At 33.3% G+C, this 53,608-nt stretch overlaps 1 protein-coding gene across 1 annotated transcript; it reads right to left on the reverse strand.

Annotated features, from left to right (window-relative positions):
* Nucleotides 1-9,630: 9,630 nt before the first annotated feature.
* Nucleotides 9,631-42,388, reverse strand: LOC129217303 (carcinine transporter-like). Its single transcript, XM_054851580.1, has 10 exons — nucleotides 41,981-42,388; nucleotides 39,435-39,538; nucleotides 19,961-20,115; nucleotides 17,463-17,631; nucleotides 17,244-17,370; nucleotides 14,284-14,396; nucleotides 13,603-13,817; nucleotides 13,263-13,444; nucleotides 12,699-12,862; nucleotides 9,631-10,766 (listed from the first exon to the last, which is right to left on the reverse strand). Exons 1-10 carry the CDS (start codon nucleotides 42,386-42,388, stop codon nucleotides 10,718-10,720), a joined length of 1,686 nt encoding a protein of 561 aa, XP_054707555.1. The 3' UTR covers nucleotides 9,631-10,717.
* Between the last annotated feature and the right edge of the window lie 11,220 nt (nucleotides 42,389-53,608).

Raw genomic sequence — 53,608 nt, forward strand, 5'->3', positions numbered from 1 at the left:
CATAGGGGGCAAATGCCCCCCTACTTTTTTGAGCCATGGGCAGAGTTATTATTTTGCCCCCTAGTTTTTGAGCAAAAGATTTTTTTCAAATTCTTTGTCAAATGATCTAGACCTCATTTTCAAACGATAATAAAATGTAATTCGCATATTACCAATGCAATTGTTATAAATTATATGCGAAAGTGGTACCCTTGTCTTCAACCACCAATTAGTAAATTCAACTATAGTTTATCTATTTTAAAACTGCACCACAACAGCGCAATCTGAAGCACAGAAGAGGCCCGTGTACCTGATCCCAAAGTGGTGATGAACCTCCCCCCCTCCCCACAATATATATAGGCATGTGATCCTAGTTTACTAAATTTAGATAGTTAACGAGGATTACATGCTTAAAAACTGAGTGTTTTCGAAAAAGAGCGGACATTTTGCATTTCCATTTTCTTAATGAGAAATTTACTTTTAATCCTGTAACTGGCGCTGACATGAATGAACAGCCAACCATGTAATGACGGGTCAAAATAGAACAGCGGCCCAACCAGAAAGGGGGCCCACAGTCTCCCCCAGAATGCTGAGTTGAATGTTTTTCAAAACCCTTATTATTGATGAGAAGAAAAGGAACATGTCTTGGGAAAACAAAGTGATTTTTAGAAATTAATAGTAATGTTAGGGGAATCTTAATTTCTTTTAAAAATAAATCTTTGAATTAAAAATATTCAAAAGTAACAGCTTATTGATCGGCTATCCTCCCCTCCCCCGTCATATTTCTTCTCTTTTATTATAGTTCGTCTGAAAATAAGAAAGTGTTGAAAATACTGCTCCTCTGAAGCATTACACACTCTAACACACCTGAAGCATTATGGAGCATCTTAAATTTCAGTTTCCGGTCTTCAATTTTGCGAATTTTGCGAGAAAATACCCCAATTACCGAACAACATCGAAAATCGCTTAGTATTGCGTTTTTAGAGAATTGAAGGGAGTATTTTGAAAAATTACTGTCCCTAATATTACAAAATATGGCCTTACAATCACATTTTTAAGACTTGAATTTCTGAAAATATTCGGGCAAGGGTTCCTATACCGTCTTTCTCCAACATCATAAGCAATTAAGTTTCTTAAATGACACTTACAAAAGTTTTAAGTGGAATAGCCCCTGAATATAAAACATTGCTTTAGTTTTTAGCACCATAATTTTGAAAATGCGTTTTTGAAACTTCAATGTCGAAAGCAGGGGGAAGGAGGAATTGAATTCAACTCATTGAACAAAATTCGATCGAGGGCGCCATCCGTTGAGCTCCATCTGTTACCCTAAAGCCGATAAATATAGCCTATAATCGCGTTTTTAAGGTTTCAATTTCTAGAAATTCCGCTGAGACCCCTGTACCTATTTTTCCCCTAACATCAACGAAGAAAGTCTAAAATTGCGTTTTTAAAGTTTCAAGTTTCAAATCTTTTCCGGGGGAGAGCCTCCGCACCCCCCCCCCCTTACCTATCAGATATCAATTTTTCTTTTATTTCTCGATATGCCTTCTCCCCTCCCCCCTACTTTTTTCTGGTTGTGTCTCTGAAATAGAATATCAATTTGGTTCAGGTCATAACTGTACAGATTCTTCATTCCTGGGATCCTGGAAAACAACTTCGGAAGAAAGAAAAATCATTTCCAAAGTACTTAAAATTTCTTGAGCTTTCTATAGTCCATGAAATTATTCACGAATTTAAACTAACGCAACTTAGAAAAATAAATCTGTATTTTAGGATTACAAAACGTAAGCGCAACTGTTTGGTGCCATTAATCGTGTACACTATAAACACAACAGAAAAAGAGGGTCAGTATATATTTTGGGAGAGAAGTTTCATTTTTTTTAAACTTCTCCGGATGTATGTGCGCATTACTCTTTGTAGCTCGGTTCTGTTTAAACTGAATAACATACCTTGCATTAAAAGTTATTATGATTTCTTAAATTTATTCATTTATTTTTTGAAAAAATAATTTTTTTTTATTATTTTAGTTGGATGGCAGAATATGAATCAAATAAATTTCCCTTGAAAAAAAAAGTTTGCCCCCCCCCCCCCCCACTTCACATGGCCAAGTTACGCCTCTGCTTATTAGCTGCCTAATATTCATTCCTTCACATTAATATTTAAAAATGGCATCTTTGTTTGCAATAATTAGCCTAGAATGTACGAATTATGTGCCTCAAATGAATGTATATATTGTGTAATCCAGTTACTAACTGCAATATATCATCTGTTATTGGAGTCTGATGAAAACTACCTCTGTCAGATCAGAAATGTTAGTCCGTGAGCAGTGGGGAAGGTTTTTCTTATTATTGCATCGTCGTATGTGCTTTAAATGAATGTGTATATATGTATTTCAGTTTCATAATACATAGTCTGTTTTTGGAGCCTAGTGGGAACTAATCTATCAGCCAGAATTGCTACTCTGTGTCCGGCGGGGGGGGGGGGGGGGGGAGCAAGAAACTCAAATTACTCTAACTATCAATAAATTTTCCTGAAACTAAAGTTTCTATTCAAGTTCTAATAATTATGACGCCTTGCTTTCAGTGTGAAAGCTTTTTTTTTTTCGGAGTGTAGGAAAATGGCCTATTTTCAAAGAGCTATAGCAAGCTTGCTATTTGTGCTACAAAAAAGTTGTAAATACAAAAGTTGTAGGAAATTTTATGTTCTTTAAACTTTACATTTAATACTTTTTTCTAAGTTGAACCATTTCGGAGATATCTTCGAAAAAAATAAAAAAAAGTCATAAATTTTTGGGGTTTTTCAGTCCCCAAAAGTTCTCCCGGGGTCTTTCGTGTTGGATAACTTGGTTTTTTCATGTCGGCACCAATATGTACAAATTTTAAAAAAAAAATCTTTGACCCCATTTTTTGTAAGGTAAAATGTATCTATTGACTGGACTATAACGCAAATGTGCTGATTTTTTTTTTTTTTTTAATTTTATTATTATTATTTTTTTAAAATAATTTTCTTGAGCAATGAAAAATTTTGTTTTTAAAACTTAAATCTTACTTATTGTCTTGGTCGCAAATGTGCTAAAAACTTTCCAATTAAATTGTAGTTTCATGAAGATTTATTTATTTTTTTTTAATTGTTTTCCTACTACAAATTCAAAAAAAAAAGAAAATTAATTTGAATTTTGAAATTTTGAATTCAAATTATGTTTTTCGCAATCACGAACTGCGACAGGACCGTACTCGTTGGAGTTATTGTTTCTAGAAACGGCTGCCTCTCCTCCTGGACGGTTACGTGTGCATAGTTGTGTGTGTATGTAGGCTTGTGTGTGTGTGTGTACACCTGTGTGAATGCACGTAGACGTGTGTGAGTGTATCTGTGTGAAATCGCGTGTGTGTATGTGTGAGCGTGCGTGTGTGTAGGACATGGACGCCTCCGACCAGGAGGCGTCCATGTCCTACACACTGGACGCCTCCGACCAGGAGGCGTCCAGGTTATTCGGTCCGAGCGGATAACTCAGGATCGGAGCAGCCGCGCCTGTAGAGGACGGTGGGCGGTGGCGCTGCAGAGGCCTTTGGTCCAAGCTGAAAAAGGCACGGACATCAAGGACGGTCAAGTGAGAACAATAAGCAATCGTGATTGCTCAAAAAATGTTTCTTATTTTTTGGGTGCAGCCGCCATATTTGGTCATTCCCAAGATCGAAGTACACAAGACTTTTTAAGTGCCTATGTTCCCGAAAACGGTATTGGATGTTTATTGCAATGCAAGCTATTGAAAACAACACAAAATGAATCTTTTTTCCCGGATAATTCATAATTATTTTCTGGAAAAATGCAAAATTTTATCGTCAAAAATTTTTTTATTCTAATTGATTTAGACGAATATGTGCTAAAAACTGACTATTTTGTCTCAATTGTAGTTTTTTAAGGATTAATTTTTCATAGCGACTTTTATGCTAGAAATTCAAAAATCTACTTATTATCTTAAGTTTTTCACTTAGCCGCCATATTTGGTCATTTGCACGATGGAAGTAGACGTAAACTTCCAAAAACAGAATTGGATGTTTATCTCAATGTAAACTATTGAAAGTAACATAAAATGAGCAACAAATTATGAATTTTTTAAAATTATTTTTCTAGAAAGGAAATTTTTTTATTTTAATGTAAGCATCCTTTAATATGCGAAAGAAAAATAAAAGATGATTATTGGCACTGGCCTATGTTTGGCGGATGTTGATTTTTGTTATTTTGTATTACATGGTATGCCGATCAATGCAACAAGTTAATCAAATTTATAATGAAAAATAACTTTGAATTTTGCTCAATATTTTTTTGTGTTATATACAAATAAGAAAATAAAAAGAAGAATTGTAAACCAAAAGCGGTTTACAATTGCTGCGCGCCTACAACAAAACGTTAATATTGTGCATGACACGTGACATCGAAGAACCGCTAAAACAAGTTGAAAGTACTTTGTTTTCAACAAGTAGTAAACCAATTAAAACAATTTTGCACAAACTGTTTGAAAAAAAATTAAAAAATTTAAGAGAGAAAAGAAAGAAAAAAAAATTCTAAGGATTTTTTTTTTTTTTTTCAATAATTTCAAACCTAAGATTTTATTTATTCTTTTATTTATTTATTTATTTTTTTAAATCTAAGGGGAAAAGTTTCAGTTGTTCCGCATTGCTACTCTAAACAATTTTAATTATTTTTAAAATATTGCTTTTTAAATTTAATTTTTTTATGAAGCGAGTAACCTGGAATTTTCTAAAAAACAACCTGGAAAACATGGAGTCAGGGAATTTTTTTTTAACCATAAGTGTATGAACCTTGATTTTGCATAGTGTTTTTTTTTTCTTTTATTAAAGCCTAACTGTTGAATATATGTCACTTGACACAATTTTTATTCTCAAAGTAGACCGGGCACTGCAGCTCTTAATATATAAAGATTTGAAAGTTGCTGTTAATGTGATTTTATACTTCTTTGTTTGTTCGGCGAAACATTTATTATTGCCAAAGAAAAAACATCCGCTTCACTCGCAAAAGGGCTGGGTTCCGGTAGCGTGGTCGCTTGGCGCGTTAGGCGTTGAGCAGTTCAGTCTAGGATTATTGTTTTAAAGCAACCGTAAATGTAATTCATCGTTTTGGCGATTTGTTTTGAAAGAAAAGAAACTTTTGATTTGTTTTTATCCGAGTGAAATGTACGACATTTTCTTCTTTTTTTCTAACATTGATTTTTTAATTTTCCACTGTTTTTTTTTTTTTTTTCGTTAGACGGATGGATTATGAAAGCGTGGTTGCTGGGCGAGTGCTTGGTGCGAAACCTTTCAGCTGAGAATAAAAGGAATAAAGTAAATTCTTTCTCGGTGAAACATTTTTCATTTTGTTCTACGATAATAAATTCAAGAAAATATTTTGCATACTGTCCATTCCAACTAAATGCTGCTGTAAAATATGATTAGTTAAATTAATTTAAGATTAAAAAAAACTCATATTCTTACAAATTCATACAAAACAATAAAAAATTTTACCTGGTATAACGTTATCCAATTTTGTTAATCCAGAGTTTTCTTGTTTACGCTTCCACCATTTAATACTTTTTTGAAAGAAATAAGGAAAACTAACATTATTTTGAGAAGCTCGAGAATACTACTAAGGGACGAATTAATTTCTGTAGCTGAAAGCAAACTAAGACTCATCGAATGCGTTAATAAATACTCAGAACAAACTGCCTGTGTTTACGCCAACAGACACACGTGGAACGCAACGTGGCAATGTTTTAGTTTCATCGGCAGTTTTGTAAATCACCGCAAGGTAGCGTATTCGAGCGCTGGAGTTCCGAATTCTGTTTTCGGCGGATAAACTCGAAGTCATTTATGTTTCTACCATAGACTAATAATAAGAGTAGACCGAGCTTTCTCATTCTTGCTGATGAAGAAAATTGGACTCCATAAAAGATCATTCTTCCGTGTTCCATCAATTCTATTTATTTTATTTCGCGCTGGCGTTGATCGTCTGCTACGATTAACGCCCGCTGTTGCTAGGATATCCACCAGTCACATGGTTTGGTTTATGAGCAGCAAAAGGGTTGCCATAGCTCGGTCTACTCTTATTATTAGTCTATGGTTTCTACCATAGACTAATAATAAGAGTAGACCAAGCTTTTTCTTTCTTGCTGATGAAGAAAATTGGTTCATAGATGTATCACGTGACTAGTGGAAGGGCTTGGCGAAGACTTTGGCAGCATGGTTGCTAGATGGCAGCATTATCTATAGTTTGACACTCGACATGTATTATATGACAATGTATTTTCATTAAAAATTTTTTCCAAGTGCAGAGACTGAACTGTTTTTTTTTTAGTTATGCATTATTTTGACATTAGTAATAGTTTTTGGTCACAGTTTTCAGTAACTTTTATTTCATTCGGAACTACTACGTCAGCGTTGGCGTAAACGTAATGGCGTAAACGTTTTGCGTTAACGCAAAAATGTACTTACTAATCGGTATCTTAAATTGAAATTGTAGGTAAAAATCTTACCGTTTGCCGGTTCTTTTTTGGACGCTTGCATATTTAATTGCTTTAGAGAGTTATTGAAACTGACTAAAGAAAATGCACAATACTATCTAAACGAAAAACTCACTATATTAACAAAATATTTACAACTTAGAATAACAAATTTACAAATCAAACTCCATAAAAGATCATTCTTCCGTGTTTCATAAATTCTATTTATTTTATTTCTCGCTCGCGTTGATCGTCTGCTACGATCAACGCCCGCTGTTGCTAGGATATCCACCAGTCACATGGTTTGGTTTATGAGCAGCAAAAGGGTTGCCATAGCTCGGTCTATTCTTATTATTAGTCTATGGTTTCTACATAAAGATATGCGCAGACGATTTTTTTTTTTTTTTTGACAATGAAAATTATTTCTTTAAGTTGACGTTTTATTGCATAGACTAATAATAAGAGTAGACCGAGCTTTCTCATTCTTGCTGATGAAGAAAATTGGTTCATAGATGTATCATGTGACTAGTGGAAGGTCTTGGCGAAGACTTTGGCAGCATGGTTGCTAGATGGCAGCATTATCTATAGTTTGACACTCGACATGCATTTTAAGACAATGTGTTTTCATTAAAAAAAATTTCCAAGTGCAGAGATTGAACAGTTTTTTTTTTTTTTAGTTATGCATTATTTTGACACTAGTAATAGTTTTTGGTCACAGTTTTCAGTAACTTTTATTTCATTCGGAACTACTACGTCAGCGTTGGCGTAAACGTAATGGCGTAAACGTTTTGCGTTAACGCAAAAATGTACTAATCGGTATCTTAAATTGAAATTGTAGGTAAAATCTTACCGTTTGCCGATTCTTTTTGGGCGCTTGAATATTTAATTGCTTAGAGAGTTATTGAAATTGACTAAAGAAAATGCACAATACTTTCTAAACGAAAAATTCACTATATTAACAAAATATTTACAACTTAGAATAATAAATTTACAAATCGGACTCCATAAAAGATCATTCTTCCGTGTTCCATCAATTTTTATTTATTTTATTTCGATCGTCTGCTACGATCAACGCCCGCTGTTGCTAGGATATCCACTAGTCACATGGTTTGGTTTATGAGCAGCAAAAGGGTTGCCATAGCTCGGTCTATTCTTATTATTAGTCTATGTTTTATTGTTTTTATTTATTTTGGTAAGTGCATTAATTCATTTAAAAAATTGCTTTTGGCAACAGGGGAAAAAGAAACGACTTTTTTTTTTATTTTGATATGATGTATTTATTTTAATGAGCTTATGAATTTTAATTATTATTTTTTCGTTTTGAAAGCTGTGAAAGATTTTTTTTTAATGGAAAAAAGTGTATTAGCTGCTTTGTTTATTTTATTCCTAGAAATCAGCTTAAAGTATTTTAAAAATATTTTTGAAAATATTGATCAGTACTAGAAAGTAGTATGGGTATACGAGAAAGTAGGCTCGTCTAGTTCTAGACAGAACTTCTTGTTACACTTGAAAGATATTATTTGATGTCTTTTTTTGTTTATTTGGCGAAATATTTTATATTGCAGTAAAAACCGCTTCACTCGCTAAATACAGTTTTAAAGCAACTGTAAATCTAATTTAATGATTCGACGAAAAGTTTTAAATTCCAAAGAAACTTTAATAGTTTTTTTTTTTTTTTTGAAAAGGTGTGTAGGCATTTTATACAAAGAAAAATGATCATTTAACATCAAAGGGGGGGGGGCGTCAATTTGTTTTATTTAACGGACTTCCATTAAATTTTTAGCTCGGGCATCGGCTGTGCATTTTAGCTGTGCGGGTACTGCTAGTATTTTAATAAAAAGCAAGCTATGCTTATGCAATCTATATTTTTTCTCTTTTCCCAATGGAGCTCTTGTAAAATTTTATAGGCAATTCTTCACTTATCAAGTAGTTAAATATTATATTGAACGAATTCTGTTTTGGATGATTCAAAATCAGTGCAATCAAATTCTCGCTTTTTTTTTTTCAGCGGAAACCAAATAAGCTAGATTGAATAATAAAGCTAATGTACAATAGAGGACGAAAAGGCGAAAAAAATAATAATTTGAATTTCTGGCATTTTAAATTCAAATTATGTTTTTCGCAATCACGAGCATATGTGTCTTTGTGTTGGCGTGTGTGTCTTTGTGTTGGCGTGTGTGTCTTTGTGTTGGCGTGTGTGTCTTTATGTAGGCGTGTGCAAGTGTGTGTGTACGTGCGCGCGTGTGGGTGTAGGCGATGGTGTTTGTGTGTGTATGTAGGCGTGTGTGTATATGTATGCGACAGTGTGTAGGCATGCGTGTGTGTATGTATGAGTGTGTGTATGTATGCGTGTGCATTAAGGTCAGGCGAAAACAGTCTCTAGGACGCAACCCGGAGACAGTTTTCGCTAGAGGAGCAGCCGGGAAAATTTGGTCGACAGTGGTGCTGCAGAGGGAGGCGGGGGGAAAATAAAATCATAGGAATTCAAAACAGTCAAATGAGAACAATAAGCAATGTGATTGCTCAAAAAATTAAAAATTTGCAATTACTGCCTTTACCTGCCCATTGCAGTATAGCACTTATAGAATGCCCAAATTCTAGTGATAAATCGCCTCAATTGGAGTTAAGCTTGTAGACCCTTATCTGGACCTCATGCGCCCTGAGTTTTTTCTTTCATCGGCATTGACCCCTTGGAGGCTGGCATGGGTTTCTTTGGGAGTCACTGATTTATACAGTAAGCCACAATTTTTCTGCTGCTTCTTGAGTATGCTTACTAGAATGTTAGGTACTTTTTTTTTCTCAATTTAACAAATGGAAGCCTAAATTTTGCCGAATAATAAAATATGGGTACGCATATTTTAGTACATCTTGCGAAAAGGGGACATTTGGGAGTTTAAAAATTGGTCTTGAATTATGTAGCCAAATTTAACGAATCGTCAGGTAAGATTTGCCAAATAAGGGAAATTTTTAGAAGGTCACAATGACTTCTTATCGAGACGTCCCTGGTTGTCAAGTGCAAATATGCATTTAAGGATTAAGGAATTTGTTTCTGACATCAAAATTAAATCACACCGATGTAGTACAGCATAATTATCTTTGTATTTCTTTGCGTTAATAGATTAATTGCATTCAATTATGCTTTCAACAATTTTTATTGCATATTTTTATTTATATACAAAAAAATTTGAAACAGTTTTTACATTCAACATCTAAAAAAGATGACTTAAAATATTTATTATTTGAATGAAATACATGAACTTGCTAAAAATTTAAAAACACTTTTCCATAGGAAAATAAATAGAAGAAAACATTACACAGTAATGTTAAAGTTTCTGTGAATTTAGAAAAATTCACAATGAACACCATGCATATGATCACAAATGATAAGAAAATAGTCAAACAGCAACACTAGAAAAGTTCAATGCATTTGCTCTGCATTGATTCTTACTCATTTTTAACTGTAAATTATGTATATAATGAGCACCATGCATATGATAACAAATGATAAGAAAGTAGTCACACAGCAACGTTAGAAAAGTTCAATGCATTTGCTCTGCATTGATTCTTACTCATTTTTAACTGTAAATTATGTATGTAATGAACACCATGCATATGATCACAAATGATAAGAAAGTAGTCACACATTGACGTTAGAAAAGTTAAATGCATTTGCACTGCATTGGTTCTTACTCATTTTTTAAACTAAATTATGTATATAATGAACATATACATTTGTCTTTTCTCTCTTAAGACATAAAATAACGAAAATAAAAGTTTGCTAAGATTGTAGCCAAGTGTACTTCAATGTACTATGCTGTTTTTAAAATATGAACAACAAAGAGTTAAAAAATATTTCAAACTGTGGATAAACATTTGTAGAATTTTAGCTGTACAGAATCAAATGTAGCAAAAAAATCGATATTTTATTTTGCAAAGGAATTCCCTGACAAATTCATGCAATTCTCATTAAACTAAAAATTGCAAATGTTATAGCGCATTGATTCTCAACCTGAGTCTCTACAGTAATCAGGCTCTACGTTGTCGGGGTTTTTTTAGATGAAACTCAGTTAGCTTGTTGTATCTGAAAGCAATTCATGTTCAAAACGACATGTAATCTTAAAAAATAACTTACAAAACTATAAAATATCACATTTTGATGCTGAAGCTTAAGCAATTATTTTCTGGTCAGTTTCAGCTGTCTTCCTCTTGTCTTCAAAGAAAATGTTTCATTTTTCAAATGATTCAGACATTTTGAGTGTTTTCAATTTCGTGTTCATCTTTTTCATTGTTACTGAAAGAAAACAATTTTATTCGTAAAAGATTTATGAAGTCTAAAATTTAAACATAAAATGTGAACATGACATAGTTTTCAACTTTCGAGGCACTCATTCAACCTGATAAATATTGTCTTGAATGTGTAAAATTTATTGATCATTTTAAACCATGTAGTAAGTTGTCCTATGACAAAAAGTTGAACACAATTTTCATTGAGATTGAATAGTTTTTACAGTACATCTAAAAGGTGGTTTCGAATTAGCTTTCGTCATCATATTTGATGATAGATCTGTATTTGTTTAAAAGCATAACACAACTAATCATGTGTCTGAAGTTATACTTTTTCTGGTGCTAAGGGAGCAACGACGTGTCAATGGAGAGACTTCATTAACCAGTGGCATCATTACAGGAGGGGCGGTCCGCCTGGGTGTCACCCCCACTCCCCAGACGGGTGACACCCGAAGTGGAATTGCAAGTTTTTGGAAAAATAAAGCTAAAACGCATTTTCAAGGCTGCAAATTTGAAAAATTTCGGGGGGGGGGGGGGGGGTAACCCTTGGACCCCCCCATAACAATTAGTGTTTGAGATACTTGTGAAAGGAATAATAAATAAATAAGTATATGCTTTTAATTAAACAAGTTATTAAGCAACATAAACCGTCACACAATCTGTGTGACAAACCACGAAGATGAGAATTCACATGTTGTGAACCAAAAATATACTAACATAAAAATTATTATTAAAAAAAAGTTGACAGGTTTAAATAGATATATTTTTGATGAAATTAAAAATCATTGTTAAATGAATTGTTCCTTATAAAGTTTTTACTGTAAAATGCGTGTGACAGAAAAGTTACACTTTTTAAAGAATGACCCATAAATATCTGGGTGGGTAAATCATGCATTTAACTTTCAGGATAACTTTTACAATATATATTTGTTTCTTTAACATATGTTAATGTTAAACTCTCTTCAATAAATTTTTTAGAGGAAAAGTGAAACTTGGAATTCCCGTAACTTCACTCTTTCTTTTGCACTCGTCATAGTTTTTTGTAATTTTTTTTCTCTGTGACTGTCCCTTAAATAGAGGCGTCCCTTATTCGGAGGTGTCCCTTAAGGGAGGTTCTACTGTATATTTACAACATTATTTCCTTTTTAAAATTTACAAATTCTGGCTAAAAACGTACTTAATAATGTACACTGTATTAGCAACTTATTTGCATGTTAAAATTCCCTCTTTATTTTAGTTGAAAGTTCACGAAAACTGTGAGTTTAAAAAGTAATTTCTAATAATTTTCATGTTTTTTTTTTAACGTTAATTTTGTTTTTGTTGCCTTCTGTTGTAAAAGTGGCAAATTGTGGTCATTGACGATCCCCTACTTTTCTACCATTTTTTTAATAGAGTGATGTCGTATCCTTCATCGATCAAAAGATATCAGTTTGAATATTTTTATTTTCTTGATAAAAATACCTCTCAAACATTTTATAAATCATTAGTTTATTTCATTTTATGCGTAATTCTGGCTTAAAAATTCACCATTGTTTTAAGTTTTGAGAACCATCACCTTCATTAAACCAGTCATCATAATTAAAAATAAATGATTTAGGTTCCTTCAGCCAAAAGGTTTGTAGCAATCAGAAGTTTTAATATACTTTTATCATGTACTACCATCAAAACGAAAATCGTTGGTCCTGCTAGATCCCTTAAAGTTGTATTTTCTCTTTAAAAAAAAAAAAAAATCTTTGTGAAATAACCCCGCAAATTTTATCCTTTGAATGAAGTTACTCATCTACTTTTCAGTCTCGTTAAATTTTCCCACAATGATATTAGTGCATCAAGATCTCGTTATTAAATTTTATTTTTAAATAGACCAAAATATGAACGCCGAAGGCACTATAGAAAGTTTGCAACATCATCATTTTATTTTAAGGTACAAATTGCAATGTACCTGCAGCAGGGAAAGCATCCTTTTCCTGTTCCGAATTCTTCAGAATCTTGAATCGTCTGCGGCAGGTGTCGATGGAGTGTTTCAGGAACTAAAGGGGCTACTAAGCCAGCAGACACGCATAATGCTCCAATAATAAGGAAAGGAATGGCTTTGTTGTAAATTCCCTAAAATATTATTGTTTTCAAAATTTTAGAGTTAATCAAAAGAAAGTAAGCAATATTTACGGTCTTTGAATGATACAATTCTATGGAGTTTTTGTGGATAATAGAAGTACTCCTTTAAAGTTCTAATAATATAAAAACTGAAGATTTTCCAAATGGAAAAAAGAAGTGTATTGTTTGTTATGAGCATAAATTAATTTTTGTCTGTTGTAGATTCCATGCTCTGCATAAGTAAGCATGACAGAGGTAAATATAACTTATTTGAAAACATCTTTTTTATTTTAGGAAAATTAATTTGTCGAAAAGTAAAACTTTTGAGTTTTTGTGAAAATGATTTTCAAAATTAATACTAAAAGTATCCCAAAAATATGTTAAAAATAAAAGATGCAGAGAAAGTCTTTACCAAGTAGCAGACGTAAGGCATACAGATTACAGCAAGAGAAGATACCACGGAACCAATACCCATCCCCAATGCTCGTACCGATGTAGGGTACAACTCAGCAGCTTGTTGGTAGATGACCATAAATGCTGCCGCTGAACCAAATTTTCCCAACATAGAAGCAACTATCGCAGAAGTTCCCGCGTCTGAAAAACATAGGCATGTATTATATATTATATACATTATACATATGTGTGTAATAAAGAGCAAATTCCCATTAATATAGTAAAATCATCACAATCATGCAGAATTTTATTTTTGGTTTTCAACTTTCATAATTTGGAAAATTATCCATGCAGCTTACCTTTAGTTAAAAAGGAAGGCACCAAACACGCTATTCCTGTTAACAATACGAAAACGGTATTAGACCATCGGCGTCCAATTTTCTCCATAACCACCAATGCCAAAGGAAAAGCAGGTAATTCCACAGCACAAAGAAGAAAAAAGTTTAGAAAATCATTTTTTCCGAGATTTGTTACATTTAATGTTAATCCAAAATAAGCAACTGCAATGGCAGACCTATAATAATAATAGTATAATGATAACAATAACTACAACAACAACCCTAATAATAATAATAACAACAATATCATCATCAACATCATCAAAAATAGTTAATTCATTGCATAAAAGAATATTAAAATGTTTTGATAATTTTGTTTTACGTACTGTTGTATGGAAAAACAGAATGAAATGTGATGTTATAAAAAAAATAAATAAATCATACTGCTCCAAAACAAACTCACAAAGCACAAAACTTGACTTGAAATAAAAGTATCCGGGGTAAAGTAAAAACAAAAGGAAATTAATATTAATGATAATTATAATAATAATAACATCAAAAGTAATAATTTCATTATTAAATCTCATGTTGAAATACATAATGTATTGATTTATCAGAAACATACACTTCCTAGAATAAAACTAATTAATACTTTGATAATTATACTGGAGAAATATGTAATTATAAAAAAAAATAACTCACCAATTTAGTGTTACTATGAATAGCTTTTTCCTAAGTTGAGGGTATTTAAAAAGATCAAAAAGTGATTCACTGGTAGCTTTCACATCTTCATTTTTCACATTCTCACTAATTTTCTAAAAGAAGAAATTAGCAAGTAAACTTTCTTTATCAATTACCATCAGTTAATAAATGTATCTAACAGAAGTATATTAAAAGCAAAAAAAAAATATATATATATATATGTATATGTTTCGGATAAATTTTTTATTAAAATAAATTTAACGTAAAGAGTTTTTTACCTGCATACTATGAAAAATCATGAAAAAATGCATTGACGTAAGAATAAAATGGCTAAAATGAACTGATTTAAAAGTAAACATTAATATTAATTTATTCACATAGTTTCAAATTGAGTCATGCTAAACTGTATTTAACTTCGTTTGAACTTCAGATATGAAATTGATTTATACATGTTCCTTATTAAAAAGCATTAACAAAATTAAGTTCCCGTATTCCTCCAGCTAACAAAATATTTTTTGTGGTAAAGATAATTTTTTCATATGGAGTCTCGCTGTAACATTTTTCGGGGTTTTCCTCAAACAACTGCGAATAACTTTTATGTGAGCTGTATAACTGCTTTCTCTGCACCAAGACAGATAAAGTAAAAAAACCTAATTTACAGTAGTTGGCAGGCGATTTTTTGCCCCATTTTTTATGAATTTTTTTTCAAATAAATTAATTATTGAGGCATCAACTTCAGTATTCATTTTCAGTTTTTTTTTCTTTATTAAGATTTATAATTGACTAACTGCAAAAGTAACAATTATAAGAAAGGGAACAAATTTTAAGAGTTATAAGTTTCATAATTTTGGGTTTTCCTTTCCAGATTTTGAGAATTTGAAAGAGAAAACTCTTAGCAACTCCGCATGTGCAAAAAAAGAAACATCCGTTGCAGATTACTAATCCAAAAAATTATATTTTAGTGAAAATATTGTGTTAAATCATTAAAATACTTAATAAATGTTTTTTTTTTTCATTAATAAAACCCTAACCGAAGAAATTGAATCAAAAAACCAAAAACCCAAAATTTCTATTGAAAACCCAAGATACTGTGGGGAAACCATGGGTTTGACTGGTATACTGAATGAGAATCGAACGTTTTGTGTGTCATGTAATAAATGTGTGTAATACATGTGTGTCATGTAGAAATGTCAAAATGTATCTAACTTCGTTAAAATTTCATAGACATTAAAAAATTAAGTTTCTATATTTTTGAAGCTAGAAACTATTTTTCATGGTTAAAATAATTTTTTATCTGCTGCCTGCGTGTCGCCATTTTTCTTTAGCTATATATTTCTACAAAATCTCAGCATTTTAGGTTTTTTTCTCAAGCTATTTCCGAATACTTATATACATCAATCTTTGAGTTGAACCGCACCATTGCTGCAGTCACTCATCTGGTGTGCTAATTCTACATTAGATACCAGTTTGTTTGGCTCTCTTGGCTCCCTTAAGAGGATTTTCGCCACCAGCTCATGTGATTCCTATTCCGGGCTGATGAGTGCTAAAAAGCACGAAATATCAGTCCTCGGATGGAATAACTGAGCTGGTGGTGTATTTTAAGTATTTCTGCCTTAGACCTGGCTTAGGACGGTAACTTACTACAAAATATTTCCGAATATTTCAGCTTCAAGTGTGCTGTGTATTTCCCTTCTCTGCATTAAAAGAGATAATGTAAAGTAAACTAATTTACAGGGCTCAAAGCCTCATAAGTAAACAAATTTTCAGCATTCATTGTGGGATTAAATTAGTGTGGGAATCGAACGCCTTGTACTTGTCATGTTAAAATGCCTTCAACTTTGCTTTAGTTTTCAGAGATGAATGGGATTTAAAAGTAATTTTGAAGAATTTCATTTTCTCAGTGACTCGCAAAATATCCTTATATAATATATATATATATATATATATATATATATATATATATATGTTTTCGGCAGTTTTTTGAAAAATATATAAGCAAAAAAGTCTTTATTCTATTTGAATAAAATTTCATTATTGTTTTTTATTTGGCAAGGGAAAATATAAATAACTTTTTAAGAAAGTTTTTTACTTTTTACATTATCTAATTAAATTGATGCTTCTTTATAAATTATAGAACAAAAATTTCTGTTTATTTTAGACGATTCTTTTTCTTTACTTATTCTTATTCAAAAATTTATTTCAGAGGATTTTTTTTTACTGCAGTTTATCTGCGTAATTTGTTTCTCCTACTTTTGCTTTCTTTTATATTTAAAAAAAAAAAAGGGAATTAGACTTTAACCTTTCAGCGGGCGCGGGCTCTATACCAACATGAAAGGTCTCGCGTATTCATTTGTTAAATACACTGTTGCAAAATGTATTTTTCTAAGTGATTAAAAATCATAATTACATTGCAATTATCTAAGAGCTAATAAGTACGATTCTTTTATTTTAAAAAAAGAAAAAATCATTTTAAAGCACAGGAAACAATCTGCCATAAAACTCAAAAACCAAGGTAAAATAACCAAAGAACTATTAAATTTTACATGAAAAAAATCAACAAAATAGTATATATTTTGAATCAACTATTTATACATTTTGAATATAAAAGACAAAAGTTAATAAGAAAAATCTAAAAAATGTAAATTAAAACAACAAAACGGCGAAAAAAAAAAAGCAAATTAAATTAAATTTCAAATACAAACAGCAGATGTGCATACTGCAACTGGCGCTATAAAAATTAAAATGATGACTAAAAGTAGGTTTACGGAAAGGGGAGGGGGAATAGCTTTAATCTCGTTCGTACGGCTCTCTGGAATAAAGCCAGGAAGTATTAGAAAATCAATAAGTATTAGTAAGCTCGTCTAGCTCTCGACGAACCTCCTCCCGTCCATACAATAAAATGACTGGATCTTTATTAGGAAAATAAAATACTGTAAATAGAGACTTTAAAAATTTCTCACTTTTAAATTTTGGAGAAGTTCGGTGGGTGGCTTAAAGCCATTGGTTTCAGCAATGGCTTCAATAAGTGCAGCAGCTTCTTCGCATCGACCTTGAGTTATGAGGTATCTCGGAGAAGATTTCAAATACCTGTAAAAATTACAAAGTAAATTTGATTATATGTTTACATTTTATGCAAGTATATGCATATGCGACTGCACATTTTAGCGGGAAATTCTTACTTTGCATAAACAATGAATGTTATTATCGGCATAGTGGTAACCAATCCCAACGTGGTCCAGTGTCTTGAAAGATAGGCTACAAGGGACAAGCAACATGCTCCTGTGGTCCATAGCAACCAAGAAATGCACACCAACCAAGCTCTCTGTCGTGGTCCAACTTGCTCAACAGCTGTAAGAAGTATTTTTTTAACATTTCAAAATTTATATTAAAAAAGCAGTGTATGTATGCATGTTTCTGATAAAGTGCACTTTAAATCAAAAGTACTAAAAATATTTCGCCAACGATAGCGTTGATAATTCTTTTAAAATTACGTGGAAAATTTTTTTTTAACATTAATATCTATATTTTTCAAAAGTTCTTCAGTTATTTCCAAGTCAGAATCTCTGTGTATTGACATCAGACAGAGCAAGGCCATTTAGTTCAGACGTTTTTGACCAGTATTGCTTCTTAAATTGGCTCACACTCTTTAAAGATTGAAATTGTTCTTTCAACTGCTGCCATAGATGCTAGGAAAGTGGCTAATATCGAGAGAATATTGTGAATTTTTGAAATTGACGTAACATTACGCAATTTTTGGGAAATATGTCAGGACTTGGGAAGGTGTGGGGAATTAGGGGTGCCCTTCCGAAATGTTTTCGAAATTAAATTCAATTTTAGACTCTTTTGGTCATGTTATAGGGTCACGGATTCCTCTCAGAAACTATACGAAATTGAAGTGTTTAAAACGCGATTTTATGCTATTTTTGGTGACGTTGGGTGAGAGGTAGGTGTTTAAGGATTTTGAGCGAAAAATTTTTGAAATTGAAATCTTGAAGACGTATTTTCAGGCTGTTTTTAGTAATAATGTTGGAGAAAGTGTGGAGTTTAGGAACCATACCCTGTATTTTTTTTATATTTAAGTTTTAAAAATGCGCTTTAGGTTAACTTTGATGACGTTATAGAAGGAGGGTAAGGGCTTAGGGGTTATCTCCAGAAATGATACTGAAATTTTAAAAACGTAATTTTAGGTTATAAGTAGATTGTAGAAACGGAGGGTGGAAATTGTTCAAAATTGAAGGCCTGAAATGAACTTTTAAGTTATGTTTAATTTGGGCTCGTGGAAAAGAGAGTGTTCCGTAGGTCTCCCGAGAAATTTGTCAACATTTAGTTTCAAAAAATACAATTCTAAGTCTTCTTTGGTGATATTTGTGGAAAGGGTAGGATATATAGGAGCTCTTCTTGGTTAAAAAAAAATTTAAAGTTCTATTTGGCTACTCTAGATGAGGGAGAGAAGGCAAGATTTTCTACCGAAAAATCTTGGAAATTGAAATCCCGGAAGCACCATTTTTGATGACATTTGGGAGGTGCGATAATTAAGTTCCTTATTTTATGAAATTCAACTCTTAAAACACTATTTTAGGCTATATTTGATCTCGTTAAGAAAGGTTATGCGCCCCTTCGAACCCGTGATTTTGCGCCACACTTGAATTTTCCGAACGTTTCGGGAGGGGCGTCGCTCCCCCCCCCCCCCCAGGCTCCTTTCCTGGCCACGCCACTGCTCAAATCTATGTGAAATAGAGTAAGAAGTTTCGACATCAGAAACGACTGAAACCACAATACCTGCAGTTCATAATCACATTCAGGGTTTTAAAATATCATGATATTTTCGAAAATATCGAAAATATCCGATATTTTGATATATTTCGGATATTTTGAAATATATCCGATATTTTCAATCAGCACAAACTAAAGCCTTCAAAATAGTAAATGCACACATCCTCAAATCACTCTTTATTTTCTTATAATATTATTACAATATGTAGACTTAAAACTAAGGTTTCTTTCATTACTTATATCTAATATTTCATTTTACATTTTTATAAATTTTTAATGGAGTTAATTTAGCATTAGCTGTTTTACTCATTTTTCTTCTTTACACAGTTGTATGATTCAGAAATAAAAAATATGCATTAGTCGGTGCACAATCATAAGACATTTTCTTTTTTTTTTCAGACCAATGTTTAATATTTAATTAGGCACTTTTAATAGGAATTACAATTGTTACATTGCTAATATATTTATGAACATAAAATAAAAAGCAATATTACATTGCTTTGTTACATTAATCATGGACTAATACATCATAAAAATACAGTACATAACTTTTGGTTATTTTTAATAAAAAATAAACAAAATTACTATGATTAAAAATTTTTATATTGAAGCAAAGGTAGTTGAAAAAATAAATATCGAAAATCTCAAACTATCATGATATTTTCAAAATAAATATCGTGATATATATCATGATATATATCGTGATATATATCATGACGTACATCGTGATATATATCATGACATATATCGGCGAACCTTGATCACATTCCAGTTTGATCTCACGTTTGCATGAGATTCTTTGCTCTACTCCGTCGGGAATGGAGTAGGAAGTTTCGTGCACGTGATCAGAAACGCCTGATTCACGTGAGTCTGAAGTGTCAAAGAAAGAAAAAAGTGTACTTACTGATAATGTAAGGAAGCTGAAAGTTGGCAGGCACAGTTGATCCCGTCAACATTCGTAGAATGGCGAAGACGGCGAAGATGGGTGAGAAAATTGACAGTATGCCAGAGACTGCAGCAACAGCTATGTTGGTCAGGAAAGCTGCTTTGCGACCATGTCTGGTTTGATAAGGAGTAAAAATCCAGTAAAAAAGTGTTTGCATATACATTTCATATTGATTAAAAATACGACAACGTGAGTACATCCTCATAAAAATAATAGCCGATGATCGAGTAACCCGCGAACAATGAAACTCGCCCACGGCATGATAATTTGATAATATGTTTTGGTAATATTTAACATGCAGGGAAAAGCTTTATTGTGGCAAGGCTGAACTGGTTCCGGAAACTTAACAGTTTTACTGGTAAGACTGTCATTTCAGGAGAATGAAGAAACGATAAAATAGCCAACAATGAATGCTACCTACTGGAGTTTAGAGTTAATCCACTGGAGTTAGGTTTACAATTTCAACTATCAAAATATCACCAAACAGGCAATGGTTTCGTTCAAATGTAGAAGCGATTTTCACCCGTCATACATTGACGGGCAATTTTCTAGTGTACAAATAAAAGCATTTGAAGAGTTTGAAAACTCTGAAAATAGCTGTTGCGGGGTTATAATTATCAATCCCCTTCTTTAGTGCATAAACACAACGATAGAACGCAAAGTCCGACAATGGACAAGTGAACGAGAAAAATTAAGACAGGGGTGAGTTTTTTCTCGTTCACTTGTCCACTGTCGGACTTTGTGTTCCATCGTTCTGTTTATGCACTGAAGAAGGGGTTTGATTTTATAACCCCTAAACAGCTGTTTTCAGAGTTTTAAAACTCTTTTTAAATTCTTTTATTTGTACAGGTATACACGTTGTAAAAATCTTTGCTCATTTCATTGTACACAGTTTTCGACTGTTTCTTTTACATTTTATATTGTTTGTAGCTAAGATTTCTTTCAATAATTTGCAACAATGTCTTTACATATTTTAAAAAATCAAAAGCTTCCCTGATTGACATAACAGTGTAGATAGATAAGAACATTTTATTCGATATTTTACTTATTTGATACTTGTTATATCGACAATTTTCATTGCTCTGCTATTTTTACATCACAGAAACATCACATAGACAGATATAAATAAATAGATGTAAATAGATAAATGGTTGGATATATAGATAGATGAATAGATATCAGCAGATAAATATGAATAGTTAGATAAATAGATAGACATATAGATTGATAAATATATAAATGCATATAAATCGATATAAATCGATAAATATGAAATGATAAATAGATAGGTTTAACTGTAGAACCACATAAATTGCAGTTTTTTTGAAAGATATATTTTTACTTAGCACTGTGCTGTTATAAATTTAACTTTTTTATGCAAGAGTGTTATAAGCCCGAACCCCCTCACATAACACTACTACTTTCTTCGATGTAATATCGATACCGACAGCGACATTCAATACGATACCAATACCAAGTATCGAAAAGTACAGTGCCGGCAAAAAAAAAAAAATCTTTACATTTGGAAGGCAATTAAAAACTTTACATGCAAACTTCTTGACATGATTTTACTTGGCATGCCCTCTAATAATTTGACCGAATACGAGTATTCGGCTACAATCTGGCCGAATATTATACAAAAATATGAAAAATAAATTCTACATAGTTTGTACAGTGCCGGAAATTTTTTTTTTTTTACATTTTGTGGCCGAATATTTGGCATTCGGCCAAATCACGAGGGAGCATGCCAAGTAAAATCATGACAAGAAGTTTGCATGTAAAGTTTTTAATTGCCAACCAAATGTTAAGATTTTTCTCGCCGACCCTATAAGCAGAAGAACCCTAGTTAAAACACATTTTCTTTTTCCTCGACACGTGGATGAGCAAAGATAAAAGTTCCATTGATTGACATAACAACCACTTTTGTTTTCTGAAAAGAGTTCGGAAATTTCTTTTGGCTTTTACTCAGCGCTCCAATATATTGACTTGCCCTTACACCTTGACCTGCCTTTATCCAAACCGTGTGATACGAGCAAGAAAATGAGATAAGAAACCAACTTTAAAACCTTTTAAATTAATAGATAACCATTTCAAAAGCAGTAAAAAGGAAACTGTCACTCTCACGAAAGAAATTCTACGTAACATCGAAAAAGCTCTTGTGATACACGACAATTTGATGTCATCATAAGTAAATCACGTGGATCTAACGAATGATGAGAACGTGTAACAATCTGTTTTTCCGTCAATGGAGAAGATTTTGAAGCGAAATTAAATTCGTCAGACAGAAATGCCTCGCATTAAAAATCCATTTTTCGATCATTTAGAATTGGTGTGGGTATTATAACATAACCAGAACTGCGGAGTTGGATTCGAACTGATTTTGAAGTAAAGGAGTCGGAGTCGATCATTTTGTCTGATACTCTGCTAGAACAACAGAGCAAGAATCGACTTCGGATGCATTTTGGAGCAAAGAAGTCAGAATCTGAGTCGCAGGCTCTAAAATTCCTACAGTCGGAGTAAGAGCAAGAGTCGGTTATTTTTCCTCCGTCTTCGCAGCATATTATTTATTTTCAAGGGTTCGATCGATATTAATTCAGCGTATTGTTTGTGTGATCATATTTATCATTATTTTTGCAAAAACTGACAATATTAGAATTTTGTAAAAGCTTCGAAATTCAAACGGGTTCTAAAAATGTACTATTGCGAGTAATATTTATCAATAATCAGACAAAATATTCGACTTTAAGAGTTTTGTTGTTGTGTGCCTGCTAGGAAGGCAATTTGGAGTGCGCTGCTTCACTTTTCCAACTGTACCGTAATTTGATGTAAAGTCCGACTTCTACAGTACACGCATCCCATAAGGACCCGTTTATAGGGTAGGCAACCATTCACAGCATAACAACACATTCACACACAAAGAAAGGACAAGGACAGGAGAGAGAAAGTACGTTCATGCCCGAGCCGGGATTCGAACCCGGACTTTCCTGTCGCAATCAGATTTCTCTGACCACTAGACAAGGCAGATGGCTCTAAGAGTGTTAATAAGTTAAATTTTATTGAGGTATGATTTCAAAACATTATCCAACTTAACATTGTAACATAGTAACTGAACTCTTCGCACTACACTTAGCGTGCAGCATCTTCGAGCTAATTGCTTTTTTCTTTTTTTTTGGTTCCGTCAATTCCGTACTGAATAAAAGAAAATCAGGCAAACTCCTATTAGGTTTCCTTATAAACTCCTATCAAGGGAGAATTAGAACCAGGGATATAGGGTATAAGATAACTAGAGATTGATTGAGATATCGGGGTCCTTAGACCAAATGCTTTTCCGAGGCGCCTTGTCGTCACACCTTACAGTATAACCACTGTCTAAAACAATTTTAGTCATTCAGGGACCCCAAACCTATTCATTATCCAAGACCTGTGGATATAGTGCAACAAGAACGCTTCATTTACTTATGTTTCATATTTCAATCTAATTTGTGCTGAACAATTTCATGGAAGGTACGTGTTACAACACTCACACTTAAAATGTTTTATGCTTTGCTTAGCATAGAAAGTAACGAACGCAATCTCCCGCCAAAAACACACACACTTTATTATTCAGAACTTATGGAAGTTTGCTGTTATTGCTTTCGTTATTATGTGGCTTAGGAAACCCCAGTGCCTATTATAAATACAAATTTGGCGACCAGCAACAGGCTCTGGGCCCAGCTAGGCTGGTCCTAGTCAATTAATTAGTCCTCAATGAAGATCAATGGCGCTCTTAAAGCGATCCACCCCCTTGCTCATTACCATCTCTGCCGGTAAGCTGTTCCAAGTGCCCACGAGACTACTGAAGTAGTAGATTTTTCCTGATTTCCAGGTTAACTTGAGATTTAAATAGCTTAAAACAATGACCCCTCGTCCTGATTTCCGTGCAAATATTTAATCCATTAACATCTTTCATTTTGATAAATTTAAATAACTGAATCATGTCCCCTCTGACTCTCCTTTGCTCCAGGCTATACATATTAAGCCTATTAAGTCTGGTATCATAATCTAAATCTGAAAATCCTCTTACTAGTCTAATGACCCTTCTTTGAACCTTTCCAGTACATAAATATCCCCCCCCCCCTTTGGACTAGAAAGGAAGAACCCTTTCCAATCAAGTTAGGCGACCAAATCTGAACAGCATACTCCAAATGAGGTCTTACTAAACTCATATATAACGCAGAAGAAACTTCTTAGATTTGTTTGAAATAGATCTATTGATAAACCCAAGCATTTTGTTGACTTTGTTACTTGCAATGCTGCACTGTTCACTAAATTTGAAGTCCTGATTTATTAAGATACCCAGATCCATAACATTTTCTGCCTGACTAATGACTGAACTCTGTAAACTATAACTCGTACACTTATTTCCATGATCTAAGTGTAGCACTTGACATTTTCCTACATTAAATGCCATACCAATTTATCCACCCACTTAGTAATATGATCTAAATCCTCTTGATGCTGTTTTACTTGTTCTTCATTTTCGACAATCCCCATCACTTTTACATCATCAGGAAAACAATTCATGATTCCAGAAATATTATGATTGATGTCATTCATAAAGATAATAAACAAAAGAGGCCCTGAAACTGATCCCCGAGGAACCCCGCTTAAAACATCACTCCATTTAGAACGATTTCTTCCCACAACTACTCTTTGCTTTCCCACCAGTGAGCCAATTTCTAACCCAAAGTAATGTTTTTCCTCCTATTCCTATGTCAGCTAGTTTGCTGACAAGAGCAACATGCGGTACCTTGTCAGAAGCTTTTTGAAAATCAATATAAACAATATCCACATTTTTTTTTTTTTTTTTTTTTTTTTTTGTTATTTAAAGTTGAGGAAACTTTGTAGAAATGCAGTAAAATAGTAACACAGGATTTTTACCTTTCCTGAAACCATACTGCAAATTAGTCAATAGACTATTAGTCTCTAAGAAATTCATGATCTTAATTTTGATCAAAGCTTCGAAAATCTTGCAAATCACTGAAGTCAAACTTACAGGTCTATAATTCCCAGCATTACCTTTAGACCCCTTCTTAAAGAGTGACGTTATGTTAGCCAGCTTCCAGTCCTCTGGCACTGTCCCCGAGTTATAAGAAGCATTGAAAATATTTAAAATAACATCCACTAATTCCTCTGCACATTCAACTAAAATTTTTGGATAAATATAATCTGGTCCCGTTGCTTTAGTTGCTTTAATCTTTTTCAAATGAAATAGAACCTCACCCCTGGAAAATACAAAATCCTCAATATGTATAATAGCTTGTGTCTTGTTAATGTCAACTGTTGAGATACAGATATCGTAAAACACACTGGAAAGAAAGTTATTTAGAACATTTGCAATATCCCTATCGTTTTGGATTAAATTTCCATACTCATCAACCAATGGCCATATTCGACTGTTTCGAGCTTTCCGTGATTAGCGTGAGCAAAAAACCTGTGTAGTGTTCCCATTAATGTCATCTGCTAGCCTTTGCTCCAATTCCCTTTTCTGAATCCGTATCAAATACTTAAAATTTCGCCTTGCCTTACCATACTGGAGCCGCTCTGCACTCTGACCAGTTTCTTTTAACTGACGAAAAGCGGCTTGCTTATAATTTAGAGCTTCTTTAGTCTTCCTGGAAAACCACATGGGATAAATTTTAGTACTAACACCTTTTCTCCTAAATGGAACATAATCCCCAACTGTTTTAGCAAGTTTTTCTTTTAATTCCGTCCACTGCTGATCTAAGTCGCTATTTTCCAATCCTGACGAAAAAACCTCTATCAAGCTCTGCCTAAGTGCAACAAAATCAGTGTTTCTGACATTGGGCCAAACCTAAAATTATCCTCTTTGTACACTACAAATTTAATCCGGAACCTAATGCAGTTATGATTATTAGAATTAAATAAACATGAAATGTCTATTAACTCGTTCTTAGAAAGCCATCTAAATGAATGCAGTTAAGGAAGCATGCAGCTTACCTTATCATATGTTCTTCATCTGTTTTGTATATCTATAGTCCAAATTACATGTTGGAGGAATCTTCCGCTAAATGACTGATACCCATAGATGTATATTCACGAACACATTAAAACCATAACTCGTTCTAAACTAAGAAACACAAATTTAATATATACTACAGCGCTACATGTTTACAGTATAAGCAGTAAGAGAGAAGTGAGAAAGAGTTCTAATAAGGAATTAAAGTTCCTGGTTTGGCGACAGCGCCGTCTAGAGGAGGAAGTGGGCAACATACAGTTTCTAACATTCCCCCTTGTGTGTTGAACACTACATTAGTCCAAGTTCTAAGCGAAATTTCTCAAATAGAGGTTTTGCTAGAGGCTTTGTAAAGGCATCTGCAACCATTTCTTGGCTTGGTAGATATATGACCTTTAACACTCCTTTTTCTTGAAGGTCTCTCAACAGATGATATTTCACGTCTATTGCTTTTGTCCTACAGTTGTTTCTATCTGTCTGTGATAATTTTATACAGGAAATGTTGTCTTCAAATAATGTGATGGGCAGTTTCTGAGAAAGTCCCAGATCATCAGTGAGTTTGATCAGCCATTGCAACTCTTGAGCTGCGTTTGCTGCTGATATATATTCTGCTTCTGTTGATGACATAGCAACGCAATTTTGCCTTTTGGAATTCCATGCGATGCAATTTTTTCCGATTTTGAAGACATTTCCCCCTGTCGACTTTCTTGTTGTCAAATCATTTCCCCAATCTGCATCTGCATATGCAGTCAGAATTGGTTCATCTTTGCTAATTGTTAGCTTTATATATTTTGTTGTTTTCAGGTATCGGATGACTCGTTGTACTGCATTCCAATCTCGTTGTCTTGGTTTTTCGTTTCTTCTACTTAGCAAGTTTACTGCTAGTGATATATCGGGTCTTGTTACACTTGATATGTATAGTAGGGCTCCGATTGCTTGTCTATATTCTGTATTATCTGGTAGTAAGTCATCTTCTCCTTCTAATTTTAAGTATCCAGTTTCCATTGGTGTATAAGTTGGTTTTGAATCTCTTAAGTTAAATTTCTCAATTATTTCTTCTATTTTGTTCATTTGGCTTAGACAATAGCTTCCATCTTCTTTCTTTTCAACATTTATTCCTAGATAGTAGTTTGCTTCTCCTAGGTCTTTTACTTCGAAATGTTTTCTCAGCATGTTAATTATCCAATTCATGTTTTCTTCTTTTTCTTTCTTTCCGGCAATTAGGATATCATCTACATAAAGTATTATGTACAACTGTTTGCTTTTGTGAATAAATAAGCAGGGATCGCATTTACTTTGTTCAAAAGAGTATTTCAGTAATACTTCTCCAATCTTTTCGTTCCATGCTTTTGCAGCTTGCTTTAATCCATATATGGCTTTCTTTAGTTTACACACTTTATCCTTTTGTTTCGGATCTACATATCCTTCTGGTTGTTTCATGTAGATATCTTCTTTTAAGTCTCCATATAGAAATGCTGTTTTGATGTCAATATGCTTTATCTTCAGACCTTTGTATGCTGCTAATGAGAAAAATGCTCTAATTGTTGTATATTTTACAACTGGTGCGAATGTCAGTTCAAAATCTTCACCAAATTTTTGGCTATATCCTAATGCAACTAACCTAGATTTCCATCGTTCTATTTCGCCCTTGGAGTTTAATTTTGTTTTGAAAGTCCATTTACATCCAATTGCTCTCTTCCCAACTGGCAAATCGACTAACTCCCATGTGTTGTTTTCATACAAAGATTTCATTTCTTCTTTTGTGGCTTGGATCCATTTTTCTCTTTGCTTTTCTGGAAGGTCTTGAACTTCTTTCCAACTCTTTGGTGTATAATTGATATCAGTATTGGAGTAATAGCATAATCTTTCTGGTGGTATGCCTTTTGTGCTTCTTTCGGATCTTCGTAGAGGTGTCGTTGAAGAGTCCTCTTCAATAGTTTCATCTTCCACATCAGTTTCTGTATTTTCTTCTTCCAGATCATTTTCTGTACTCTCTTCTTCTTTCCTTGCAGAAATAACTGGTGTTTCTACCTCATCTCGATTATCTTCAACAAATCTGACAGTTCTTGATATTATTACCTTCTGGTCAGAAGTTAATATTCTGTATCCTTTGCTTCGATTATCATATCCAATGAAAATTCCTTCTACAGATGTTTTATCTAATTTTCTTCGTTTAGATTTGTTGACATAAGCATAGGCTTTTGATCCAAATGTTCTTATGTTTGATAGATCGGGTTTTCTTCCGGTCCATAGCTCGTACGGTGTCTTTTTGTTAGCTTTGGTTGGCAACCTGTTTTGTAGGTAGTTGGCTGTTAAGACTGCTTCACCCCAAAAACGATTTGGTAATTTGGCTTCTGAAAGAAGACATCTTGTCATTTCTGTCAAAGATCTGTTCTTTCTTTCACTGACCCCATTTGACTGATGACAGTACGGTACCGTTAATTGGTGTTCTATTCCCTGTTCTTTAAGGAATTCTTCACATTCTTTTCCTGTGTACTCTCCGCCATTGTCCGTTCTTAAAATCTTCATCGATTTCCCAAATTTATTCTTTGTTACTGCAATGTATTCCTTCAGTTTAGATAAGACTTCACTCTTTCTTGTAAGAAGGTAAATCATTGTAAAGCGGGAGAAATCGTCAATAAAAGTGAGGAAATAAAGTTTTCCACCAACGCTTGCATCTTGAAGTGGTCCGCATAAGTCAGAGTGGACGAGGGTCATTAACTCTTTTTCTCTGTGTTTAGATTCTTTAGGATATGGGAACTCACTAAGTTTATTTTCTATGCAAGTACGGCAGTCCTTGATCTGTTCACAACTATCAATTTGAATCCCATCGGCCAAATTTTCTTTCACCAACTGTTTTATTGCTTGGGTGTTTCTATGTCCTAACCTTTTATGCCATAGAGTTATACAATTATTATTCTGGCAGTTTGATACGTAGTTTACTTTAATATCTTCGTTAAAAATCACTTCGTACAGACTATTATTTAAAGAAATTGCTTCTAAGTAAATAATGCCATTTTTTCTAACATAACATTTTTTTCTTTCGAAATGCACTAGAAATCCTTTTTCTGTCATACATTTAACTGATAATAAATTACTTTCAAGTTCAGGAATAAAATATACATTCTTCAAGGTTATGTCAAATACTCCGCTTTCTGTTTTCGTTGTAATTTTAACTTCGCCTATTCCTTGCGAGTGTAGGATTCTCCCATCAGCGATTATAACTTTAACAGGATCATCATTAATTACGAGTGATGAAAACAGTTCCTTTTCTTTAATTAGATGCGATGTGCATCCCGAATCAATGTAAAATGGATATTTAGCGGTGTTTATCATTGAAGATAGACATATCTCGGTATTAATTGCTGGGATTTTTTCCGAGCGTGCGATGTAGCTGCTACTTCCTTGTCCGTCTAATTTATTGGTTTCTTTTTCATAACGCGTGGGCGTTGAGACGGGATTTCGCGGATTACTCATCTCGGTTGAATGCAATTGATCTTTATTTTTTACTTTCATGCAAACTGAAGATCTTTCGTTATTGCGTTTTACTTTCGATTCTTCTTGTGAAAATTTATTTTTGCGATTGAGATTATTTTTATTTTTAAGATGATAACATGTATCTCTTGTATGATTATTTTTCTTGCAATAAGTGCAGAATTTTCCGACATTATTCGGCTTCTTATTCATCAATGACATGTTAGATTTGAATGCTTGCGTAAAACTATTTTCTGACACATCTTGTTCCTTTCTTCTATTATATTCATCGATTAATTTGTTTTTTATCAACTCGGAAGTTAGCTCTGTTTCCGGTCTTGCTTCTAAAGCGGTTATTAAATTATCGTACGATTTTGGGACAGATACCAGTAGTAAAGCGGCTATTTCATCATCTTTTATATCTTTTCCTACTGCTTTAAGTTTATCAATTAATTCGAGAATTTCGGCAACATGTTTATTCATGTCTCCTCCCTCGCACATCTTCGTCGCATATAACTTTCGCAACAAGAATAGCTTATTTGATAAATTGACTCTTTCGTGAATAGATTTTAATTTTTGCCAAGTATTTCTTGCGGTGGTTTCATATTTAATGTGAATTACTTGAGAATCTTCAATAAAAAGATTTATTAGTGCTCGCGCCTGGCGGTCTCTTTTTAAGTACTTGTTATCTGGTGATGCGGGTGGTTCATCTTCTACTAAATCAATTAAATCTTCTTTAATCAATATCATTTCCATTCTAAACTTCCATATGGAGTAATTGGAATTATTTAGCTTAGTGATTTGAGGGTTGTTATCTTTTAGCAGAGACATTTTATAGATAATTTAACTAGATGCAAAACAATATATGAATATAACTTATTTTTATCTAAATAGTTAATGCTGCATTTATTTATAGACTTTCAGTCTCATAATCTATTAGAATTAAATAAACATGAAATGTCTATTAACTCGTTCTTAGAAAGCCATCTAAATGAATGCAGTTAAGGAAGCATGCAGCTTACCTTATCATATGTTCTTCATCTGTTTTGTATATCTATAGTCCAAATTACATGTTGGAGGAATCTTCCGCTAAATGACTGATACCCATAGATGTATATTCACGAACACATTAAAACCATAACTCGTTCTAAACTAAGAAACACAAATTTAATATATACTACAGCGCTACATGTTTACAGTATAAGCAGTAAGAGAGAAGTGAGAAAGAGTTCTAATAAGGAATTAAAGTTCCTGGTTTGGCGACAGCGCCGTCTAGAGGAGGAAGTGGGCAACATACAGTTTCTAACAATGATCACTATCTCAAATATGATCCCTACACACAACCCCTGAACAAAACTTCCTATGTCACAAAAAACTAGATCCAAAATCGCCTCCTCTCGAGTTGCCTGAGTTACAACTTAATCTAAGAAATAATCACCAATTACTTTTAAAAATTCCTCTCCTTTGCCATTACCAGGATAAAAATTATTCCAATGAATACCCGGAAAATTGAAATCCCCATTATGATAACTAATCCCTTACTGGACATGTCACTAATAATACGATACATCTGTTCATCTTGTCCCCGGTTTGAATTAGGGGGCCTATAGCCTATAAATGTTACCAAAGCGTAGGTTTTGCCCTTATTTTTCATCAACTCCAGCCAAACCATATCAATATCAGTAGGTTTATCATTTATGACCAATTCATTGCACATGAAATTGTGTCTAACATAAAATAAAACCCCACCACCTCTTTTGCCTACTCTATCTTGTCGCAACAAATTATACCCAGCAATATGTAATAACTCTGCGTCAAATTCAGTAGCCCATGTCTCTGTAGTTCCAATAACATCCAACTTCTCATCTATAACTATGCTTTTCAATTCATCCATCTTGTTCCTAATACTGCGAGCATTGGTATAGAAAACTTTGAGCATGCCTAAATTGTTTTTATTTAACACCCTGAACTTTTTTAAATCACAATTGTTAAAACTACTACTCTTGTTCGACACTTTATTTCAATTTCTAGTAATACCCAAAAACTTTTCATCCTCTCGATACCTGATGCTTGAACCATGACCCCCATTCCAACTTAGTTTTTTGACACTCCGAAGCCCCTAAAATTAATTCACTAACCATTTTGACCCCTGTAGAGCTCAGATGCAGGCCATCCCTAGCAATCCAATCCCGTTTACAATGACTCTATACTTTAATGGACCTGATACTGCGCTTTCCGCAAATTGACTTGAGTAGCAGGTTCATACACCTAGCACGTTGATTTAGCAAGCTCCTATGCACTCCATACTAGGGAAGCAAACCAACCACTTGGACATTCGTCGAAAAGCTGGTTGCTTTATCCAACAGAGATTCCCATTCCTTAGAAAACTCCTCATTTTTACTGTATCATGCATCATTTGTTCCTACCCACAAAGTAACCATGTCCTCCTTATTGACTTCCTTCTTTTCAGCAACTTTACTAACGTCTTTTACCCGAGCCCCTGGTAAACAACACCTACAGTGGCGCCGACTCCATGGGGCCTGAGGGGGCCCGAGCCCCCTCAAAAATATTTTTGAGGGGGCAGAGCCCCCCCAATAAATCAAGAAAAGTATTAGTTATATTATGTTTTCTAAACTCATAAATTTATCTTTTATTTCCCTTGTTTGAAGATAGTTTACCTTGTAAAATACATTCAGTAATGAATTAAAACAAATAATTATTACGGTAGTAAGCAGATTAACTGAAAACGAGTATTGTGAATAATGATGGTATTATAAGTGCTGCAAGCACACTTAGAATTTGTTCCAGTGCGCGAACTTACGGGTCAAATCTGTTGCCGGTGGGCAGCGCTGCGGCGAGCTCATCTAAGTGTTGATGATCTGTTTGATTTGTATATTAAATGGGAGGCGTGATAGTTTCGAATACTTTTGGGGATGGTGTTCAAAAAAAAAAAAAATCTTCACAAAATGATGATCCTTCGCTTCCTCGGAATCGACGTATACCAAAGAAGTATGAAAACAACGAAGCCAGCTCACCGCATGCTTTCAAAATCCCAAAGGAGTACTACAAGGAACTATACAATGAGGTTTGAAAAATTGTACAATCTTGCATTTTTGGGCGGTTTACATCAATTGGACTCACACAGATCATTGCAGTTGAACAAGAGTGCTTGCTTTTATTAAACACAAGTGAAACAAATTTTGAAAAATCAACTGAGTTTTCAAAAATAACCTAGACATTGAGAGACTGCGTTTACACTTAAATATGTTAGCCGGTATAACTAATGAAAAAACCAACTGCTCTTTAAAAAAAACATACGTAAATTAAATTACCTTTTTACGAAAATACTGTGCGTGTTTGTATTTATTTTTTCCCTTTTTCAAAGCCAAAAAATATGTGTCAGGGTTGTCGAGTTTTGGAGTTATAATGTTGATTATATGACTTTAAAATGCTTAAAAAAAATTTAAAACTCACTATCTCTCATCTCAAATTTAGAAAATTTCCCCCGGTTTACCCCTCCTCCCATTGTTTTAAAAAACGGCGTTTCTGGTAGTGCCCTTCCATTCAAGTCAAGTGTCCTTCCTACCTTATAATATCAATGCCTAGCTACGGCACTGCACGGCTCCCCGTAAAATAGAACAAAAAATCTCTTACTAAGACAAGTGATGTGATTTAAAAGTTGAATCAGAAAATTTGTAAACCAATTTTTAGATTCTTTTGCTTCGAAAACGTCGTGTCACATACTGTTTGTTAAAATTATACACACCTGAAAATATGGCATTTTCAAGGTACAAAAATTTGACCTTTATTTGGGGTGGGGGGACCTCTGAGGTTTTACGTAATCCCCTAACCGTCCGATTATGTCCGCCCCCCCCCCCCCAATAATTTTTGCAAGTCGGCGCCCCTGAACACCTAGCCACCTTACGCTTTACTCTCCGAACAGTGTTACCCACCTCCCTTACCATAGATTCCCCCAAAATTACACCCTTAGTTTCCCAGTCCAACTCCTCATTTGAAACGTCCCCCTGAATCTCTGGATCATTTATACCCTCTACAACTGGCCTACAACCTAATTCTAACTGGGCTTCCAAAGTTAGCATCTGAAGTCTTAAGTCTGAGAGTTCAGCACATTTAGTGCAAATATGATCCTCCTGAAAAACAGACTCATTCTTCCCCTTATACAGGCATAACATATGACATAAGTCACAAGAGATCCACCTGTCCCCCTTCCCACTCTTTAACTCTTTCATAAAGCATCTCATTTCTACTCAGTGAATATACTCCAAAAGGCAAATCAGAAAGATAAAAATGCAAAAAACACAAAATAAATACGAAAAACAGCAGTAAATAAACAGAGTTGCTACACGCAACAAAGCACACAAAATCAAAAACCAGGAGATCAGCACATGTTTGGCTTAGCTCCAAAAAATGCAAAAACACTTCAAGAATACAATAACAGCGAAAATGAGTCCCCATAACACAATAAAACTAAATTATATGATAAAGTACAGTAAAAAAACTAAAACTAGGCAGTAATAATAAAAAAATATAGTAAGAAAACACTTACTTATCTAATTAGCAGCAATAAAACTCCCTTCATCACAGGCGCCCTCTAGTGGCCAAAGCCGTACCGAGTCAGATTTAAAAGGAGGGAAGCGGTTATTGTGAACATAGGGCTTCCATAAGAGTAAGTCGGATTTCTGACTAATTTCCGAGTGTTTGACTTCAAATTTTCAACAGTCATTCTTAGAACCAAATTAAGTTGTTTTAGAAGGTTTCAAATCATAAGTTTATCTTTCTTCGGTTTATATTTCTCGGGTTACACTGATAAGCGTCGCCGGTCTCACATGGTCCACGGACAGTAGATTGGCAGCAGTTCCAAAGAGCGCTCCCGATTAAGTCACCTTTCAAACAATAAAACCATATCATATGGACCAGTTTCACAGGCCATAGTTTGAGAAAAAACTATTAAGAAAGCAGTTCTCGATCTAGTCACCTTAAAAAAATTTAAAAATTAAAAATCAAAATTGACTCAATGTTAGGGTTTACAATGTGATAGACAGACACACACGTTATACGTATCCCTCCCCTCCTCGCACCTTCCTTTTTGCTTTGGAGCTATAAAGCATTCTATTGTTTAATTCTTTTGACACTTAACCGAACCATTTTGAAAGAGAATGTACCTGGACTGTTTGCAAACAAGATGAAATAGAGTTTTCGTCTGACTATAAAAACGTAGGTTATACTCCTTACGAAATTGTTTACGACCTGCGCAGCTACGAGGTCAACATTTTCCTAGACGAAATTCGCGGAGATCTAAAAATAGAAGTCATTTAAAAGCAGCGCCTTTGCTCGAAGTCGGTGTCGAAATTAAATTTAACTGTTGGTTATATACATTGTTTTCATAAGTAATGTTTTCAAGAGACATTGTTTAGTACGCACATGTGGTCTGATACCATTTACCATTAAAAATAATTATTATTATTGTTATTATTAAATATAAACAAAAAATTCGTCTGTGTAAAAACCAAAAAAAAAAATAATAATAATAATAATAATTAAATAACTAAAAAGAAAAAAAAATAAGCCCAGTAGTTTAGAATGTTATTAAGTACTACTGAATAACTACACCATTGAAATAGTTTTATATATAATCTACACACATAAGACAAATCATAAATCAAAAGCACAATAGAAGAATCAGCAGTCGGGATCATTTCTTTTTGACCAATCAAGGAACCCTGTAAAATTTGAATGGCCCCGATTGTTGATCCTTTTATTCTGCTTTTGAACTTATAATTTGTCTTATGTGTGTATCGATTATAAAACTATTTCAATGGTGAAGTTATTCAGTAGTTCGTAATAACATTCTAAACTACTGCGCTGATATTTTTTTCTCTTTAGTTTTTTTTTTTTTTTTTTTTGGTTTTTACGCAGTCGGGGTTTTTTTTTTATTTAATAATTATTTTTTTATTTTACACTTTTTAGATAATTTGCATTTACTTACTTATTATGATTATAAGACGGTAAATTTCGCAATGCTGTCATTTCATTGAGAGAGTTTATATCGTGAAGATGATTATTAAGTAACTTGCGGTGGCCTAAACTACTGAATATTAGACCCTCTAGGGACCTAACTCGGTTTAAAGCTACATATGCTTGACCTTTAGCGAAAATCCACGAACTTAAAGCAACCACAGTTATATAAACAACCTGTATAACTCGTGATGACGAGAGCTCGGAAACGTCGTCAGTCAAAAATCTCTCGCAAAACTAAAAAAGCCCGTCAAGAAAATACACATCGCGAAACTCAGTCCCTTGAATCACGAGAAAAACAAATGCAACATGTTAAAGATGAAAATTGAATTAATATACTTTGTTAATAAGGAATTCAGGCAGTGAAAACGCTACCTGTATTTGTCGCACGCTGTGTCGCACGCAGGTAGCGGTGCGACACGATCCCGAAATGACAATATAGCGACTGGTTGTTGATATGGTGAATTTTGATTACTGTCATTCGTTTAGTGACATTCCCAAGGTTAAGACAAATCGATTGACGCTAGAATCATCAAAATTGGCCAAGGTGTTTAGCCTCTTCAATGCCACATAGGAACAAACATACATGCATACATTGACTCATAACACATTATCCTCCTTTGCGTCGCGCAAGTGCAGTCGGGTAATTAATTCTGATTTGTTTAAAAGAATTTTTAAACTGGTAATGTTCTGAATATATATTTTTTCTCGGGAGTAAAACCATAAGTAGTGGAATGTGGGACAATGTGGAATAGCGGGGGCAAAGTGAAAGAATGAAATATTTGCTCTGGTTTTAGCGCCACCTATCTGATAATAATTTAATTATGTTGTAACACATGTAGTCTATGTATTATAGTCAGGAAAAGTTACCTCTGAAAACCAAGGAATATGATAATACAAGCCGTTTTCGAAAACTGATACTCACATTGTAATGTTTTGTTGCAACTCAAAAAATATTTTTGGTATTATAGTATGATAAAATTCTTGTTACATTTTAAATATTTGTTGGTCTACTAATATTTGGTGCAACATTTATTTATTTAATATAGTGCTTAATTGTATTTTAAATTATGTGTTTTATGTACAGTTAGTCAAGTACATGTTGGGCAAGGTGGATGGGGCAAAGTGAAATACTTTATTTCGTTTTCAACCGTTGAATAAATCACTTACGAAATCCTTTTTCTATGTATTTCATTTCCTTTCCTTCATTTAATTTTATCATTCCGTATTTGTTCATCTATTCACTTATTTTCTTATTCATTCACTGTTTTATTCACTCACTTCCCATGCACTAAATTCTTTTTTATTGGTTCATTTTTTTCATTTATTTATTTATTATTTTAAATTTACCCATTCATTTGATAAAAAATATTTTTAATACGAGCAATAGAATAGACAAGGTTGTACTGCATATACAGCCATGGAAAAAATATAGGAACAAGAAAAAAGTCGAAAATTCTAGGCTCCACTTGGTTGGGAAAGTATGCAAATATTTTCATGATAAAAATACATGAAACAAAACATTTACAAACGAACTTTGTTTAGATTTTTTGAAATTTTTTAAAATGCATACAATTTTAAAGTTTTACCAGTTTGCCACTTGGAAAAAATGTTCGGACACACATTTATTTTGAGATCGGAAACTAATGTTTGCATATTTAGTCGTATCATATGATTATTTACAATAATCCAAAACTGCTACGCAGTAAGATTGTTCACTTTATATCGTTCTTCATCAGACCGAACAGCACACAACTCTCTGAATGAGAAAAGTGACAAATTGTTGCTTAAAAAAAAATGTGGAATGCGTGGACGTGAAATTGCAAGGAAGATAAACAGATCTGAAACAGTAGTTCACAATTTTGTAAAGAATTCAAAAGAGTATGGCAAGAAATACGGTGCAGGTAAGCTTCCCACTCTTACTAAGGGCCAGTAATGAGCAATTATTCATATAGCTCACTCAAAAAAAAAAAAAAAAGAAACAGAGCTCTACTCAAATTAAAAGATAAATGAATGTACCTTTCCCTAGCCGAACAGTACGTAATGTTTTGCAAAATAATTTCAATGTTACATATGCTAAACTACGGTCACGTTCACCATTTACAAAGCTTCAAAAGAAGCTTTGATTGGAACTCGCTAAGAAACACATTTCTTTTGGGTCTCGATGGATATATGTCTTATTTTCTGATGAAAATAACTTTTTTTTTTTTGGACGGACCAGATGGTTTTCACCATTACTGGCATGATTTGCAAAACGAAATGTTTTTTTCAAAACGGTATTTCGGAAGCGGTATTGTGATGGGTGTCGGCAAGCTTTTTGTACCTAATGGAGCACCACCTATGTGTCCATTCGAGATCCTTTGAATTCAGAATCATATGTTGATATACTAGCTGAAAATTTATTACATGAAGCACCCCTTATCACAGATGGTGATAATTTGTTTCAACAAGCCAATGCAAGTTGCCATGTGTCTTTTGGATCATATTCATGGTTTGAGGCCAATTCAGTGGTTTTTCTCGACGGGTCCCCAAGAAATTTTTATTTAAACCCCACAGAGAATCTGTGGGGCATTTTAACTGGAAAAGTGTCTAGGAATGGGACACAATGATCAAATAAAGACGAACGAACGTCATCCACTGAATTGGCGTGTAAAAACCTTTCTAAATAAACTTTAACTGAACTTTATGAGTCGACGACTGGGCGATTGATGAGGATAATTGAAAAAAATGTTATTTTGTAGAATATCTTTTTTCGGGACATATTTGTTAATGCCCTTATAATTTTTTCCATGTTTTATCTAATACATTTTGTTAGTTTGTGATTTAACAATTATATTGCAATTTGATTTCATACTGACAGGTTTCTAATGTTTTCTATTTATAAGTAGTAAATCATGTTTGATTTTATTTGCCGTTGATGATTATTTTCATACATGACACTCATTTTTCAACGTGTCCTTATAATTTTTTCCATGGTTGTAGAAGTGAAGCTGAAAATAAAATGGTGCCGATGTGTGATTACACACGGCAATTTTAAATGATCAGGGGAATGAACAGTGGGTTCGGTGTCAAAAATGCTTCAAATATGCTTATATAGACCGTGCTAGTTATCACCCCAAATTATTCTGATCACAGAATCCTGGATTTCATTTTACCCTCAATATTTTTTTCCTAATCAGGTTAGTTTTAAATGATAAAAACAAAGGGTGTTCTACACTCAGTGCTTATTTTACTCTGGTATTGCTTAAATAAAATTCTTTAATTCTCATACTTTTGGAATAGTATAAAATGAAATTGCTTTGGAATCAGTACTCAAGTAACTGTCAAATAGCCACCAACAAGACGTCGTCATCTGTTTGAGTTCTCAACACAAGTTCTTTTCTGTCAGAACAGCACTTAAAAATATTTGTTTAATAAATAACTAATATCTTGATGTCAGTATAAATGAAATCAAAAGTATTACTACCAGGTAACTTTAAGGTTATCAGAAAAAAAATAGAAAGTTAATCATTTTGCATGAATTCTTAATTTCCTGAAATTAAATATGGCTCCAGAACTGTTTTATTACTACGATTTTCCAAAATTCTAAAAGTCATACGAGTACACGAGAACTTCCTTTTTTAATGTATAGATATATATATTTTTTGTTAAATTTACAAAATTTACCGTCTTCTTTTTTGTTTGCCACTTATAAACTAAATAAATTAGCTAAATAACCAGCAAATTTTACAATACTTTTTTTGGTGCAACTTTTTTTTTACGAACACAGTATTGAACTATTATGAATCACAGAACGTTAATTGCCTATGAATCAGGAAAACAACAATACTTAAAAAGTGTTTACATGTATTATCAGAAAATGTATCACAGGAGAACTGAGATTAAAAGAGAGGTGAAAACCCTTACCTGTCAGCTACAATCGAAAAAACGAAAGTTCCAAAAACGCTTCCCGCATTTGCCAAAGTTAGAACCAGACTCGGAAGGTAATTGTTATCACATACCAGATCCCACTGAAAGCGAAATGGAAAAGTTCCGTTAATTGATATTTCAGAAAATAGAACATCGTGCCAACAGTTGAATAATTGTTACGAGAATTAAACAATGTTGGAAATTAAAGATACGGATACATTGAAAAGGATCTCTCTCTCTTTTTTTGGAATTCCCGTATAATTCCCAATTGCACTCGCCCTTTCTTAAAATAAATAAAGTTCTTAAACTAAACTAAGGGTTTTAATCGCTAAATAAATAGTCTGGTGCGATCCAAAGGGGTATCATGGGGGTCATGAAGCAATTTAAAGTGACCAAAAACAGACTGAAACTGTATTTTGAGGACTTACATTTTGAAAGATTTGCCCCAGGCTCCTAGTTAGGCTCAAAAATGATACATATGACCCCTCTTCAGGAAATTATCCCCTCAGAAACCAGAAGTTGGATCCCTTTTGTTAATAGGGTAGTCGCTTAAGCTATAACTTTGGTCAACAATGTCTGTACTTTTAACTGCTTCAGTTACGTTTTAATAGTGTTAATATATCTATTGGTATAAAACTGAGGAAAAACTAAATTGAGGCATAGTTAACCAGTTGAGAGAGAATAGTTATAAAAAACATTTGAAATAAATCATTAACCTGGTTAAAAGCTATTTCGCCTTTTGTGGGGTAACTTTGAACTGTGTGAGCGTTGTGATTCGAAATAAAGTATTCTAATAAAGGTAGTGATATTTTGAACTAGAAAAATGAAATGTCTAAGTGTTAACACCCCTCCTCTCTCTATTTTTATCTCATAGCATCACAAAGTTCCTACAACTTATTATGTTACAAAGAGTATCGCAATGTAAAAAGAAGTATTTTGACAACTTAAGAAATCGGACTTGGAGAGTGGCTTCTTGATTCAAAATGTAGAGTTGTAGTATTAAAATGTTGACTTTCTTCTCTCTTAAACTTCAAAAATGTGTTTGTTTTCACTGCGAAACAATATATTTTAAAAGTTGAATTAATGAAATTTTATGTGCATATTTGTTGAACTGCAGAAGTTGAATTAACAACCTTACAATCAAATAATTTTCTTTCTATAAGCAAGCTCGTGAACTAGTCGTTCAAAAATATAGTGAAGGAACTTTTAAAACTACCATGACTACAAATTAATGCAGTTTTTTTTAAATGTTTCACCTAAATAAGGAGATTATTATGTTACAACGTTGTTTTATTACGTTGCAAAGAGTAAATTGAATGTAAAAAGAAATATTTCGGCAACTTCAAAAATCGGAGTTCAAGAGTAGCTTCTAAATTCAAAATGTAGAGTTGTATTATTAAAATGTTTAATATTTTCTCCCTTTAAACTTCAAAAATTTGTTCGTTTTTACTGAGTAACAATATTTTTTAAATGTTGAATCAATAAAAATTTTTCTGCCATATTTATTGAACTGAAAAAATTAAATTATCAACCTTACAGTAAAAAAATTTGTCATCAGCTCGTGAACCTACTCAGCAACTCAAAAATATAGTGAGGGAACTTTTAAAGCTATCTTTACTATAAATTAATGCGATTATTTAAATGTTTTATATAAATTAAATAATGAAAAGATTATTATGTTACAACTTTGGATTTAATGTTACAAAGAATATTGAAATATTGTAATGCAGAAAGAGACATTTCGACAACTTCAAAAGTTGGATTTTGAGCGTGGCTTGTACATTGAAAATGTAGAGTTGCAATATTAAAATTTTAACTATATTCTCCCTTAAAAGTTCAAAAAATTGTTTATTTTCACTGAGTAGCAATATTTTTTTTCCCTTGTTGCGTTAATGAAATTTTGTTTGCCATATTTATTGAATTTCAAAAACTAAATTACCACCTTACAACGAAACAATTTTCTTTCCGTAAGCAAGCTCTTTAAATAGACACGCAAAAATATAGTGAGAGTAATTTTTTAACTATCTTGGCTATCACTTGTTGCAGTTATTTAATGTTTAATATAAATAAGGAGAGTATTATGTTACGAAGTTGATTCATTTTGTTAAAAGATATACTGCGACGTAGAAAGAGATATTTCGACAACTTCAAAAATCGGCATTGAAGAGTTACTTCTAAATTTAAAATAAGGAATTGCTGTGTTAAAATTATAGTTATCTTCTCCCTTAAAATTTGTCTGTTTTCACTGAGTAGCAGTATATTTTTAAGGTTGAATTGAATTTTGTTTGCCACATTTATTGAACTGCAAAAATTGAATTATCAACCTTACGACAAAATAATTTTCTTTCTGCAAGCAAGCTCTTAAAATAGTTACTCAAAAACATAGTAAAAGAACTTTTAAAACTATCTTGAGTATACATTAATGCAGTTATTTAAGTGTTTCATGTAAATAAGGAAACAAATTTTCGCTTATCTTATATATATATATCACGACCAATATTAATTATTTTGAAATAGTTAATCAATTTTTACATCCCACTTACCTGGGAGACAATAGTTTCTTCATACCATTCTTTTTGGTAAACCCAACCATCATTGCATTTTCGGATAGGTTTAATGAGAATTTTCTTACCACTGTTCATTTCCGGCAGTTTTCCGGTCGATTTATATTCTGCAGCGACAGATGCATAGTTGTAAGCATACATGGTACATTTTGAAAAAGATCCTTCGGGCAATATTGGAATGGCAAAGTTCTTGATTTGCTGTTCAGTTAGATTAAGAGCAGACAGTTGTGGTACTAGACACCAGTGATCGGGAGTTGCTACCATAAATATCACATTGAGCACATAGAATGCTGAAGCAAATGTTGTCGGTACCATGAATTTCAATAATAAGGATTTCTGATACCTTCCAAAATCTCCGACATCTCGCAAAATAGTTTCAAAATCCATAGTCAAATTGCCTAATGACTTTGAATTTTGTAAAATATTTACTGCTTTGTGAGTTTTGACAGTTGGACTCTTCTCTTGCTTGTTTTCTTACAAAAATATTTCAATTTTTCAAAAAAATTTCTTCGCAATCTTGGTTCCGTAAAGATTTCTTGACACCGTCATGGGTGTTTCTTCCAATTAGTCAATGTTGACACTTATTCTCTTCCAAAATTATTTCAATCTTTCAAAAATTCTACTTCGCAATCTTGGTTCCACAAAGATTTCTCGACACCGTCGTAGGTTTTCTTCCAATTAGTTATTGATACTGATTCCCTTCCAAAATTGTTTCAATTCTTCAAAAATTCTACTTTGCAATCTTGGATCCGCAAAGATTTCTCGATACCGTTATAGGTTTTCCTCCAATTAGTCCAAGTTGATACTTATTCTCTTCAAAAATTATTTCAATTTTTCAAGAATTCTACTTCGCAATCTTGGATCCGCAAAGATTTTTTGACACCAATTTTCTTCCAATAAATTAAAGTTGATAAATTTTCTGCTGCAGTGGTAAGTGTTTGTCTTAGGGGATCAAACCTTTCTGAATGCATCTTTCCGACAACAAATGGAGTTTTTATAGAAAGTTGAACCGCGCGCCATTGCGCGAAGAGTCGAAGGTTACTTGCGTCATCACTTACGGATATTGTTTATTTTTATTTCTTTTTCCTCTTCTGTCTTCGAGAAAACGGAGGGCTCTGGCATGAACCTTGGGAGATCTTTGAACGCTAGTTTTTACGCAGACTTGGAACGCTTACAAATTGGCATAAAGAATTGCATCCGAATATATTTACTCTCGGAACTAAAAGGAAAATCTAAACGCTCATCAATACCAAAAGTAAAGAAATCTTCAATGTTATAAATATTTTCGAAATGTATAATAAATTATCCTTTGCTTTTTTTTTTTTTTTTTTTGTTGATGCAAAAAGAAATGTTGAACACTGAAGTAGTATTTTAATTCATTTGGGGGTTGGGGAAAAGGTGGAGTGCGAAAGAAAATTACCGAAGGTTTTGGAAAATGAATTTACGAAAATTTTGTAGAAACTGCATGATTAGTATGATTTTTTTAATGAACTATAAATTAAATGGTACTGATGGCTCTCTTTTTTGACTAGTTTTACTCTGGAGAACTAAATTAATACGGATGAACATCAAGGGCGGATACATAGGAGGGACACTGGGAGCGATTGCTCCTATTGCCCAACGGACCCTACACCGACAGTTTTTCAATATTGAATTTTAATTACCAAAGTTTTATAAAATCTTCAATGATGTTTTTGATTCGGAATTAAAAGTGAAAACATATGTATAAATATATATCTTTGATGACGCTGGGGAGAGAAATGGAATTCGGAACTTTTTCCCGGATTTTTTTTTTTTTTTTTTTTTTGTATTGAAATTCCAAAAAAAAATCAATTTTATATGATCTTCAATGATATTAGGGAAGTGGGAGGCTCGTTTCTCTGGAAATGGAAAAAAAAAACTTCTTTTAACAACTTTTAAAACAAAATTCCAAGTCACATATGTTTTTGTTTTCTTAGTTTTTTTTTTCTTTTTAAGTTAATTTATTTATTTATATATATATTTTTTTAAGTATGGCTAAAAAAAGATAAATAAAGCATGTATGAATTGTGATCTATGTATATAAAAATGAATGTTTGTCTGTATGTCATCCATGAACTCAAAAACTACCCGGCAGATTTGGCTGAAACTTTCACCGTTTGTTATTTTTGGCACTGGGAATGTTTATAGACCAGTTCGAAAAAAATCCGATCGATAGTTCCTTTTTTATTCCAATTTAGGTCACAATCCATTGGATAAATACGAATAAAATTATTGGCTGCAGAAATTAATTCGCGTGAAAGATCTCATTGATAAGAAGTTAGCTGTTGCCATTTTTCTTGAGTTTGAACAAATAAATTCTTTCTTTATTGTTTTATGGCTTTTCATGCAACGGGGGGATTTAAAACTTTTTCTATTTGATATTTTTAGCGATTGATTGATCTTGCAAACTGCGTGAGTACAAAATTTGAGTGTAGTCACGGCTTCACTTGATAACCTGGACCGATTATTATGAAAATTGCTATATATATGTATTTTCCACGGAGAAGGTGCATAATATGCTCATTGAAGCCACTCGCCACCAGGTGGCACTGCAGAGTAGCAACTTCTGCCCCGTTCAACCGATTGTCATGAAAATCAGTATAATGATGTATTTTTTTGTTGGCGTAGCAACGCGCGTCGGGTACAGCTAGTAATCTATAAAAATATCGTTGAAAACAAAAACAAAGTTTCAAATCCACAACTATCTTATATAATTAAAAACTGAGCGCATGTACCTATGTATCTATGTCCGAGTTATTTCTCCCGAACGACAATGAACTGTCTATCGAAACAGGTATCGTTAAATTCGAAAATTTCCCGTCTTTATGTTTGGCTATTTAACGTCATCCTTCAAACAAATGCCGTAACTTATAACTTGCTTTGACGCTTAGTGAATGACAGTAATTTTTCATCGTGTTTGCATGAAGCTTCCTTTTCTATTCTTCTCAAATTACATTACACCATTCACTGTCCGAAGCCTGTAATTTACCCCAAAGAAAACACGTGGATGGAATGTTTTACCTTATTCTTTAGTATTATTAATCACCGCAAGGTAGCGTATTCAAGCTCTGAAGTTGCGAATTTTTCTGCCATCTGCCGCAAAATTTTAGTTTTTTTTTTTTTTTTTTTTTTTTGTTTAAGCCTGACTGTTGAACACACGTCACTTGACCTAACTTTTTTTTTCCGAGGTGAACCGTGCAAAGCCGGGCAACGCAGCTAGTTAGTTCAATAACTAGTGTTTGTCCCCTCCAAAATGATTTTTGAGAAAATTATTTCTTGCTATTTTCCAAATTCAATAAAAGTCTAATTTAAAAATAAAAACTTTCTTACATGTGTTAAACTTAAACTAGCTGAATTGATTTTTAAATGAAATATGTTTTATTAGAAGCTTTTATTATTTTACTTTATGTTTTTTTTTCTCTTAATCTATATTTATTTATTTGAAAAATAAAAAAAAAAGCTTTTTCTGTCCTTTATTTTTCAAAATTTTGAATTCAACAGATTTGTTTTTTGTTGTGAATCGAATACTCGATAAATCAGTTTGCAGAAAACTAATTATAGCATAGCCAAAGTACAAACTTCTGTCTAAACATGGAAAAATATTTAGACAAAAAGGTTCAATTTCTTTCATCCTTTTATTTGCATATTTCTCTTAAATAGCTTATTTTAGATCACTTCCCTTTTTCATGTTAGACCAACGGTTACTAACTTATGGCCGGTGGACCATATGGGACTTGCGAAGCTATTCTTTGTGACCTTTTACTATGTTTTATGTTACTAATCGAAAACTAAATTCTGGGAATTTCCAAAAGAACCAATTATCTTCATTCGTGTATCAAGAGTGATTGTTGCAAATTTAGAGATAAATAGTTTCTAAGAATTGATTTCTATAAGAAACAGGTGGGAGTTTCGCATAATAAAATAAGTAATACGTAGTCAACTCTTGACTTTTATTTCATTTTCTGTGTTTTCCTCTGCTATCTAGAAAGAAGTTAAATATATTCAAATTTTATATCTGCTCTGGGTCACGAGGTGTAATGAATTGCGGCTTTCAGATTAAAAAATAAAAAAAAGAGAGAGAGAGAGATTGGACGGGCGCGTCACTTCATTACCATTTATATTTTCGACTATGTCGGTACAAGAATTTACTAGAAATGTTTTTTTAACGACATTTTAGTTATATATTTATTGAATCCCCCCCCTTCTAAAAGCAAGGGCACCCCTTCCCCCAAGTATCGTGAAGACCCCCAAAAATGAGAAAAATACCCCTTCCCCCGAAAAATTTCAATGGTGCAGTCTGTGCCATGACCCCCCCCCCCCCAGGTGGGCACCCCTGGCACCTACATGCATATGTGAAGCGGAGATTCTCAATAAAAAATAATAAACTCCGTATATACTTGTTGAACCCGGTATGATAGTTCAACTTTTATCCAAGAAGCCCAATGCGATAGTAAAATAAGTACCACTAAATTCCAATTTATTTCCCTCCATTCAAATTTAACTTTAAAATTTTGTTTGAAACGAGTGGTTTTGTGACATTTAAAAAAATTTTATGTATATATTTGAAGTTACTTTTTGAAGACACTAAAATAAATTAATTATATAACTGCCAATTTTATTGCAAGTTAAACCATTTTCAGAAAGTTACCATTCAAACTATATTGATGAAGTTAAACTTGCGGTTCTATGGAGAAAAAAGAGGCAGTAAAAATGGTTTGACTTATCCAAGAAACTAAAAAACGCGGTAAAATATCATTCATTTCAAAATAAGTCGCTTTTTGCAATGAACAGCAAATTAATTTATGATTATCCACTGTTTAGATTCCTAAAAAAGAACTCAATAGACCTGAAACAAATGGTATTTTTCACTGAATAGAACACTTCTTTTCTTAATGCAAAATATTTTAAATTCCTTAATTTTGTTAGTTTATTCACGGTATCGAATGATAATCTCGCATGATGCAACCATACCAAAAAGCACTTTTATTAATTAATGGGTCAAGTGTAAATGCATTTATCATTAGTCAATGACTCTAAAATGAAATGTTGCTCATTCATTGGACGACTGACCTCTGGGTGATGCTCCAGAATAAAAATAAGTTCGCATTGTAGTAACATTGACATTTTTTCTTTGGTATTTAGGCTAAAAGATGTTACTATATAGACAAACACCGAGCATTGACATGTTATTTATTGAAGCAACTTTGTTTACAGCACAACAACTTGTTCAAACTCTCTTGACTGCTGAGAGAAGTACTGAAATTGTAAACGTAGATAACAACTTTAACTGGGGGGGGGGGGGGGGGAGATGTGCAAAAATATTTTGCTTCGACTTTAGGTGAATTTTCTGATTTTGTTTCGCATCTTTATTAACTCAACTTTGTTTACAAAATAACATTTTGTTCAACTAATAAATTCTCTCGACTACGGAAAGAAGTACTGTAATTTCACGTGTCGATAACACCTTTAACTGGCGGAATAGATATGCAAAAACATTTTACTTCGGTGTTGGGTGGATTTTCTGCGTTTGTTTTACATCTTTCTATTATATCACATCTTCTTTATTGAAGCAACTCCGTCTAAGTTATAACAATTAGCTCAACTATTCAATTGTCTTGAATGCGAAAAAACTACAGTAATTTCAAGTGTAGGTAACAACTCCTACAGGCAGAATAGAGATATGCAAAAGCATTTTACTTCGGTTTCAGGTGGATGTTTTTCTGCATTTGTTTCACATCCCTTACTTTTTGCTCATCTTCTTTACAGAAGCAACTTTGGTTTCATTATAACATTTTGTTCAACTATTCCATTGTCTTCACTGCAGAATGAATTCTGCAGTGAGACACTGTGATTGCAAAGGTAGATAAGAACTTCCACTTTCAGAAACGATTGACAAAAAACTGTTTCCTTTCGGTTTTTTAGGTGGATTTTCGCTCTTTTGGAAGAAGAGTGTCACAATGCGATATTTTTCTTTCTTTTTTTTTTTTTTTCACTAAAAGGCCTTCAAAGGTCGTTACCTGCTTTGGGAAATAATGACAGATTTTTTCTTCTATTATTAACCACTGGAGTGCACAGCAAACTTACTTTTCTTAATGCAAATTGCCTGAAGAGCTCAACTTCAAACGCTTCTCCTCTAAAATTTCATTTCTTCGTTTTGGGGGCATTCTTCTTCCAAATGAGCGATTTGTTTCACGTCTTTTAAGAATAACTAATTTGGCATGATGAACATGTTCAAGCGAAATGCATTTGGAGAATTCAATAAATGCTGTTGTCAGACCCTATGCACTAGTAGTTAATAATTCCTGTTACAATAGATTGTAGAACTATTGTATCAAATGTTTTAGAGTTTTAGAAAGGACGAGTCGTAATCAGTCTTTTTTCGGAGCCTTTAAACTCGTTCATAAGTGTACATCAGTCATTCTAAGCGTAGTCATAGTCATTATTCAAAAAACTTTGCGGTCACAGTCGTTACTGTTAAGAACGATACTGTCGTAATGGGATTAAAATATCAGGTAACTGAAACATTTAGAATTGTTTTGGACAAATGTGAACACTTGTGAGTACCTTTTTAAGCGTGATGTGTGTTTTTCAATGATAGTAAATGCCATTATACTTGAATACTGAAGCAATCGTATCTGGCATCAACTTTTTATTGCCGTTGTTAAATGCCGTTAAGTGGTAATTCTGGTTATATATTAGCATATTTTTCAAAGGCAATCATATCAACATTTTAAATATTTTTGTCTCAATTACAATTTTATAATAATAAGGTAAATGACTATAAACTCTCCCCCCTCTTTCATCAATACAGGGGTGGATACAGATTACTGTTTTAGGGGGCGGGTCACGCTGAGGAATGTGACCCAAGAATGAACTTACGGTTTTGAGCACGAAACATTTCTAAAACTGCTTAGGTGTTAATAAAACGCACCAATGTCGGCCAGAAGTGAGACATAAACGTTGCAAATTAATTTCACAAACAATGAAAAGAAGTAGTAGTTCAAATATTTATTTTCCAAAATAACTAATGCATTCAAAGACCACTGAAATCGTTTACATTTTATTGATGAAGAGTTTGGGGGACGAATACTATTGCCGACGGCTTAGAGGGAGGGTCATGACCCCCAAGACCCTCCCCTTGTATCCGCCACTGTTTCTGCAATCTTAACTATAATTAATTTCTCCTTTGATTGATTTTCTTGCTCTTGGACCGAATGTTATTTTGCAAGTATACACTTATCTAACTTCCAAACACTACTTGTTTCAGTTTAATCATTAATTTCACTTGAAATTTCTGAATTGAATATTTATTTTCTTTAGAATTACGAGAGTGTTCAAAAAATAATTCCTAAAGTTGAATTCGCAATTTCCGCTGTCTGTCCCAATTACAAGTAGATTTGCTATTCCTAAAATGTGTTTGGGGAGGATTCTTTGTGTGTCTTAGTTATGTTATATTATGAACTATTTAGTAATGCAGAAATTACACCTTTGTGCAAAGCAACATTCACATATCGTCCGCACGTCACGTCAGCAAACGATTTTTTCTCTTTAAAACCAGTTTTCGATCGGCGTTGCCATAACAGCAAACCGTTTTGTACGGAGCCCGTCAACGTGATAAGAAGCTAGATGTTTGACGTCCGTCTAGTTGTGAGTCGCATTTCATTGGTCTGCACAAGATTCTCTATCTGTTAGAGTACTGTCATGCGCTTTACGTGCGTCCGCAATATATGAATGCTTCTCCCCTTTCGGGAAACGTACGTCTGTCCGCTTAACGTGGCGAATGTGACTTGCGGACGATATCTGAATTACGCTTAAGTGTCTGTTATGTTATTATACTACGATTACCAACTTATAGTACGTCTTTCATCTCCATGACATAAAATAAATATTTTCAATACCTTAAGCCGAGTAATTCAAGTGAGTGTTGCAGATAGCGCCAAAATTCAGTTTTAAGTTCTATTTTGATTTTAAACTGACATACTTCTGATAAATACATAATTTGTTGTTTGTGCAAGTAACACTGTTTTCAGATAATTATTTTTCACAATGCTGCAGCTTACGTTAGAAAGGAATGTACATGGAATTCTTTAAGATACTTTGTTCCTGAAACTCCCTAACTTTTAGCACGATTCAGCCTAGGTTGTTTGACAAATAGTCTGACCCAAATGTATACCACCGATTGGTATAAAACTTTGCACAAACACTTAAAAATAGTGAACTCGTGTTTTTTTTTTATTTTTTATCGGCAACAAACACCTTTAACGGGGTGAAATTTACCCCTAAATATTGGATAACTGGGAGATTAGAGGGTACAATATACTCTTTTATTTTAAATTTTAATTAAAAAAAATCAAATAATGGTTGCAAATTTGAAAAAACTAAATAAACTGAAGTTGACGCGTTTCAGGATTTTTCTAGCAATGCAATTTACAGGGGTAAACCATCCCTCGCAATCTTACCCCACGCAGACCATTCGGCCGATATTCATGAAATTTGGCACAAAATTAGTTCGTATCATCTTCATCGTTCATTTCTATCGTGTACTACCAGTAGTGGATTTTAGGGGGTGGGCAGGGGACCTGATCACCCTCTAAAAGGAAAAATTAATCATTTCAATTATTTCATTTTTTTTAAATTGACTTCTCCACATAACATTAAGAAATATTTTAGTTTTTTAAAAGAAACACGAAAGACAAATTGTATTTGACTTTCTGAGACCGTAGCGGAAATTTAACTTACTGGTTTCGAACTCAAAGGAATGTAATACCGCCATTCGTCTATTAATTCTTCTTTGATGGAATCAGTAATTGATATTTTTATTTAAAAAATGCTTTAAAATGTGCCTTGGAAAAGTCGTTCCAATCCTGGAAGCTATTTGCGAAAAAACAGATTTTTTTCCCCCTGCTTATAAAAAATGCAAAATGAAGTAAATCACATAACAATTTCTTGGCAAAACCATAATATTAATTGAAACGGCATGTAGTGTTTAAATTTTTAAGAAAAAATCAGCAACTGCTTTGAAATAGCTTCGCAAAGAGGTACCTTCTGAATTCTTCAACAAAACCTATATATTATAATGTCATAATTTACATAATATTTCATAGTTAAAATATAAATTTATTTAATAACTCAAATGAGAGGTGGGTTTATTTAATAACCTTGTCCTCGTGTTATAATCATTATGAAACTGTTCCTAATGAAAGTCGCTCATTTTACAGCATCTTGGTGAAATTATAAAGCGTTTAGTGTTTAATTTGCTGGAAATGCTAAAGATAGTTTACTTCTACATTCAAAGTAAAAAAGTGCATAATATTTAAAAGTATATTATAACCGGCCGTAAGAGATCCTGAAAAAAAAAAAAAAAACACATTTGAAAAAAAAAAAAAAGTCATGAAAACTTCGCTATGAAAAAAAAATGAAATTACGCGGGGGGGGGTGGGGGTGAACTTTTCAATTTCTTGGCCCCCTCCAAAAATTATTTCTGTATCCGCTCCTGTACACTACAGTATTATTGTAAAAGAGTGCTGCACTTCTGTATTACTGCTACATTTTGTACGTAAGTACTTCTGTACTTTATTAATCTCTCTTCTACTGATCTTTTTTTTTTCTTTTAGCATTCACACAGTGTACACTGTTCATCATTACGTGAATAATGTTGTTTTTTTTAAATACAGTATTTATTTATTACTAAATAAGAGAAATGGTAATATACAGCTACGTAATGACTGAAAACATTTGGAGGGTTGTTTACAAGAGTCTAGGATTTTAGCGTGTGTTTCAAAAAGTCGTATGGGTACGCAAGTCAAGAACACTTTGAGTTAAAGGGTAGACCAGGGCACGTTTAGCAGTTCCCTTTTTAACCCCCGACACACAAAGAAAGGGGGTTATAAGTTTGACTTGCGTGTGTGTGTATCTGTCTGTGGCACTCTAGCGCCAAAACGGATGGACAGATTTTTTTTTTTTTTTTTTCCGAAAAGGAGAGTTGATCGAAAGTGTTCGTAGCTAGGTTGCGGTTTTGGATGACATTAATTAACGGAGATATTAATTTAAAACCTCTAAAAGGTTTTTCGTGATTTTTGCAGTGAAAACATAGTAAAATATTTTGAAATTTAATACCAAAATAAAGAGAATTTTTTTCCGCGTCTGATAGAATGTGATTGGAACTTCCATGTTTCATAGAATTCGAACTATAACGTTTTTTTAAAGCAGATTTTAATAACGGCTAAGCTTTTGAACATCAGTCGAACTTCGGTTTAGCATGCGGATAGAAAAATCTGTTTTCTACTAAGTTGAGTAAATTTTGTGTTGAACGTTTTGAAGCTTATTGTGAATAAATAATGCGCAGTTAAGAACAAATAAATATATAAAAAATAGCAGAATTTTGTCCTTTTTTGAGAATAACATTTGTATGGACAGAAAAGTTATTAAATTTTGTTGCACGTTAAAAATAAATCCAAACCAACATCGTCTGCGATATGACTTGTTTAGTACTATATTAATAAACAAATGCAGTTATCAGTCATTCATAAGTTATTCCTAAACCAATACTATTCCACACTAATAACTAAGCAACTAACTTAACGAAGCCTAAAGAACGCAACGCCAAGTGCAGCTCCTCTGAACCGACTGAATCGTAGGTCGAAGGAGGAAGATGTGCTAGCAATGCGAGGGACGCTGGGTAGAAAGAACTGTGCGCATGCGCAAGTATCAACGAAGGTCCACCTGTTCTATTGTGTACTAATTACCTTGACGGCGACAGCATGAAATCAAGACATCTTGACGGCGCCAACATGTATGCAATGTTGTTATTGTAAGGTAATATCAATATTGATATTTTAAGATAAATGCAATATTGCATGCGTGTTGTTATTGTAATATTGCTTTTTAATCTTTATGCAAGCTTTATGCAGTATGAAATACGTCAATATTGACGCCGTCAGTATAATATCAAGATCTGTCAAGATTGATGCAAGAAATTTTGCTAGTAGAGTTATAGCTTACAATCATATAGTGTTGTCTTCATGCCTGTTCAGCTTTAACTTTATACACTATTCGGCCTGTAATATATTTTCTGTATTTAAAAGATGGTAAGACATTACGTTCAAAACACTAACAGAACCACGTTAGATGTCAAAATAATGAAAAGACATATTGATAATCCAAGTATTTCTCTCAGTAGGCATTCCAGATCGTCAGATGTGGACTATCTCAACTGAGACCATTTAAAAAAAGTAGGACCAAAGCATAGTAACCAGGAAAGGGGGGAAAAGAGGATGCTTACAAATCTAACTGATGCTCCGATTAAAAAAGCCCTCAGACAAGAGCAGTTAGAAGATACAAAGCAAAAATTGAAGCAAAAATAGAAGACATCAAAGAAAAAAGTATGAAACCAAAACCTGCGTCAAGGAAAAAGTCAAAACATTCTGTAAAAAGGAAATTTTTGAACGATTCTGTTTACGAAGTAGAAAATTGTGCTTGCATCTATTGTTTGAGAGCACACAACCAATCGAAAAAAGGATAAGACAGGATTCAATGGGTGCGTTCGACGAGCACGACCGAGAGCGACCGGTTAGTTAATCACGTGAC

The sequence above is a fragment of the Uloborus diversus genome, chromosome 2, assembly GCF_026930045.1.
Source record: "Uloborus diversus isolate 005 chromosome 2, Udiv.v.3.1, whole genome shotgun sequence".
Classification (NCBI taxonomy): domain Eukaryota; kingdom Metazoa; phylum Arthropoda; class Arachnida; order Araneae; family Uloboridae; genus Uloborus; species Uloborus diversus.

Excerpts from the sequence above, each read along its gene's own strand:
- LOC129217303 (XM_054851580.1), bottom strand. The coding sequence starts at position 42,388 with ATGGATTTTGAAACTATTTTGCGAGATGTCGGAGATTTTGGAAGGTAT. Across the intron at positions 39,539-41,980 it reads AAGAAACTATTGTCTCCCAG|TGGGATCTGGTATGTGATAA; the intron begins GTAAGTGGGATG and ends TTTCGCTTTCAG. Across the intron at positions 20,116-39,434 it reads TTTTCGATTGTAGCTGACAG|ACATGGTCGCAAAGCAGCTT; the intron begins GTAAGGGTTTTC and ends TTATCAAACCAG.